Here is a 72,089-nt window from a genome sequence, read left to right as displayed (position 1 = left end):
ATAATAACAACAGCACTCAGAGTGCATCCTTTATTATCATCATAATAACAACAGCACTCAGAGTGCATCCTTTATTATCATCATAACAACAACAACAGCACTCAGAGTGCATCCTTTATTATCATCATAATAACAACAGCACTCAGAGTGCATCCTTTATTATCATCATCATAACAACAACAGCACTCAGAGTGCATCCTTTATTATCATCATCATCATCATCATCATCATCAACAACAACAACAACAACAACAACAGCACTCAGAGTGCATCCTTTATTATCATCATAATAACAACAGCACTCAGAGTGCATCCTTTATTATCATCATCATAACAACAACAGCACTCAGAGTGCATCCTTTCATTATCATCATCATCATCATCATCATCATCAACAACAACAACAACAACAACAACAGCACTCAGAGTGCATCCTTTCATTATCATCATCATAACAACAACAGCACTCAGAGTGCATCCTTTATTATCATCATCATAACAACAACAGCACTCAGAGTGCATCCTTTCATTATCATCATCATAACAACAACAGCACTCAGAGTGCATCCTTTCATTATCATCATCATCATCATCATCATCATCAACAACAACAACAACAACAACAACAACAGCACTCAGAGTGCATCCTTTATTATCATCATAATAACAACAGCACTCAGAGTGCATCCTTTCATTATCATCATCATAACAACAACAGCACTCAGAGTGCATCCTTTCATCATCATCATCATCATCATCATCATCATCAACAACAACAACAACAACAACAGTAACAATTAAAACAGTACCCCTTGTTCCTTTTTTGTTGTTCTGTTTCTTCACTTAACGTTTATAATGAGTGTTTGCTGTTTGCACAAATGCAACACAGCAAACCAGGAGGCAGACATTTTGGTTTGCACCTTGCCTGCTGAACATGCTGTGATCAAAATTCATGATGCGGAATTCTGATGACTGACTTCTGAGGTACCTCAGATGCAGCATTTGCACTGACTCATGCGAATGAGTAAAGCTGGATGACTAAGATAATCCCTGCAGGGAGTGTTTGTAATACTAACCAGTCTAGTCTTACAGCTAATCACTTTTTGTATCAGTGTAAAGTCTGGTGCAGGATTTGATCAGGGGGAGGGTCCACTATTCCTAGGGACTGCTGGTTCTAAACTCAAATATTTGATGGTGTATATTACAACCACAAACTGATTTTAAAGTTCACAAATAAATGTAATACTTTCAAACAGCTAACAAACAAGATTCAGTTTTGTTCAATTTACAAAAATAAAACATATGATTCTGTTGACATACACCATTAATCATCTTTAATCGTACTGTTGTCTATGAATCTGTTGAATTGAAAGTCAATAAATAATGGTAATTCACCATAATTGAATGTCTTTTTTCCATTGTCACACTATTGTAACATCACTTAACCTACTTTTGTGCAACATATAGCCGACCATAAATGTAAAAACAACTTCAACATGCTCTCCTTAATACAAGGTCTAGTGGACCCTAGGTCTAGTGGGAAGTTCCTGTAGTGCAGCTAGCTATGACAGTTGTCTTCCTGAGTTAAGTGATCCACAGTTTGACAGATTTTCCTACAACATTTCATTTAGTGCTGATCAGACCAGATGAGACCATTTTTTTTGTCCATTAGTGATTTATAAGTAGTCAAAATGGAGGAAACAAATTTGTTAGGGAAAAGAATTTTCCTGCATGCTAGAAATGATGAAGTAGGAAAAAAATTCCTCATCTGAGGACAAAACATTCCCAACATGCTTTGCATGACATGTCATCTGATGACAGTTCTTTGTCAAAGGTTCTCTGTAGAACCTGTTGTGTCGTATCAATGTCACGTAACCTTATTTGGCTTTTTTAGGAGGCCTGAACGAGGATGTGATGATTCATAATGAACAAATACCTGAGTTCAATATTTATGTCATCACATCAGCAGACTGAAAACTGACTGCAAACTGCTCCTGAACATTTAAGTCAATCAGGACTTTAATCTGGTTCTGGCTCCATTTTTTAAACATTTACACAATATTTAAATGGAAACTCAAAATATCAACAGAGATTACTGAAGTGGATTAGTTCATTGTGATGAATTACATGCAAACTAAATAAAATTCACTCTGAAAATGATCAAATGCTTGTGACATCACAAACGCTTTGATCTGGAATCAAAGGGACAGATGACCAGTAACTGTGACTATACTGCAGTGGATGCAAACTTAATTCTGGTGTCTTTATATCTTCGCAGTTAAAATAAAAACATAGTGATTTGTTTTTACATTGACACACACACACACACACACACACACACACACACACACACACACACACACACACACACACACACACACACACACACACACACACACACACACACACACACACACACACACACACACTACTGACACAAGACCACAACAATTCCAAATATTTTCCTCCAGTGAGAAGAAGCTCATGTCTATAAATCAAACAAGTCTGTAGAGTTGGTGGCAATACTGCTCGTTTCTCGTAACAGGACACATTTTACAGAGTTTCCCACAAACGTTAGAGAATTAAGTTACAGAAAACAAACACTGGAGGAAGAGCAAAAGATCATTAACGCAGGTGCTCTGCTGATATGAGGAGAACTTCTCTCTTAATTTGTTCCTCAATTGGTTTGTGGAATAAAATAAATAAATAAATAAATAATTTAAACACACACACACACACACACACACACACACACACACACACACACACACACACACACACACACACACACACACACACACACACACACACACACACACACACACAAACTAAACCAAACAAACCTATTGGTTGGATTGTCATTTTGTGTCATAAAGTTTGTTAAATATCAATTTCAGATTCTGCAGAGATTAATGACTTCTGTGCAGGTCAGGAGAGAAAAAAACTCACACTCACTCACTCATCTTCAACCATGTACTCCAACAAGAGCCATCTGAGATTTCTGACGTCCACCAAGGGTTCAAAATATAAGACATTACATTTACCTGGATCCAGATTCCACAACAAAATGCAGTAATACTGATCCAGAATGGTCCAATGATGATCAAGATGTTGCAATCTGATATGTAATTCACAAGCTGAAACAAAATAGCGTCTTCCTGATCTTGGTTTTACATCGTGATGTCGCATCTTTCTGCTGCAGAACCTGCATATTGTTCCGGATCACTCCCAACAAATCCTGAGCCAAAATGTGGATCCAGATCCCCTCCAAAATTCAGTGGAGTCTTCCATGCCCTAATATCAAATAGCAAATTTGGTGAGAATCTCTGAAGTAGTTTTGATATAACCTTTAAAAGCCTATAGAAAGTGAAATCTTGATCCAGTATCCGAATCTGGATTACCTCCAAAATGTAATGGTCTTCCATGGCCTAACACAGGGGTGGGCAATCATGTGCCATAAAGGGCCGAGACACTGCAGGTTTTCCATGCAACCATTCGCCTCAGCAGGTGATTTCATTAAAGATCAGGTGTTTCAGCAGGTGATTTCATTGACAACCAGGTGTTTATGTTCAGAACAGAAGCTCATCAGCAACCCACCTGCTGAGGTGATTGGTTACACGGAAAACCTGCAGTGTCTCGGCCCTCGACGCCCACCCCTGGATCTACCAGTGGTGAAAAGTTTGTAAAAATCCATGCAGTAGTTTTGATGTAATCTTTAAAAGTCTACAAAGTGAAATCCTGATTCAGAATCCACATCCAGATCCGGATTACCTCCAAAATTCAATGGTGTCTAGCCTAACACCAATGTGTGGTGAAAATTTGGTGAAAATACGTTAAATAGTTTTGACGTAATCCGTCAAAGCCTATATAAAGTGAAATCTTGATCCAGAATCCAGAATCTGAAACCAGATCCAGATCCCCTCTAAAATTCAGTGGAGTCTTCCATGCCCAACATAATGGAGGATGCACACACAAAATATTTAAGTTGCAGTAATGTGAAGGAAGTGAAACTTGAGGATGCTGACACCACGACATGATGATGAACTCTGAGGAATCTTCAGAGGCACCACCACAAAACTGCAGCTTTTGCTTCCTGCACATTGAGACCTCATGAGTGATGAAGCCAACTATAAATCTCTACCAGCTGATGTGACAATGCAGGTAAGAGACACAGTTAAATAACGTTTGGGCAGGAAGTTCCCAACATGCACAATGAGAATGCAGCTGAACCAGAAGTGTGGGACTGTCACTCAGCTGCAGGGAAGCAGTTGACAAATTAGCACAAAACACCTTCACTGGAATTTACTTGTTTAGTCTTTAAAATTGTACTTTCTTTGCTGCAAATACTGACTGTGGAATCATCACGTGCAGTTTTTTTTCCTTGTTTCTGCAACTTCACAGTAAATAAATCACAGACTTTACATAAAATGGGATATTTCACAAACTTATTGTTGTCATATTTGTAATGTTTCTTTATTTGCAAATTCAGGGCTGCAACACATTCCAAAAAAACAAACAAACAAAAAAACCCTGTTACGTTAATATATTTACCACTTTGTAATGTGTTGCCATTCCTACTCAGAACACGTTAAAAAAACATTTTGACATGGAGGATATCAAGCACTGACACATTCCAGGTGTTGTTTTATTCAATTCTTCCCGCAAGCATGTCTTAAGGTGTGTAAGGGGTTGATGGTGCATATTCTTCACACATTCTCTACTGGGGACAGGTCAGGACTGCAGGCAGGCCAGTCCAGTACCCTTACCCTCTTCTTCTGTGGTCATGCCTTCTGCACATTCTGTGCATAATGTGGTTTTGCTTTGTCCTGCTGAAAAATGCATGGGCATCCCTTTATGCACTGAAATTCCTTCAGATTTCTTGAATTGTTTGATGACATTATATGTAGACCTTCCAATCTTTCTTTGACAAACATTTTTTTTAACAGTTCAATAATTTCTGAATGAATGAATGAGTTTTATTCAGCATGCACATAAACAAAATACCAACATATTCTCTAACTAGGGAGGGGTGTTTTTTTTTTTAAATTTGGAAATCTATAAATGTTTGCATGGAATATGGAAATATACATGGAATAAACCATAGCAGGATAAATTTTGGGTCATTTGGTTCCAAAAACCCATATGGACGGAGCCAGTGAAGATATCGGGTTCAAAAATCGCCAAAAATATTGACGAAAATGTCATATCTTGAGAACTGCTGCACCTAGAGACTTGAAATTTGGCTCCAAATGTTGCTTGACCCCAAGTTTATATTCAACTTCTACGTATAGTAACAATAAGCCTATCTGGTGTTTTTTAAGAGTAACTGACAAAAAAACCTAATTTCAGTACATATGTTACGATCAATTGTAACAAACAAAATCTATGTAGTTTTTATTTCAGGAACACCAGTTGAGTATAATCATCACATGTAAAGAATGACATGGCCACAATGAACTAATTATAAGCAACAGAGTGGTTTTCTACGTCAGCAGCACATATACGACACACGCGTTACTTGAAATTTCCAAACGCTCCATCCATATGGGTTTTTAGAACCGAATGACCCAAAATTTATCCTGCTATGGTTTATTCCGTGTATATTTCCATATTCCATGCAAACATTTATAGAGTTCCAAATTTTTTTAAATAACACCCCTCCCTACTCTAACTACTACTACTACTTCTAACAAAACAAAAAATAAAGAAAACAGGAGAAAATACAACAATAACTCAAACAATTTCCCAATTGGGTGTGGCTGAAAGGGCTGAAGTAAAAGCTTATAAACGCCCACCCCCTACACCAGTTACTATACACATTTAAATACACTCAGAACAAGGTAACAATCAGAAAAATAATGTAACTGAACAGAACAATCAATAATATAATGTGCAAATAAACAAATAAAGAACCACAAAAACAGTTAGCCTAATATAGTGTACTATAGCAAGAAATTACGTTGTTTTTATGAAGTCTTTTGACACCTACCAATGTACCAGATGATTTAATACTATGAGAACAATTATTCCAGATTCTAACACCTTTTACAGAAATACAATGACTTTGAACAGTCGTTCGAATCTTTCTTCTCTCGAATATCAGTGTTCCTCGCAAATGATAACTGGACTCCCTCATTTTAAACAACTCCTGAACGTGTAGAGGCAAAAGTTTATTTTTAACTTTGTACATGGTCTGTATCGTAAAATAATCCACCAAATCTTGAAATTTCAAAATACACAGACAAGCAAACAATCAGTTCGTTATATGGTTTCTTACTTATAACTCGTATAGCTTTCTTGTAACAAAAAAACTGGATTTGTTTTTGTTGTATACGTGTTTCCCCAAACCTCAATACAATCGGTCATATATGGGACAAGTAATGAATGATACAGCGTGACCAACGAATGTTGGGGCAGAAAATATTGCGCTTTATACAAAATTGAAATAACTTTTGAAATTTTAGATTTAACATAATTTATGTGAGTATTTCAACTTAATTCATCATCAATAAAAATGCCAAGAAATTTAGTTTCAGATACAATTTCAATTTCAACATCGTTCAATGATAAGTTTCTATTTCAATTCCTGGGCTTATTTCCAAATATAATACACTTTGTCTTACCAAAATTAAGTGACAATTTATTAGAATCAAACCAATATTTATAATTTCGTAATTCTCTCTCTATCATTTTGGAAATGATGGAAAGGGAATTAAAGTTTCTGCCCATCTTTGCTCCTCATACACTCAGTGTTTTGTGACTACTGCTTTTGTACCAAACCATGATTGCAATCACCTGTTTGAATTATTATCATCATTATTAAGATATGTTATCTCATTTCTAGCCCTAAATTGTCCTGCCCCAAATTTGTTTGAAATATGCTGCAGGTCTTAAATACAGGAATGGATCTATCGTGCAAAAAATGTGGAAAAAGTGAAGCACTGTGAATACTTTCTGCACGGTATATTAACAAATGAAATGACGCTGATCAGGAGACAAACAAATGAAATATCTTGGGTTTATATTGTCTGCAGTGAAACAAAAGTGAAGCATCATTGCAGGGTTTTTTCATTTCTATTTTCCATACCATTCAATTTCAATTCAATTCAATTTCTATTTATTGCATTTATATAGCACCAAACCACAACAAAGTTGCCTCAAGTCGCTTCACACAAGTAAGGTCTAACCTTACCAACCCCTAGAGCAAACACACAGGTGAAAACCTTTGTTGTAAATAAACAATCTCCACAAGAGGAAGAACCCAGTACATTCTGATGCTAATGTGTGTTCGGTTATAACTTAATTTGGAGGCGGTATTTGACCAGCGTGAAGTTGGACAGTAGAAAGTAGTTCATTATTCAGACAGTAATTCGCGAGTATGACGGAAAGCAAAAAATGACATAAAAAATTGTAACCCAGCAATGTATCTATGCCTCCTAAACATGGGCAAGTGAATTTCATTAAGCTTACTTGCCCAAATTTGTCACATAGGCCTAGGCCTATACATCGTAATGGCCCTATATGGCTATCCAAAATCCGAATAACTGTCCAGAATGCGTTGAATAACTGTCCACACTTAAGCAGTTATAAATTTTACCTGAACAAGTGAATTTTGGCGTCACCTGCCCAGATCTGTCAAGTACCCTTGCCCCATCCTCCCCAACTCTCATTTCACCCACTCCCTCCCATCAATTTCACTGCATTTAATGATATGGCGAACTACTGTCTAGAAATTGAATAACTGTCCAGAATGCACCAAATAACTGTCCACACGTCAGCAGTTATAACTTTTACATGGGCAAGTGAATTTTGGTTCCACCTGCCCAGATTTGTCAAGCGCCCTTGCCCCATGCCAACCAACCTCCATTTCACCCCCTCCCACCCCTCCATATGACCCCTTTCAATGATAAGCTGAATGACTGTCTAGAATTTGAATCACTGTCCAGATACTGAATAACTGTCCACATTTAAGCACTAATAGCTTTGAAGTAGACAGGTAGAATTCAAGAGGGCATGTTTATTTCCATTTTAAAAACATTTTTTGCCCATAATACAACCAGAACTGCTTCATCACGAATTACTGTCTGAATAATGAACTACTGTCTATTGTCTAACTTCACGCTGGTTGGAATTTGTTACATATCAGCTCATCATTCACATCTGCACGAGAGAACTGATTGATTACGGTCAGCAGATTAGTTATCAATGAACTGATCAACATGTTAAAATAAAATTAACCATGTTCCTGTATTTAAAAACATTAAGTGATGCAGAAACCACGTGAAGCTCTTGGAGTAAACAAACAACCAAACCAGCTGAGTGTGAGAGGTGACAGTAAAATAAGTGGCAGACGTTTGTATGAAGGTTTGTCCAGAACAAAGTGTTCTGTCACCTGACAGACTGGTTCTCCTCATGTCCAGGAATGTGCCGGAGCAGCATGAACACATGACACATGATTAAAACCGGATCAGGTTACTTCATATGTGGATTATCTGTGGAAGTTCAAACCTCACATTATCTCAGACTGTTTCACATTTACTTTGACTCTTACAAACATTTTTCATAAATAAATTTTCACAAATTAAACAATCATCACGTGACGTTACCTGTGGAGTCTACCTGTAGCGTTGACACAACTTTCACCATTAGATGTCGCAATTGTGCGGCATTTTGAACTTTTCAGTGTTTTTTGAAGTAATCGGTTCAAATGTTTCAAAGACTGAGACTTGTTTTTATTCTCATTCAGTTAAAAAAAAAAAAAAAAAAATACTGTCAGATACAGATACTGTCACAGAACGAAATATGAATGCACTGCATGAATAGATAATAACACAGAATAAAGCACAGAGTACCAGTCCAAGGTGTGTGATTGTAATATTTTTTTTAAACCTATTAATAACTGTCTCTGTTATCTGTGTATACACAACATGCAATAATAAATAAAGAGCACAGGATATTGCACATATGAAGATGCTACAAGGATAAAGTTACTATCAGATGCTGCAACGTATTATATCTATGGGGTTAAAATTGTCTCAATATTTGTAAATGCACGCAGGGTGATCTACAAATAATCATTGATTTGCAAATGTGTTCAGATATCCACAAATGCAAATTTCATATTTGTAACTTGTAAATTGGTCTTTGCAAATAATGTTGTATTTGCAAATATAAAACTTAACTTGTAAAAAAAAAAAAATTCAGCATTCAGCATTTGTGGATCACCAATTACACGCATTCATAGCTTTCGTAATTTTGAGACATTCTTTTCAAGAAATCCACAGATCCACAAACAAATGCCGACTGATTCACAAATACACACTCACGCACACTGCATATCCACTAGATGGCAGTGTGGTTCCATTCATTGATGTGGCAACCTGAAACTATATGCTCCCGGGTGACTCTTTAATCGTGTGACACTGCGGTGACACTGTGTGGGTTCCTGTGCGAAGCTTAGCTAAATGTAGCAGGGCCGTATATAGGAATGTGAAAGGGGGGGTTCAAATCCTTGAGTTGGGGGTCCAGTAGGCCGCAGGGCCCACGGTGGGGTCGAGGGGCAACGGCCTCGTGGGGGGCTCGGGGGGGGGCAAAGCCCCCCAAAGCAGAAGCTTTTTGAGGATTTCGAGGGGTAAAAAGCTACATAAATTTCATTTTAAACCCAAAATGTATCATTTTAGGAAATACATTTTTATATACAAATAGTCCTTGCTTGGGATTGGATCAGTTGCCATAAGAACCACCCAGGAAGAACCAAGATAACATTAATGCAAACTTTATACCCGCCTGTCGGTTGCGAATGATGCAACCGACAGGCGTGAAAAAACTCACGCATGCGCACGAAGGTTCAAGCTTGGCTGATGCAAGCGCACATGATTCAAATCCATATAGTTTTTGCAAAAAATAAAAAGGTTGGATAGTTTTCTAACAGACCTCGTATTTAGCAGTATTAATATTCACGTTTACATTATGAATATGTACGTATATGTACGTTATGTATTAAAATAGCGGCATTTAATTTGGTGACCTTGTTTAACTGGCGCAATTCGCATAATAAATCCCATGTGAATATTTGCACCTTTACAGTATTTGCAACAGGAAGGAGAAGCTCCCTTTATTTCTCAGCTTATACATACAAACATGTTTTTACAAACCAGACAAGTGTAATTGTGTGTCTACGTGGGTATTTACAAGCCTACTGATCTGTTTGATATCAGAGGAGGATAGGGACCAGGGAGCAAAAATTCTCAACCCCCATGGGAAAAGTTTATCTGGCAGTTTCCCCTTTCATCACTTAAGGGATTACTCTGGCAGAGGAAACTGAAACTTGACGGTGTGTGATAATAGCTGTGTAACAGTTAGTGCTTGTTGCTTATTATCAATGAAAAGAAAATACATAACGTTGATATCCAGATCAGGAAAAAAATCAGCAGAATTCTCTATATGGGCATGTGTAGCATGTGGACATCGCAAACTTTTAGAACTTTCAAGTTTTTAAAAGAAGACTTTTGCAGCATGCCTGTGTCACGGAGCACACACAGGTGCAATGCTGTTTAATATGCTTATTTGAACCACTGCGTTAAAGAGTACAACACTAACACCCCCGTCCCCCTCCCCATGATGAAATCCGTGGACACAGAATTTAAAAAAATAATTGACCTTGCAGACAATATCACCACATACATACCCATCCATCAGACGCCTTCATTACAGTAATGTGAAATGATTTATTCTGAAATGTCGGTCTTCTCTCATCCGGGAGCATATATAATCTTAAGTAACACCAAAAACCGGTTTGGCCCACAGACTACTACTGACCAATTACTGGCACAGTCTGTGGGATTTTTCTACCCGTTTACAGTTTGCCTGAAATTCCAACTATTCGTACACCTAAGCTGGAACATGCAGCAGGCCCGATTATGTCAAAAAATCTGGAACTTCACGTTCTGTTGGAAAAATCACATCAAGTACAATTTATTTACCAAAAATAAATAAAAGGCCAGAAAGTTTAAAAATAACATTCAATAAAAGGACATCACTGTGGAAAATTTGTATTTTGGCTCCAGTACTGATATGATCAACTCAGATTCAAATCCTTTAAAACCTTATGGACGGTGAAGGACAAATATCCAAAACCAACAAATTCAAGTGGTGTTAAAGGCAAAGAAGCGGAATGTTGTCGAAAGGCCAAATCAGTTGACTTGAGCCGAATCCAGTCGAGGAGCAATTCACATATTGAAGGTCCAAACAGTCTTTCATTAATTTTTTGAACCCGTTTATTCCAATAAAGGATCACAGGAGGCGGGAACATATCCCAGCAGTCATTGGGTGAGAGGTGGGGTTCACCCTGAACATGCTGCCAGTCTGTCACAGAACTGACACATATTTGTAAAATAGAATTTTTGAGATTTTTTTTAAAGTTTGTTTTTAAAACTCATTCACACCTGCAGTCAAAGAAGCCGGAGGACCCGGAGGGAACCCAACCCATACAAACAGGGAGAAGATCCAAACTCCTCACAGAAAGGACCCAGGCCGAAGAGAATCTGGGACGTTCTAGCTGTGAGGAAACAGTGCTAACCACTAAGCTACCCTCCAAGTAATTTGAGACTAAATATTAAAATAATTTACAGTTCAGTTTGTTCATAAAGAACTAAATTCTGTTATTATACGTCTGACTGAAATCCTTTGTTCTGATTGGCTGATTCTGCATCATTTCAGGCAACATTATGAGTGATTGCGGACCGATTTTGTCTTTACGGGGCAACGTTTCGCACATGCGCAGGGGTGACGCGTCACACACGACATCATGGCAGAGAACAGAAGGATTGCGTCCATGGATACTGATGGGATAAACGCTCTTCTATCCAAGAAAGACTGAGAGTACCGCAAAAAGTATCAAGAAAAGTTCCGCACTGTCAAGTTTTTAGCGAAGGACGACGGGAAAGATTTGCATGGTATTTCACCCGATGAGTTCGAGAGTCTTCCCACTGCCACACTCGACCATGAACTGGGACAGTTCTACGCATCAGTGCGCAATTTTTATGTATGAATGAAATTTAAATTATTTGTTTCTAGGTGGCCAAGTGGTTAATGTGCTTGGTTTCAGTGCAGAAGGTTCCGGGTTCAAATCCCACCCCTGCCGCATTTCTCCATGTAATGTGGAGTTGCGTCAGGAAGGGCATCTGGCGTAAAACCTGTGCCAATTCAACATGCAGATCCACCTTGAACTTGCTGTGGCGACCCCGAGTGCAAACAAGGGAGCAGCCGAAGGGACTTACTGTTTCTAGTAAAAATAACCAAAAATAAAAAGAATAAAAAATGACAGCAAATTTTTCACACAATTGTAAAGATAAATTTATTAACTACTGGTTTATTGGGCAGCATAATGGAATGTCACCCCGAGGGATTATTGTTGCCCAAGGCTTTGGCTTTGGCCAACAATGATCCCTCGGGGTGACATTCCATTATGCTGCCCGATAATCCAGTCACTATTTGTATATCACTTCAAAGAGCTTATGATAAAAAAGGTTGAGACTGCACCAGTTTTTGACAAATGTCTTGTAGCTCATCCCAGCCTTGTGCAGGTCTACAGTTTTGTCCCTGGTGTCCTTAGACAGCTCTTTGGTCTTGGTCATGGTGGACAGGTTGGAGTGTGATTGATTGTGTGGACAGGTGTCTTTTATACAGGCAACAAGTTCAAACAGGTGCCGTTAATTCAGGTAGAGTGTAGAATAGGGGGCCTTCTTAAAGAAAAACTAACAAGTCTGTGAGAGCCAGAATTCTTGCTGCATGGTAGGTGATCACTTATTTCATGCAATAAAATACAATTTTTTTAAAAAATCATACAATGATTTTCTATATATTTTTTAAAATCTGTCTTTCACAGTTGAAGTGTACCTATGATAAAAATTACAGACCTCTACATTCTTTGTAGGTGGAAAAATGTGCAAAATTGACAGTGCATCAAATACTTGTTTGCCTCACTGTAAATGTATCACATCAGTGCCTTTATACCTTCTGATTGTTAGACTGCAGCCTGGTGCAAAAGTATAACTGAGTAAATTTCTTCAATTATATAAACACACAAACACAATACAATAACAATTTTTTTATTTTTTCAAAATGCAGTATTTTGGAACACATTACATAACCAGCTCAGGACTGGGAGCATGCGCTGGTGCCGCCACCGCCACAACACAGAACGACCAGAATGACAACCGCCCAGGCAGACAATGAGTCCATCCCCATCTCTCCAAAGTAACCATCTGCTGCAGCCAGGTGAAAGGTGGGGCGTGTCCTAGACCTTCTACAGCTACTGGGGTCCTCAACACTGAGGCACCTAGGTGCTGGATCATGTTCAGAGAATAAAATGTCTTGGCTGATGTTTCCTCGCAATGTTAAGCAATCCTCCTCATCAGTCTCACTAGGTAACCTGATTTGACAGTCATTCCAGTGCCAACCAACGATCCTCCAAAGAGACCTGGTACTAAAGACACCCAATGACTCTTAAATCAATGGAGTCCAAGTCTCACAACCATACAATCACACATTAGTGATCACTTAAACACTGCTCTAATGTTATTGGCCGAGATCATGACTGACGAGTTCCCCTGCTGCCGGTTTATTCAGATCACTGCTGAGGATTTCTGTGGGATTGTCTGGTCAACTTGGGCTTTAAGTCCAAAAAAGATCAAACATTACAGATGTATGTGGCCGGAGGAGAGTCAGTGCTGGACTGACAAAACCTCAGCAAACTACATCAGTGTTTTTCCAACCTCGTCCTCGGAACCCAAAGGACTGTAGATTTTCCATTTATCCCTGAGCTACTCAAACCGGATCAGTTTTACCAGGTGTGTTCAGCCAATCAGCAACTGGCTGAAAATATAACACACCTGATTTGGCTCATTATGTGCAGTTGAAACAGAGAGAAATGGAAAATACACAGCACTCTGGGTCCCAAGGACCAGGATTGGGAAACACTTCTCCAGAGAACTTGCAGAGTGCAAGGTTTGGTAGCAAGCAATAACCAGGTCCTTTTAAAAGAGCCGAGTACTCTAGGTAGCTCAGAGGATTATGCAGACCTTAATTCGATTCCTGGTCATGCTATGTCTGTCTGGCAGCGGCCCTTGCTGTGGAAGTAACCTGTGATGGACTGGTGTCCCCTGCAGGGTGAGTCAGAGTGCAGAATCTGGATGGGGCTCAATTGTAAACCCATACAGAAACATAACTAGACAATAATGATCTGAATGTACAGACACCAATTCAGATCTACAAATTCAAATTATGTATATCCAAAATGAAATATTCAAGTTGCACAAATTGTAGTCATAAAACCTCTGAAAAAAATTGAAAAAGGGGGGGGGGGGGGTATCCAGAGAATAGAATTCCTGTCAGCAAAAGTTCTTTGATCAGAATTTTATTATTTGAATCTGCACCTCAATATTGTATCTTAAACATATGCAACTTATTCATTTTTTTTTTTTAAAAGACCTGAATCTGTCTATAAAGTCAGAGTTGATTTCAATTCACACACTTTCTGAATCAATTAGGCCCCATTCCAGAATCCAACTCCTTTCTGTGGTCCGACCCTCTTGGACTTTGGTCAGGTGGAGATGCTGGCTCTCTTTAGGTATGACCCATAAATCATCTTTTTTTTTTTTTTTTACCGAGAAAAATATAGTTAAAAAAAATTCTCATTGAACCAGAAAGACTAGTTGTCAGTGTCACTGGGCATCTCTTCTTCTGTCCTCTGAGAAACTAACTTTACATCTACAAGAAACAATAGCTGGTTAGTTTCAAAACTGATCAAGCGCTTCAACAGTAATCGGGACAGGACATCAAAATTACTGCTGGTTAGCCTTTGAGCTGATCCTAAAGCCTAGAATCTGAGCATTCTCCTCTGCCTCCACTGTCAATGTGAGGAAGAAAAACAAAAAAAAAAAAGGCCCCTTTGTCCATTTTCAGGTCCACTGTTTGTCCTTGGCCAGGGTTAGAGTCCAGCAGGACCCGGGAGGTCAGGGCTGGGAGCTGCCCTGGCTGTCCGGGTCCGTCCCTGAGGAGCTGGTGTCTGAGTCTGAATCGTCCTCGTTGTGGTTGTCTTCTGCAAGGCTTTTCTCCCGTATTCGCCTGTGGGTGGCGCCGAGGCGAGCCAGCAGACCCTGGTAGTCAAAACGACCACGCTTCTCACCAAAGGGGTCCTAGAAACAGAAGGTGAAAAAGACAATACAGACGACACTTGAATCTGCTGCTTACAATCAGAGTACTGTCACGCACTCGGAACGCTGACCTTTGTTAGCCCCGCCCTCGTCAGCCCCTCAGAGTGGGCAACAACATATAATTTGCTTGTTCTTGTCAACAGAAGCACTGGAAGCTTAGTAACCCAAGATAACTGCTCAGGTGTCATCAGCGTGCGGCAACGCATCAACTAGAAGCATTCAATCAAGTAACCTGAAGGCACTCAGAGCGCATACCTCCGCCAAACTCACATACTGATTAAAACCTCTGCTGGATCCAAATTATGCTCCGAAACAAGTTCAAAACTGAATCCCTCATTTTCTGGGACATTATCCATCTGCTGATCATATTGTAACACCAGCCTCTCACAACCTTCTGAGTTACATGGTGCTATCTGTCAAGTTATCCTGCTAACAAACTCACAGAGGTGAACAGCACCTCGTTAGAGGAGGGTAACAATCAGAAGCTAACAGAAAAGATTCTTTCTTTGTGTCTCAATGAAAGAAAGACTGCTTTCTGCTCAGGTAATGTGGGATTACTGCAGGAAGAAAGGAAAGTGGAAGCATCTCCAAGGCAAAAATCAAGTGTAAAAATAAGAGACAGTATATATTTCGGCAGTAATATAAAACAGGCCTAGGAGAGCATAAACATCTTAAAAGGGAACACTGGTAAAAAAAAAAAAAAAAAAAAGCTGCAGCCAAAATTTTGTTGAGGAACTGAACAAATTGTCCTGTAGTTTTGACGTTGTGGATGACAAAGTGGAGTGTGATAACATCTGCAATAAGGCCACTGGCACAGATGGCCTGAATGCCCGCTTACTTAAAAATTCTGCCCCACAAATAAAAGGTTTTTTCTTAGGTTGTTTAAATCACTCCAACTTACAGGTGTGCCCACATCTTGGAAATTCTCATTATGTAAAACAATGGAGAAAGTTTTGGTGGACCTCCTGACTACCAGTGACCAGTATGTTAGATTAGTGCAGCAGACATTATTTTACAGAGGAATCCTTCAAATGGTGATACAAGCACCAAAGTTGGCACAAAAACTCCTTAAACATTACTCTTTTGAAAAAACTGAGTATCCACTTGAATTTTCAATAGGCAGCCAGGCAGGGGTCAGCTGAAGAATTATCTCAGCATGCCTCGGACCAGCCATTAAAACCTGCTATGGAGGCCATTAAAACCTGCTACCATTGAGGTGTTACTTAGATTGACAGAATTTAATAGTATTTCATTGGGCGTGCTGACAAAACTTGTGGCATCTACAAAAAGCACAACCTGTTTATTTGATCCCATACCAACAAAATTGTTTAAGGACCTGTGGCCCACTCTTGGGCCGACTGTGCTGGAAATTATTAATCTGTCATTAACCTCTGGATTTGTTCCGAAATGTTTTAAATCAGCAGTGATTAAACCATTACTTAAGAAATCTAATCTTGACCCTAGTGTATTGAAAAATTACAGGCCGACATCAAGTATTCTGTTCAAAAATTTTAGAAAAGGTGGTTTCATGGCAGCTCGTAGACCACCTTACTGAGAATGATCTTTTTGAGCCGCTGCAGTCTGCTTTTAGGAAATATCACTCCACAGAGACAGCGCTCACTAAAGTAGTGAATGATCTTCTGCGAGCAATGGACTCAGACACCACTACGGTTTTGGTGTTGTTAGATCTCAGTGCTGCGTTTGATACCATGGATCATCATATTTTGCTCAATAGGTTGTAGAATTTTTTTGGGATTACTGGAAGTGCCCTTGCCTGGTTGACGTCATATCTGTCCAGTCGTTCTCAATGTGTCTTGTATAATGGCACTACCTCTGACCTTGCTGACATGAGATTCGGGGTTCCACAGGGATCTGTTTTAGGCCCCTTGCTTTTCTCCCTGTATGTGGCACCCCTTGGGCGTATACTGCGGCGTTTTGGGATTGCCTTTCATTGTTATGCTGATGATACTCAGTTGTACATGCCAATAACTGCGGGAAATCTCACTCCCATAAAATCCCTGGAGGACTGTCTTCTATCAGTGAGAAGTTGGATGTCTAGTAACTTCCTACTTTTAAACTTTGATAAGACTGAAATGATGGTTCTTGGTCCAGCGAGACAGCGGCATCAGTTTGACCAGCTGGCGCTCAGCCTGGGTTCGTGTGTCTTACATCATACGGACAAAATGAGGAACCTTGGGGTAATTTTTGATCCCACGTTGTCTTTTGACCTCCACATCTGGGATGGTACTAGGACTGCTTTTTTCCATCTGAGAAATATAGCGAGGATCCACCCCATCCTGTCCATGGCTGATGCTGATTCATGCTTTTGTTTCTTCTAGACTAGATTATTGTAATGTTCTATTTTCAGGGTTACCACAGTCCAGCATTAGGGGTCTTCAGCTGGTTCAGAACGCTGCCGCCAGACTTCTGACACGTAGCAGAAGGTCTGAACATATCACACCCATTTTGGCATCTTTGCACTGGCTCCCTGTCTCTGTGACAGCAGATTTTAAGGTTTTGCTATTGACTTATAAGGTTGTTCATGGACTGGCGCCATCTTATTTGGCTGATCTGGTGGAACTCTATGTGCTGGCCCGGGCTTTGCGGTCGCAGGATGTGGGACTTCTCTGTGTTGCCAGGGTGAAGAAGAAGTCAGCAGGTCAAAGAGCCTTTTCGTATCGTGCACCCACCCTGTGGAACAGTCTTCCTGCGACCGTAAGGCAGTCTGAGTCCGTGGACATTTTTATGTCAAGACTCAAAACCTATTTTTATTCTTTCTTATGGATAGTTTTTTATTTTTATTTGTTTTACTCTTTTACTTGTTTTTATTTATGTATTTGAATTTTTTTAAATTCATTTTTAATTATTTATTCAATTTTATGTTGACCTGTTTTATGTAAGGCGCCCTGAGATGGCTTTTGCTGTGATTTGGCGCATTATAAGCTAATTAAATTAAATTGAATTACACAGCGGTCAAAATTTAAAAATGTTCCAATCATACTGAAAGCGATACCACATTAGTTGTCTGAACATAAATATTCCAAAAAGGTATAGTTTGGACTATCTATGACTGAATAGTATGGAGTTACGGGGTAAAAACAGCAAGAATGATGACAAAGGTCAGCTTTAGTTTGTACAGGGGTTAGATGTTAAGGTTCCTCCAAATATTGTAAAATATGATGCAAATTATTGGTTGAGTTCATGGGGTTTTAAAAAGTTATAGTTTGCATCATGTGTCATGCTTAGCTATCACGTTACAGGGTAACATATGTCACGTCATAGAATCCATGGACGCCGACATTGTTTGACCTTTACCTTGCAGACCAAGCACTCAACACAGTCAAAGCTATTCCATTTATTAGTCCTATTAGTTCAACCAATAATTTGCATCACGTTTTACCAAAATTGGAGCAACTTTAACTTCTGACCCCTGTACAAACTGAAATTGTCTCTGAAATAGTCTCTGGTCCCCTCCCCTCCTGAGATGATGAGGCATTTAGCAGGCTGACATTGTTAAATAGGTGGCTAGCACAATTTTGTAGACAGCAAGGCTTTAGTTTTATTGATAACTGGCCTTGGTTTTGGGGCTGGCTTGCTGATGACGGACGGCCTTCACCCTACTGGGGAAGGTGCCGCCATCTTGTCTGCGAACACAGATAGCACTCTACAGGGAAAGTAACATTAGGACTTTACAGCAGGCCATGGCACAGGTGATTAGAGACCCTGCAAGGCTTTTGACAAATGTGGGTGTGGAATCCATTAGCTTAGCAGGGAAATTAGTGCAGAAAATCCACTATGGTGATAGTGCAGTTTATGTGGCTGGGAGGGAAATTCGTCCAGTTGAAACTGTAGCCTGTTTCCACAGATGTGTCCATAAAAATCATAGAGGAATATGCTTTGCAAACTTAATAAACATTACTACATTGGATGACACTGAAATTGAAGATGGCCCGTTGGCTGTTCCAGCAATATCAAATATTTCATGTCTGCTACCTACAACCCCAGGCATCTTATATATGCTACTCTGGAACCACCCCTAAATCCAAACAGTCCAACTGTCAACACCACTGAGGTCCTGAGTCTGGGTCTCATTAACATAAGATCACTGTCCTCAGAATCACTGCTGATTAATGATCTAATTATGGATCATCACTTAGATATGATTGGGTTATGTGAAACCTGGCTTAAACCTACTGCCAAAGTCGGAAGAATAAAAATCAGCAGTATTACTTTGTCACTGTATATAGGCCCCCTAGCCATACTCTGAATTCTTAGATGAATTTGGTGAGTTCATCTCTAACTTGTTGACTAGTGCAGATAACATTCTGATTTAACACACTGTGGAAATACCCTGGATTTGGTTCTAACACATGGTACTGCTGTCACAAATATTGACATCATGCCTCTTGCATCAGTGGTCTCTGATCACTCACTTATTAGGTTTACAGTTTCGCTGCCATGTTTAGTGGAACAACAACCTTATTATTAACTCCTCAAATAAGACTGAACTTGAAGCTAAACTGCCTGATAACAGCTTCACGTTTGGAAAATGCCCAATCAGTAGACCATCTTGTGGATAGTTTAAATGCAGCACTCAAAACTACACTTGACATGATTGTGCCACCTATATTAAAACCACGACACCCCCCCCCCCCCCCAAAAAAAAAACAAAACACAGTCACCTTGGATCAATGATTACTTTTGTGACCTCAAGCATAAGACTAGAAAATGGCGTAGTTCAAAATTAGAAGTAGTCCACCTTGCATGGCGTGATATTGTAGACTATAAGCATGCACTACTGGATACAAAGTGGACCTATTACTCTGATTGGGCCAACAAAAACAAGCATAACTCAAAGTTCTTGCTCGACACGGTGGCAACACGTATTTATGGACAATCACCTGTAAGTCGCTCTCCTTTTACACCACAAGATTTCTTGCATTACTTAGAGAAGAAAATAGACAACATTGGGTTAAACATTTCCCAGCATGCCTTAACCCAGCCACTACACCCTGCTACTGAGGTGGGTGCCATTACTGAGGTTTTACCTAGACTTACAGAATTTGATAGTATCTCACTAGGTGTACTGACAAAACTCGTAACATCTACAAAAAGCACAACCTGCTTATGTGATCCCATACCATTGAGGTGTTACTTAGATTGACAGAATTTAATAGTATTTCATTGGGCGTGCTGACAAAACTTGTGGCATCTACAAAAAGCACAACCTGTTTATTTGATCCCATACCAACAAAACTGTTTAAGGATCTGTGACCCACTCTTGGGCCGACTCCGCTGGAAATGATTAATCTCTCATTAACTTTTGGATCTGTTCCTGAATATTTCAAATCTGCAGTGATTAAACCATTACTTAAGAAATCTAATCTTGACCCTAGTATATTGAAAAACTATCACCCGATACCAAATTATTATTTTGCTCTACAATTCTGGAAATGGTGGTTTCACAGTAGTTCATGGACTATCTTACTGAGAGTAATCTTTTTGAGCCACTGCAGTCTGCTTTTAGAAAATATCATTCCACAGAGACGGCTCTGTGTGGCACGGAGGCCAATACACCAAGCGTATTAAACACGCTGGCATACGTCTAATGCATTACGGGTAAGTTTTGTGTAAGTGCATGCACGCTGATGTAATATGGTGAGTACATTGAAAAATTTTGGGCATGCACAATATTTTCCATGTATGCCAGCGTATGGCTGATACGTCCCGCATAGGTGGGCCTGAAGTTATAGGTAATTTATGCTATTTTTGACACGTTACTTGTAATTTAGTCATAAATTGAAATACATTCATTGATACAATTTTTAAACATTGTGAACGTGGTAAATTTCATATCTTGCCTCCAGCATTGATTTTGCCTTAGGATGGCTCAGCACAAACCCTACCTTTAGGCAGCCCAACTGATGGAAATGACGGAGAACTTTAATCCCTGTGTATTTCTTTAGACATTTTCCCCTTTCCAATCAATTTTTTGATCAAAGTACGCTGTTCTTCTGAACATTGTCTGGAATGACCCATTTTATCCAGATTTTCAGAGAGAAATGCACAACAACTAACATGTACAACATCTGCTGCCTTCGTCCTTAATAAGAGCCACCTGTAAGGGTGTAACAAGGGTCACAGGAAGAAAAATGCAGACACTGCTAATTTTTTTTTTTTTTTTTGAAAAGTCTAACATTCCTTTTTCTTCACTTTCTGTAAAGTAATGACGAATTGATACATTTTTCTTCATGTTTTGAGTTGGAATAGAACATGCAGTGTTCCCAGTGCATTTGTGTGTATGGAAATAAAAGCTATTATAAGGATTTTGAGGTTTACTCACTTTTTTAAAACATGCTATTATTTTAAAAACACACGTCTGTACTTGTGACATGAATATTAAACTAATGCTGTTCCATCTTCATTTGCTAAGTGTTTTGTGATACTTTCCTGCCAGCGCCTTTGACAAAGTACAATGATTTTGACCCCCAAATCAATAGGCTTTTTGGGGTTACTGTGCGTAATGAACATACCATGTTTGCAGAGGTGGCAGTAAGTCACTGTCAAGTCATCAATCTGCAAGTCCCAAGTCAGTTGTCAAACACTTGGTGGCCATTATGACTTGCTGATTCATGACTTGAGAGTGACTTGATGGTGACTTACTCTCAAATCTGTATGTTTTGTGCAATCGGGACAGTATAACTCAAGTAATCTCACTTACAATGAAATATCACGTGACTGACTGCACATAATGACATGGAGACCACTGGTTCTGAAATCGCCCCTCAAGTACCACCTGACTTGCATGTTTTCCACCTCTCCCTGCTCTGTCACAAGCCGATGATCTTATTCAGGTGTGCAGCCAATCAAGTGCTAACAGACACCTGAATGAGCTCATCAGCTTGTGGCAAAGCCGGGGAGAGATGAAAAATGTAGGTCAGGTGGTACTTGAGGACCGATAAGAGAACCACTGGCTACACAGTGATGGGAAAAAAAAGCTCAAGATAAATCAGTCACCTGCATGTTTTGTCCCTGCAGGTGCAGCCTCTCTTTACAGACTCCTTCGTAGAAATCATAGTATTCCAGGAAGGACTTTTCCATCACACTCCTGCAAAAAACACACACAGGGCTCAGTGAGCACACAGTACCAGTTAAAACTGAGACTGCAGATCACAGGCAGGAAAACAGATATGCAGCAAAGAAAAAAAAAAAAAGAGAAGGAAATCAGTCGTACCACAGAGCTTCAGGACAGGGAACTTTGCCCTCCAGCATGTCGCACACTGCCACTCTCATGGTTTCATGGCGGATACACTCATTATAGTTCTTACTGTCGCCAGGGTGGCGCTCCTGAAACAAACACAGATGGAGGCCTCCAGCATTATTAGTTTGACTCAAATCTGCACATACAAAACCCTTTCTCGTTTCAAACAGCCGACACACAAACACAGAATTAGATCACATCACCCAAGTGCCTCATGGAGAGTACTCAAAAAACTCACGTTTTCATCTTCAAATGATGAAAAAATGAAAAAGAGAACTGCTCAGTGTGAAATCCTCAAGAAGACCAAAAACAAAGCTCCAAGGCACTCTGTGAAAATTAAATTAAAAAGCCTTTATTGTGGCATGGCTATATAATTAAAATTCACACCAACACTGCTGTGCAGGAAGCATAAGTGGTAGTGGTTATTTTACATTTTTTAATTTTAAATAAGAAACCTAAAAGCAAAAGCACCCAGTTGGTGAAAGTAAGCCAGAATGCAGCGGTACGCGGTACCGGGAAGAGATATATAGTCCTCTACAGTCGGTGCACAGGGGTACGCCTCAGAAGAGCAACTTTCACCCCTGCAGCATTGAGTGCCGTGTTTGACATAAAACAAGTTTAAAAGACAAAAAATAAAAGATGACTGAATTAGCACCCCCACTGAGGAAGAGGAATGAGTGAATGAATGAATTTATTTGGCACACAGACTCAACAATAACAAAAAACTGATACACAAGACAATTCCACAGTGACATGTGACCAAAAGGAGACTGTGAAGGGTGAAAGGGGGGCCATTTGCACTCTGGACTCCAAACGTGCACACGATGATGTACGTATACACACACACACACACACACACGGATCGGCTCTTATTTTATTTGAAATTTTCACAGACAAAGGCTGCATAAAAGCAGTGCCGCGTTTCGTTACTTTGCATTGGTTGGTGGCGGTGATGCTTGCAAAGTTTTTGGTTTTTTTTTGTGGATTTTCCTTAAATATGGCACAACTGTGTAGCTATAAATGACAGTTCTCCACCCTTACCTATTGGTCAGTTAGATATCTGTGCCAAATTACACCAGTAGTTGGTGTTACAGAGTAAAAATTAAGTCCTCTGTCTTTCTCTTTTTTCTTTCTCTCTTGCTGTGTTCATGCTGTGCAAACTTTGATCTTTTGGAAACACGAAGCCTTTCAACTGTAAAATTAGTGTATCATCAGTGACTCTAACACGCAGGATTTTAATGGAGACTTTTTTCTCTTTCAACGGACAGAATCTCTGTTCAGCTCCTCCTTGGCTGCACGCTGAGCTGGCGTTTCATAACGTTTTACAGCCTCGGGACAGTGAAGCGGCTAACTTTTTAGCACACATTTCCAGCAACAATTCAGTTAATTTCTTGGAAAATCAGTGCTCGACGAACAGACAATTTGAATCCAAGAGCCGGGCAGAAATTTTCTGCTAACCACAGCTAAAACACTACGGAAGAGAGCTCTGTCAAACAGCCCGGCTTCAAAAACCTCCCTCCCCCCTCGTCCCGCTCAGCAGTAAACAAGCAGAGAGCAAACAACTTTCACAGTGGCTCTTCTCTGGTATCGGAAAATGTTGCGGGTTGGGATCGGTATTTTCAGATACGTGAATTATGTCGGTATCACAACCCGATACTAATCCGGGATCGGATCGGTCCAATCCCTAGCTAAAGTGCCTGATGGCAGGTCTCTGCTTCTTATAGATTGCAACTGCTATATGCAAGTTTTGAACATGGGAGCAAACACTATGTCCACCCAATATTAATGCATTTTTAACTTTTTAGCACATTATACATAAGATTGAAAGGCATGAAATGTAACACAAAATAATGAAATGTGAAATTTGCACCATATTTAACTTTTACTTAAATTGAATCAGGCTGTGGCTCTTGCAACAGATTAAAAACATGACAAATCTTAAATTATTTATTTTATTGCACTTCGCATAATCCCATTGATGCCTGAGAAGTGCCCATCATATGGAGAAAAAGTTCTCAACGGTAAGACTGCATTTGATCTGAGAATCATGTTTAAACAAATGAAAAAAAATTCTTAAATCTTGGGATCAATCATTATGAAATGAGGCATTATCTTATTTTTCCACTGGCTTTAAGGGTGATTCTTAGACTACGGGCACTTATTATGTCCTTTGATCATATTGTATGAAAAACAGAAAAAAAGGGGAAATTTCATACTTTTATAGTTATCTTTACAATGAAAGTGTGTTAAATTTGTTCTAGTAGTCTATGATGACTTTCACCTTTTTTCAGCATCATTATATGCAAATATTGCCATTTTGTGCTATCTCTGAATAAAATATCAGTAAAATAATCAAAACATAATTGGGGTATTCAATGTCATACAACTGTTGTGATTTTTTTAAACAAAATGTAGTTGTCCCACACTATTGCCGTAATTTCCACCACATCACTGTAATGTCCCTTTAAACAGTTTGTATGAAAGATTGTTTGGGTAGTTTCTATGGAGATAAACAGTGACATCAGAGCACATGTATATAGCGCCAAATCACAACAAACAGTTGCCCCAAGGTGCTTTGTATTGTAAGGCAATGGTGTGGTGGAAATTACATTTACAAGGCCAATAGTGCCCGTAGTTAAAGAATCACCCTTAAGTGTCTTCAACCCAAGAATATAGGGAATTAGACTAGTCTGAATCGGATTTTAACTGCTTTTAAAATTTAAACAGTTTGAAACTTTAGCATCTAATTTAATGATGATATTTTACACTGGCTTCAAATGATTAAAAATGCAACTAAAATGTTAAATGTTTAAATTAGACTGACTTTGGTATGACTGAATATACAACCCTAAAACAAAAAAGTTGAGATGGCAGAGAAAATGCAAATTAAAAATCTCTGTATTGACAGCTGTTTCAATGCAGACAGAATGAAACTACGATATTTGATGTTTTATCCAGTCAACTTCATTTCCTTTGTTAATATATTAGTAGTATAATGGATTAGAGGTGATTCGTGGTCCGTACGGACCACCCCTCACAGTTCGGCACCTATGTGAACGAAGGACTAATTGCAAAGTTTACTGAAATATGATTTCAAGTCACGGTGACTCCTTTTCAAAGTGTTAACTGCGCTAATTTCCATGAAGGTGAAAATCAGTCTGAGTGGAGGTTAAAGTGGCAGTGCAAAGACGCTGTGAAGTCCTGAACGCAGCCCGTTAAAAAACAGCCTCGTGCCGTGTTTGCTGCACGCTCGATACTTGTGGATCCAAAAACAGACAGAATATCTAAAAAATTAAAGGAGTTGAGGACAAAGTTTCAGACATCTGAGCCCAGTGACCACAGCACTGCACTCAAAAGTGCGTGCAAAGATCAGCTGACTGAAAGTCCACAGCTCATGGAAAAAAATGAGTATTTATGACTTTTTCTGAGCGTCTGCTTGGGAGGACCACAGAACTGAATGAATGGGGATCAGTGAGTACAAAGACTGTATTTATCCTGAAAGGGCTATAAATAAAAGTATTACTATTACGCTCTCAGCAAACAATAGAGGTATTCTTATCTTTTTGAAAAAGAATTTGAATTTATACTCTTACTTTATACTCTTAGATCAGCATTGTTCCATTTCTTAATTTTTTCTTTTCATGATATTCAAAAAGGCAATTTTTTTTTAACTGATACGGTTCATATTGCAAATTTAAGTATTTTATTTAAAAATATGTAAAACATTGGACACCTCGTTTTAATTTAAGACCACGGGCAGTTACGTGTTTACCATTGCTCAAGTTCTTTTGATACCTCTTTTTGATGATCACAAAACAGTGGCTTGCAAAAGTATTCAGCCCCTTGGTATTTCACACATTTGTTTATGACATTTCAAATACAAAAAGTAAACCAGGCTTCTCAATATTAAAATTTCTAAAATTATCTTCCTTAAACTCAAACAAAGTAAATCTCTACAACCTGACATAAATTAATTACAAATATAAAAGCCAAGATGATGGGTTGCATAAGTAATGGGCCCCTCTGGTATAATACCTGTAAATAATCAGTTTTATTTCCAGTTTTCTTCAGACAAGTCAGGGATGGATACATAAACATTTCCAAGTCACTGAATGTGGAATCTTGGACTTTATTTACATTCGTTATGAAGAAATACAAACAGTATGTCACTCTATGGTAAACCTGTGTGGAGTAGACAGTTCTGAAAAACTGACTGTGCAAGAAGAAGGGTGAGGAAAGCCACCAAGACAACCCAGAAGAAATTATAGGCTTCTGTGGCTGAATGGAGAAATCGTGCACAGTGCAAGTTTTGGATTTTATATCCCCTGTTATACAGCTTCTGTATGTTGCTCCAAAATCTCAATACACTTTTTTTTTGCATTAATGCTGCCATCACAGATGTGTAAATTGCATTTGCCATGGGTATAAACACAACCCTATACCATGACAGATCCTGACTTTTGGCTATATGAATCTGGATGACCCTTTTCATCTTTGGTCCAGAGCACACAGCATCCATAAAAAAAACAATATCTGGACTGATATGTCTGACCACAGTACAGATTTCCATTGTGTGATGGTCCAAACCAGATGCCTTAAACCCCAGAGAAGTCTATGCCGCTTCTGAAGAAGGCTAATAAAGGGCTTCTCATTTGCACAGTAAAGTTTTAAGAGGCATTTCTGAATGTAATTCTGTATTGTACTGCTTGCTAAAGGTTTCCCAAAGTAATTTCTTGCCCGTGTGGTTATATTAGCTATTGACAAATGACGGTTCCTGATGAAGTGCCATCTGATGTATCAGTGACTACTAGAGCTGAGCTTTGGCTTGTGTCCTTGTCGTTGACACTCTGAAACTCATCTACATTTCTTGAATCATTTTATGATATTTTGCACTCTAGCGAGATAAATATGCAAATACCTTCCAGTCTTTCTTTGAAGAACACCATTTTTAAACTTTTGAGTAATTTTCTCAAAAGAAATGCTGCTCAAAGACTCAGCATTTCTTGGACACTGCTTTCATACCAAATCATGATTACAATATATATACAGTTTTTTTAACCCCATTACTAGCCCTAAATTGCCTGTCATAATTTGTTTTGCAAAGTGTTGCATGCCTTAAAAATGAGGAATACTGTATATTAGGGATGCGCGATATGGCCTTAAATCCAAATTGCGGTACACACTGCAACCTCTTGCGATCATGATCTATAAATATATTATTATTATAATAGAACTCTTTCAGAACAGACCCTAAAGGAAAGTCAAACTGCTAAACTGCTGTTTATCCAACTCTTTACAAGCTGGACAAAATTTATCTTTATATGCCAGCAACTTCTGTGTTTCGTGTGAGAGAGTCTTCTCCAAAACTAGGGAGGTAGTGACAAAGAAGAGGAACAGACTCAAGCCTCACACCACTGAAACGATCTTGTTTAAATAAAAACCTTTGAACCACCAAAATCCCCATCATTTTGTACAGCTACTTTCACAATAGTCCCTTGTTGCACAAGCATTTCTCAATTTATATCTCTAATTAAATACAGTGTTTTATGATGCCACAATCACATTATAACACATAAGGGTATTATTAATGTCTTAACGAAAATAGTAAAAACTTTCAAGATGCACATAGAACCGTTATTATTAAACATACATAACAGTGCCTTACTGTTTCATGACTCCTTGACCTTTATTTTTCCATGCAAGTGCTATGCTGAAGATTAGCCAGCAGATGTCACCATATTTAATTGTATCAAATGCTTCAAAACACTGAACCATTTCAACACAACTGCTTCATATTGATTCAGTGGTTCAAAAAGCATATGTTTATCATTCCTGTAGCTAGAAATGTTGCCCCGCACACTCTACAGAGTTTGCGGCTGCTTGTCAGGCGGCTTAAATCCGAACAAAGTCCAAATAATGGATGTTGTACCGGTCTTTTTCACCAGCTCCTCCGTTTTGCTTTCAGGCCTGTTGCAGCTCCTGGGTCTATCTCCGCGGGTGGCAAGTAGACTGCATCATCAACATTCTTCTTCTTCGACAGCATTTAGCAGCAGCCGACATCCTTATTGTTGCATTGCTGCCACCTTCAGTCTGTTAACATGCATTACCGCAATAGTGCAATAGAATAAAAATCTATCGTAGGCCAATTTTCTATCGTTTCTATCACCAATTACTATCGTATATTAACAAATGAAAGGAAGCTGACCACACAAACCATGAAATATACTGGGTTTGTACAGTCTGCAATAAAACAGAAAACAATGTATAAATGTAAGAATCGCTGCAGGGTCCCCCACACACATCTTCCTACCTTTATCTAATTTCCAGTTCTAATTTGAGCAAAACTGAGATGAAACAAGATTTGAGCGTTTGCCAAAAAACAAAAACACATCAACAGGTTTGAAATTCGCCAGATTTGGTAAAATAAATACACAGTTCCTACAGCTAAAGGAAAGATAGATTAAAGACTTAAAAGACTTTTTAAAGCCAGTTACAATGAAATTCAAGAACAACATTACAATAACCATGCATTACGTCCAACTAGTTGAAAATGTCTCTGCTCTTAGTGTAGCGGCTGCACTCTGTGTTGTGTTATTATGACTCTGCCCATTCGCTCCCCTCGGGACACAAACTCAGGATCCTCGGCATGGAAGTCGAACTCTCTAACCAGAAGGCTAAAGCCCAGGGCTCTGGCCTTGTGACCAGAGAATCCTTTTGAGCTGTTGGGAGCGAGTTTTACTAACTATATCTGCACAGCGACACCTGCTGGCCTCCGTTACACTAGCATTTCAGCAACGAGCAAGAGAGACTTGTAGGTTCTGCTATAGTCACTTTGCTTAGCGTTACGAGAGGGTTTTGCTGAACTATGAACAAATAGATATTGCAATTCATTTTAATATTGTCATTCCAATGTCAGAATAAAACATGGATAAAATCCTGCTTCCTACATCTTTGCATTTTAAAAACAATGAGGCCCTACTTTTTGATAAAAAATTTTTTTATGCCTTTTAAGGATTCACGGGAACCCTGTAAATAACACACCTGTTCAAATCCGGGTTCATTGTGATACGGGTTTTCCGTCATCAGAGACTGTATGGAGATGAGGACAGAGGAGATGCTCTGGGCTGGACTCCATGCTGGTCCCGTCCACGTGCTATGGAGACATGCACAGGTCGCAGACAGAAATCAGGTTTCATGCTTCACTTAATGTTTGTATTTTGTCACAAATACGATGTCAGACATGTTTTTCTGTCAAAATGCTTTCTACCACAATCAAACAACTTTTAACCCTCATCAATACAAATTGTGAAATGTATGAATCTAATCTATGTGCAATATCCCCCCATAACTTTTTCCCTTCAGGACTTTTAGTTTATTTATTACTATTACAGGTGAGGCCCGTTAACTCGCGCGGTTTATGGTCCACAAAATTCGAACTGCAAGTCATCTAAACCTGCGAGTTAATACGTTTGACCCCCCCCCCCCCACAAAAAAAGTCAGCTTACCTCCCTCTCCTGCTCTCTCTTACTGTCAGACTTGCTTTCTCTCTCGTTGTCTCTGTCTCTTTCTCGCTCTCTCTCACACACACACACTCTCTCTCTCTTGCTCACTCGCTTTCTCCCTCCCTCTCTGTCTCTCTCACAGTCTCTGTTTAGTGTGGCGAGCGAGTGTATAAATTCCAGCTCAATCTGAACCTGCAATAAGGATTCAAAAACAGTCGCGTCCAAAGGGGATCTTCCACGCTGGCATGCAGTGGCCGGAGGAGGAGGAGGGGGAAGATTCCAAACCCACTCCATGCACACACGCCACACATGTCACGACAATTTGACCGCGAGTAAAGCCAAGCTGCGACTTGCGCAAGTTAACGGGGCTCACCTGTATTATCATTATTATTTCTTTAGCTATTTTCTACTTTATTCATATTTTAATTCTGTTCTTTGTTTTGTATAGTGAATTAAGAGCCTTCTTCTGTGTCATCTGATAAACCATATTTCATTGTGAAAGACACTTGAAAAATTTCTCTTTTGATTGACTTTTGAATGCAAAAACTCAACACTTACTGCTACTCCCTGCAGCTGCTCTGATGCAAATAACCCAAAGAAAAACTGCTGAAGGTTTAGTATTCTAATCCAATTACATTTTTTCCACGAATCTGATTGGTTAATTGTGTGAGATTTCAGACCGTATAATATCGGTGTAACGGTGGCAAAATATTCAACCATTTCACATTTGGATGTATTACTCTGCACCCTGACCGGTGCTCTGACGAGATGCCGATCCTATCGAATATCATTCCTGTCCTCTGCACAACCGCGCATGCATGCACAGTTGCATGCGCAGTATTGGCGGGATGCGGAACTGTCGATTTATGCGACAGAACACCGGCCGTGTGCGCTGCTAGTTGAGAGCGAGAGAAAGTCGCATGCCGACGCTGCCGAAATGGGTGAATTTAAGCTATCATACGAAAGTATCGATGTGGATTCTGATACAGAATTACCATTTTGCATTTGATGGATTTTCATGTTTGATGGATTACTCCGCGCCCTGACTGCTGTTGGAGCAATGCTGCCTCGGCTCGACGGTAAGCCTCGCCATCTGAATTACCTACAGAAAAATAAACCGTTCAAATGATAGAATTGAATTAGAATGGGAATAACCCCATTGTGTCTGATAATTGGCGGACTTTCATGCTGTTATACGGTCGCAAATAGCCATTTTACAGCTCAATTAACGCGTTGCTGTAAAACTCCTTTTCAAAAAAAAGCTCAATTTGCAACCGTATAACCAGCATGAATGTCCACAAATCATCAACACAACAGGATTATTTCCTGAGTGATGAAAACATGACATTAATCTCAAAATTTTGCTATAGTCCAACTGGTTCGCCTCTATCAAAATGGGGTCAAGTAGACCCCATAAATAAATTATTATGGAGCCCACAATATTTAATCAAACTGAATCAAAATAAGTGAATTTGAAAACAACTGTATAGGTGATAATTACACCAAATTTCAACGGAATAAGTCTAACATTTCAGAAAAATATATCAAGAAATATAAATATCTATAATGTAGCCATGTGGTTTGCTTAGACCACAGGTGTGCTGGTTAGGGTTAAATAAACACTGATACAACAGATTTTTTATTTTATTTTTTTTAACAAATGGATTGTTGACTAATGTAGAACTAGGACAGGGTGGGCAATCATGTGCCATGAAGGGCCAAGACAGTGCGGGTTTCCCTTTCTACCAATCACCTCAGCAGGTGACTTAATTGATGTTCAGGTGTTTATCTTCAAGGGAGAAGCTCATCACCAAACCCACCTGCTGAGGTGACTGGTTGCAAGGAAAACCTTTACTGTCTTGGCCCTTGTTGCCCACCCCTGAGCTAGGAAGAAGCACTAATTCAGACCCTTGTATTAGTGAAGACTTTTTTTTATTTTCTACACAACAGTCATGCAATTCTTAGTTTTTGGAATCTTTTAATTTATCTGTGAAAATGTAAAAAAAATAATAATAATAAAATAAATAAATTCCATTTCATCGGCTGCCATCCGTACACTGATTTTCTGACAAGACAAACAGAATCAAGTTAAATTTGGCTGACCTTTGACGCATCAATGTGCGCTGATGGGTCAGAAGAAAGCAATGTCCCAAAATGCTGCAGAAGTATTAGTTAACTGTCATATTAAACAGCTTCATAAAATTTGGCCTGACTTAAGTGTAAAATGGTGTAAAACAGGTTGAGGGTAGCTGTAATACAACAGTTAACAACACAAATACACTTCATCCCTTGGGTTCTGTGCTTTCCTGACTAGCAAACAAGTTGTTGGCATAACAACAAAAATTATAAAATTTGTATTATTACTCTCCTGTGACGTCACCCACTAAGAATACGATCCCTGACTCACCCAAGGATGCTAAGGCAGACTTTTCCGTTGCGGTAAAAGTTTGGGTTGAAGCGGACAGTGTTGTGTCCGGTGGTGATGAGCTTCACTCTTGGCGGGTGTATGGGGTAATCAGGTGGGCAGCGGAACAGGAAGAGGAAAAAGCCACCCTCGTATGGTGTGTCGAATGGCCCCGTGATCAAAGCGTGGATCTAAAATGTAACAAATGACAAAAATAAGGAGGCAGCAAAAGTATTAAACAACTGTGGTGTAAGTAATGGGCGATAGAAACGATATGCAATATAAACAATACAAAACTGGCCTACGATATGAGATTTTAATCCTATTGCATTATGGCGATAATGTATGTTATATAACTGCTGAGTGGCTCGTTGTCTTGACTGGTGGGTTGGTTGTATGTCACGTGACATGGATTATTTGTACCATTTGCCATTGTGTTTCATTGATCATGCAATAGTTCTTTTTAGCATGCAATTTTGGTGCTATATGAAATGTGCCATTGCACTCCCGGACCACTATGCATGCTCACACTACCGGGGCCGGTGTTTGGCTAAACATGGCTGAGTTTGTTTTGCTGGCAGATGACGATTTGAAGGAGCTAATTGATGGTGCTAATTCTTTTAACACACACACAAAAAACCCCAAATCCACCACGCCGTAAGCCGTCTGGAGGCATGAAGAGCTGTTAGGATGAAGTTAGGATGAAAAGCTAGACAAATTTCTCATGCGATTTTTCGCTGGAGTGAGGAAAACAGACAGCAGGCTGTACATGAAGTCAGTGCACGGCATCATGGACTACATCGTCAGCATTGTTTTTTTACAAGTTGAATGAGCACAATTTTGATTTTCCTATTTAACGTTCGTGTTGGACTGTTGATGTCAAAGCAGCAGTGACGCACACCGAAATGTAAATCCCTTTTCTGTTGTTTATAAAGTAATAAAATATCAAATGACTTTTAGCCATTATATAAAAATAATTAATGTGTTTTCATTCTTTCAATGGAATGAATATTTTGGTTTCACCTCATTGAATGGTATGTTCATCTTTCACCTCATGAAATATTTGTGCCGCTGAACTCATAAACATTTCGTGCTGCAGCTACTGATTATTGTAGTAATCGAGTATTCTATCGATGATTCTGGTGATTAATCGAGAGAAGAATTAAGAATAAAGTCCAACCCTCATCAAGGAGAGTGGTTCCAGAACCAAGGCCCACCAGATCTAACTGGTATCGCTCCACCTCTGGCTCTCTCACCCACAGTGAGGTGACGTTCCACACGCCCAGAGCTAGCCCCTGCTGCCCCGGTCTGGTCCGCTGAGGCCCTCGACTTTCACTGCCACCCATGGGACAGCGCACCTGACACCAGGGATCCCCCTGCAGGTGGTGAGCCCACAGATCCACGTTGCCTTTTTGGGCTGTGCCTGAACGGACTCTGTGGCAAGCTCAGCCACCAGGCATTCGCCGACAGGCCCTCCATCCAGGCCTGGCTCCAGACGGAGGCCCCGGGCTTCCTCCAGGCCGAGTCAAGTTTCCTCTACTTCGTTCTGTCATGATGTCTTTGAATAAATACTACTTACTGATGCCAAATGCGTCATCAAACACATTTTTTGCATTTAAATTATAGTGAGAGAGACAACATAAGTCTGGTGTCTTCAATTACTGCAGTGAAAATAAGGAATCTCAAAACTCAACACAATAAGATACACATCATTGGAACACACTCCCAATTTTACAGAACTTTACGGGTTAAAACATCTTAAACTAAGAAGCTCAAAATAAATAAATAAATAAATAAATAAATAAATAAATAAATAAATCTAATTAACCCCCATAAAGGTGTCATTACAGGAGGAAACTACCTATAGAAGACCAAAACAGGTTTTTTTGTACCAGGCTGTAAATATGTTCATTTCTGCTCTGGACTTGGACATTTTAACATGGGCTGCAACAGGAACATTTTGGATCCAGCCTCAAGCAGTCAGTCAAGGAGCTGCAATTATTTCTTCTTCTGGGAGGGCCATCAAAGCTTACCACTTGAAAGAAACCAGTCTTGAACATTATGGCAGAGGAGATACACGCATTAGGGCACATCTGAGGAAGAATCTCACACAACATTTATAAAAATAAAGTGGTGCAACTTGGTGTGTTATTTTTTTAAAATACGTAAGCAGCAGAAAATGAACAAAAGGTAACAGACCTCCATGTACATTTTAGGTGAGACTATTTGGGACAGCAACCTACTGTTTGACAACCAGGTCACCTGCAAATGGACTTCAATTATATAGTGTTTTCACAACCAAAACAGATGCTCAAACCACTTTACAATGATGCCTCATACTCATCCTCTCTCACACAGACACAAACACCAGGGTGTTGCCAAGTAAGATGTTCAACTGCATACCAGCAAAAACATGGCAATTTAGGACTTTGTCAAAGTGATTTTCTAGTTGGATGGAAATCTGAACAGAGGCTCCATTTACTCACAAGCCCAATTGTTTTTTGTTCTTCAAGTCAAGCTCCCAATATGCAGCAGAAAATGATACTCTTTCAATTACCTAAATAAAAAGATCAAACCCTCACAGTTTAGAAGCAGCAACATATAAAACTTTGACATTTTTTCTTGATAACCAGCATGTATATTACTGTTGTTAACTGTGTCACTCTACTTCCACAATATTCTGTCAGACGACACCTGGTACCTTTACCTTGGTCATATCATGAGGGTCTGGAACCACAAACATTCCGGGAGGAGGTTCCTTGTAGATGGACATGATGTCCCTGCAGACAGACACAGAAAATTCTGTCATAACAGCACCATTAATCCAACTCCATCATGTCTGAAGAAACAACATTCATGTAAAACCAAAGCAGACAAATGGATGAAATTCACACTAGGGCTGCGACAAATGAATATTTCCATAATCGGTTAATCAAGAAAAAAATCAGTCAATTAATAAACGAATTGTTTGGTCCTTAAACATGTCAAAAAATTGTGAAAAACGTTTATTTTGTTTTCCGAAGTCTAAGATGATGCCTTCAAATGTCTTGTTTCGTCCACAACCAGAGATATTCAGTGAACTGCTACGCAGGAATAAAGAAACAAGTAAAAATGTAAATACTTAAGAAGTTCAAATCAGAGAATTTGGATTTAAATAAAAAAATACAAATGTTTAATTTATTATCTAAATAGTTAGAAATATGAACTAAAACGATAAAGAATTTTTTTCTCTTTTCTGTGAAGTCACACTGATGGTGGAAAATTCATGAAAACATTCACTTTCACTTCAAGCCTGCATTCAAGGGAAAGGAAAATGGGTATGGGAGGAGGAAAAAAGCATAATTTTTTACATAAGACATAGTTGAAGTGGTTTAAAACCAGTTAATGATCAGTTCATGTCAAATAACACAAAAGAAAATCGACACCTTTAAGAAGCTTAAAGTGAAAACGACACATTTTCTATAAATATGATCAACAATAGTTGCCAATTATTTTTGTTAGCTAAGTGGATTGTTTCAACATGAGATCTCATTAAATATCTTGTTTTGTCAAACAATATTAGGCTCATATAAGCTAGAAACTGCAAATGTATATGGCATTTCTGCTTAAAATGAAATAATAAAACCCTGATTAATCATGTTACAGCCTTGTACAGCCTTACGGGTGAGAGTCCAAACAGTCCACAGGAGAAGACTCAGATGAGGAACTGGACCAAAACAAGGCCAGAGACCGTAGTGGGGAAGGCAGGCACTTGGAAGATCAGGAAGGTCAGCAATTTGGTTGTATAATCGTTGTTATTTTCCTAAATGCATAAACAATGGACGGTGGGCCGTTGAAGTTTCATGCTGAAATAGCCGGATGATTAAATGAAGCCTCTGACAGCCTGCATACACAAATTTTACTCCATCGTGTACACTGGAAAAAAGAAAAAGCCTGTTGGATTTACATAATTTAATCCCTTAAGCCCTAGAGCCTATTTCACCAAAATCACATACCCATACATCATGATTTATTTCTCAGCTTGTACAAGGTCAAAAATGAAAAAAGTTTGGATCAGCTAAAGGACAGGTCCTCAGGGATGTTGTGGATGCAAAAAAAAAAAAAAAAAAAAAAGAAAGTAAATAATACTTGCTAGGAGTAAATGAGGTGTTTTTTTTCCCCAAAAAAATGAATTATGATTTATGTCTTTATTTGCTTGGCGTTTCAGCTGTGGTTAGTTGATATGTGACTGAAGTGGACACTTTTGTAGAGGAGACTTTGCTTGACATTTTGATGTATAATAAGTGTACGTTGGTGTCAACATTGGTTAGTTATGAGTGTTCAAATGTTCCAAAACAGGGCAAATACCCAAATTTGGGGACTCTAGGGTTTAAGAGGTTAAATATGTACACGTGATCAGAATATGGCCTGTACCTTCAGGGTAAATGCTGTCAGTGGTGTCTGGCTTCAGCTTCAGTTATTAGACAAGCCCCATGTCAGACTGCAGCTTGTTTATGTCGCCGTCATCAGTGAAATGGCAACTACTGTACATATAGTAGAGGGTTTTTTTGGGACCATCTCAGTCCCTGGGCACCCTCTTGACAAATCGTGCCCGTGTGTCATGTTGCTTCTTCTCTGCAGGAAATTCATGAAGAACTACCGCAGTTTTTGGCATACTGCTGCATCAAAACACAATACACTAATTCACCAAATAAAATGGACTCCACATACCTTGATGATTCAAAATATTTAAATCTTCTTTCCATTGCTATATAAGCCACATAAAGGGCAGAGAAAAAAATGTAAACACAAGCTAGTCTCCTGTATTTACGAAATGGCAAACTGAAAACCAGAGAAAGAGCCCCGTGAATTTAAATGCTTGATGTGACCGCTCACAGCCATTCACTACTTTTATTGAACAAAGATGGTCCAAATTACAAAACCCATCAATTCACAAAAGTTTGAGTCAATTTTCCAAATTTACTGCACGTGGGCTTTAAAGCTTGTTACTATGCATATTATTATGGATTTTTAAAAAGGGAAAAGCTATTCGCCCAATCGTTGGGCAGATAAGTCATACATTGTACATTACACGCCCAACTGTTGGCCAGATAAGTCATACATTGTACATTACACGCCCAACTGTTGGCCAGATAAGTCATACATTGTACATTACACGCCCAACTGTTGGCCAGATAAATATAATGTCTTACCTTATTCGCCCAACTGTGATCGTGTATTTGACACGTTTTGTGCATCTAAACTACGTTTTTACACCACTTTTGAAGGCTCTATTGCGGCGTGAAAAACGGCGTATGTTTGACACATTTAACGGCGCCGTCTTTAATTACTGCGAAAAAAAAAACACCGCAATGGATGAAAGCAGACAAACTTCATAAGTATTTTGAACGGAAGCTTGTTAACGACGACGAAACAGTTTTTATGAACAAAATGCTGCTTGTTGCCTGTAAGATGGTGTTAGTTTGACACAGTTCCCTGGGTGTGATGAGCCAAACAGAACCGCTTTAGATCACAGCCCCTCCGCGGGCTGCGAACCCTCCTGCAGCCCGCGAGAAAATATTTGCCTTTCTTCCCCCGCGTTGAAACTAGAGCCTGGCCAATATTATCGGCCGATATAAGCCCTTTTCAGAGTACTCACTATCGGCCGAAATTTTGCCGATAGAACGCCCATAATTTCTCATAAATACAACAGTTACTGAAATAATGTTTGTGTCGGCAACGTAAAATGTCCTTGCACCATTTGTCCAGTAGATGGAGCTCTGACTCCATTTAACTGAGAGCTGCTTACACCCCTGCTTAAATGTGTTAATCACCGCCCTCATAGTTCGCCATCTCACTGCACTGATCGCCTGACAAAAGCATACAAGTAAGTTTATAAGGATGTTGTTTGTAATAACTTTGCGATTACATTCACCCCACATTTCTCCCGTTTCATTTCAACTCAGTTTGATTAACTCAGTTTATGCAGTAATGTGTCAAATATGCTTCATTGCGTTGGTCACGCTTTTTATTAAGCCCGCGTTGTGTAGACCTTATTTCTAGCATGAAAACCTTTTGTTTACTGCTAAGAGGTTGAAACATTCAGATTCACTTGTTGTCCGGAAGGGTTCTGGGAATTACTGCCGTTCGCCATTAACCCTCTGGGGCCGACGCCATCATATACGACGGCTGGGACCAAGCTTTACTAAATTGTAAATAACTTTTTAATGATATGAGATAGAAACGTACTTTTTTGCTGAAAAGTTAACTCCGCAGACATTCGATCCACTGTCGGCCATCTTGGTACTCCTCATAGAAGATGTGTGATGACGTGAGCAATGTGAGTGTCCAATCGGAATTGGTTCTCCATCACATGGTTTTCCAAAATCCAATCGTAGGGCAGATTTACCCCACGTGATATGGCAAAGATCGTTTTCAGGAGTGATATCTTACTAGATGGCCAGTTTGAATAGCTCCCTAACTGCTCCAATTACATTTTTGCATTTTTTGAACTTGAAAATTCTTCTGTTATAAAGTTAATCAATATGAAGACAAAGCTTTAGCTTTTAGCTCATACTCAAAAAAAGAACATTTTATTCATTAAATATATATATATATATATATATATATATATATATATATATATATATATTGGCTGATTTATCGGTTATTGGCAAATCAGCCGATTTATCGATTATCTGCATTTTTTCCTCCAAATATCGTTATCGGCATCAGCCTCAAAAAAATCCATATTGGTTGGGCTCTAGTTGAAACCGGAAGTGAACTTACAAGCGTGCTCATTGGTCGGTTGTGGTTGGGCGTATATATGCTTGCGTATTTACTTTACTGAACCAACGGTTGGGCATATAGCCATTCTGTTTTAAAAAACTACTGCATTACCATATTACTATGATGTACCTCAAGTAAATGGTTGTCATACAGAATAGCTGACTGCCACTGAACTTACAAAGTGGCTACTGGTACACACCTGTATGAATAACTTCAAATTCTATTCATAAGTAGCTAGGGATTGTGGTTAAAGGTAGGTGTTTCCATTTCAAATCAAGTTTAAAGTTTCTTCAATGGTATGTATGATGATTTTATTATGCTGTGACCTTTTGCAACGCATAACATGCCAAACAGGTATGGTGGATTTTTTTGAGGCAGTGGCACACGTTCACATCCCGAACATGTCAGAGATTTTCTTTTATTTTTTTCTCCCTTACTTGATAATGTTAGACTGACGTTTTGGAACCATAGAAAGTTAAGATCGACACTTCGAAATTAGGTAATTTCGGCCCTTCAGTCACGTGACCTACAGTGACCGATCAGAAACGCTACGTATGAATAGTGGCTACGTACAGCCACTGCTAACTCGAATAATTCTAACAAAAACAGACACCAGTCATAATAATATCGTAACAGCTGTCTGATTTTTAATCAATAAATGGCTGCAGCATTATTTTAAAGTAATTCTTGAGTTAAATTTGATCACGTCGACTATGTAACAATGACGTTTTTAAGTACAAATTGTACACTTTTATTCCACACTCTTGACAGTTTCAGTTGTAATTGTGTGATGGCCTAAAGGTTGTTTACTTTTTTTTACCTCTTGATCCTCAGTATGCACTGCTGCGAAGCCTTCTCGTTGTCCCAGTCCGTGCTGAGGGTCGGGTCCCAGGACGTGGCGTGGATCTGAGACAGGAGGCTCGCTCCGGCCACCCCCAGCCCGACAGCCGGGAGAGGCGAGGAGGCGTGCACAGTCGGAGGCACCGCCACCACTGGAGGAGACAAACCCGGGCTGAACGTGTCCCCGAACACAGCTGTGTTCGCGGTAACAGCGGACATCGGAGCCACCAGCGCCGTTAGGCCACTGTGCGCAGCCGCGGCAGGAGGCGGGGAGGCCGGGCTGGAGCTGGCGTGAGCACCGCTGGTTGTCGACAGTCCTCCAGGCAGGGAGTTAGCCAAAGTGGGCTCCTCTCCGAAGCTGTCTGCCATAGCTCGCAGGAACTCAAAGTGTTTTATTACGCTCACAGCTCGCTGAAGGCGACGTTACCGCGATTGTTCCGGGATCACAGCGCGACCAGAGGCGAGGCCACGAAACACGGCGGCGCTTCCCGCGACATGGTGGCTACTGTCGTTAGCTTCACTGCGTCCTTCCGCCAGGCCCCCGAAAAAGTACCCAATCTTCGGAGAAACCACCTGGTTCACCTTTGTCCGGCTCATGGGGTACAAAAGCAGCGGCCGTTATCGGTTAAAAATCATCAGCTATCACAATATTCGGTGTTTGTCGATCACATCCTGACAACATCAGGACAACATCGAGTCACAAGTTCCGGCAAGTTGGTGTCAATGACATCACTGGACATCCGGTTTAGAATTTCAAAGTAAAAACTTGTCTTTAAAAACGCTGTCCCTTTAAAGGAGTAAATAAAATTTAAATTTGGGTAAATAATCCTGTGTATTTTAGTAAAGAATGTTTGCCTTTTCTGCTTTGGACAACTGTATTTATTTACAAACTTTGCTGATATAGTTTTGGCAAATTACAGTTTCTAGCTCATGTACCAAATTCTTTCAGTGTCAACAGGTTCCACAGCTTCCTTTTTGCTTGTTGTCAAGCGCCATCCCTTTAAAACTAGAACAGCACCCAGAACGCAAACACCAGCCACCACATTATCAACCATAATTCAAGATATTAAAACAATTTTTCAAAGTTCTGTTTCAAGCATTTCAACCTCTAGTGTGATTTAATCTGACAATCTGTAACACTTAAAGGGACTAAACACTTAAAATTGAGCTGCAGCCTGGTAAGAGTCAAGTTCAGTTTTCACAGGGGCCAAAAGCTAAAAATTGCCCCAATTTTGGTAAAAAAAAAAAAAAAAAAGCAATGCAAATTATCGGTTGGGCTAACTGGATTAATAAATGTAATAGTTTTGACCATGCTGAAAGCTTGGTCTTCAAATTAAAAGCCAGACCAGGTCAGTTTACATTGGATCCTATGACATACTACACCCCTTATAATCAAGCACAATAGATGGTTCCAACCATTAAAGTCCACATTAGCACAACCAATAATTTACATCACTTTTACCCCAAGTTTTGACCCCTGTACAAACTGAACCTGACCTTTTTACCATTTTTCTTAATTTTAACCCCACAATTCTTTAACACTCAGCCACAGATAATCCAAACTATACACTTTAATATTTATGATTGGGACATTTTTACAAGTTGATCCCTACCTGGTACTGGGATGGCCACCATACATTTGTGTAGGTCATGCATGACACCACCAGGGATTTTGGGCCCCATGAGAAGAAATCTTACTGGGCCACCCCCATATTATAATTGTATTGGGGGCCTCTCTGGGCCACTGTCAATCACAGGCCCCTAGAATCCTCCTTATTCTCCCATTTTTGGCACCCTGAGGTCATGGTATCCTGAGGCTGGATTCTAGGTGTTGCTTATTCCATTTTAGTGGTACTGAAAACCTGCTTGGGCTTTGACCTAAATAGTCATGACTTTCACTGCTTAATTAGCAGGATGTGGATTTTTAACATTTTAAGTGTCCATGCCTGCCAGAGAATTTAAATATGCTTAATTCAAAATGATCAAATTTTGTATACATCTTCCACTCATGTGATTATATATATATATATAAATATGCAAGCACAAACAAGCTCAATTCCTACCCACTACTCCAGTGGCTGACAATTTGTTATGTGAATTTATTCAGAAGAGAGTCAGATACCTGAAGTGCAGAGAACAAGGGGATGATGTCAAAGTACTACTGTCAAAGTCCAGAGTCAGTGAATTCAAAATATTTTAAGCGTTTCTGGATGATAGACTTAAAAACATTCTATAAAGCAACTAATCTTAAGTAAATTTCAGGGTTAATAAAAAACACAAACATTTGATATTTGGAAACTTCACATCATCTGAACCCGGAAACCTGGCCCATAAGGATGTGTAACGCCGTGCAGACTGGTATAACTGTTGAAATTTAACAGCTCATCCCCTGACATATTTAACCCTATAATGCCAGATGTGTCATTTGATACATACATTTCTTGGGTCAGGATTCCAGAGGTAAGAGGTCATTTCACAAACTATGACAGACAGTCTTTTTAATTATCCAACCTTTTATTTATTATTTAAACTCCAGTGAGGTTTTACATAAAACAAAACAAAAATGTGTTTAACATAAAAAGCTAGTATGAGGTTTTGTCAGCCTTGCGTAATCCGTGTTTTTTCAATATTCTCTTTCTGTGATTGGAATGGCTGTCAGCTTGCTCCCAGTTCTTGTTCTGGAAACACCCTCTGGATGGAAAGGAGTAAGGAAGGGAAGGAGGGGAAACAGAGATGCGTTTCTAGGATTACATGGCAAACAGGATGAGGAACGCCACCATCAAACAGAACAGACCCATAGCCTCAGACAGAGCAAATCCCAGGATAGCATAGGAGAACAGCTGCTGTTTCAGGGAGGGGTTCCTGCAGAGGGCGACAGACACAAAGAGCTAATTAGATTTCACTTTCAAATCATACAACATATCTACAGATTTATTTAGTATTTGCACAGAAACAGTTCTTTAATTACTACATTTTCCAGAGTACAAGTCCCACCTTTTTGCTGTCAGCCATTTAATTTGAGACTGTTGTGTACTTTTTATTGGCATTTATTCTTTTATTAGTTTTTCTTCAGTGCTTTGATTCCTGGGAAATTCCTATATAAATAGCAATTATAATTCATTTTTCATTATACAAGTTGCACCACCATATGTACCAGGACCTCCCAAAGTAAGGGATATATATACACATACATATACACACACACGATAGAGATAGATAGACAGAGGTACATAGAGGCAGAAATAGAGACATAGGTAGAGATATATACAGATAGACAGGCCAAATAGAAGTTTCAATTCTACATGTACCACTCGTTCATTCACTCCTCCCCCAAACTCCAGGGGCCTCACGTACAAAGGTTGCATATGCACAAAAACGCGGCGTATGCCTGTCTCCACGCTAATGTTCAGATGTATCAAAAGTGAAATGACTGGAAAAGTGCGTTGCATCACGCAAAAATCCTGGCTGATGTACACGTTTCTACAGCTAGTGTTCCACTGCTGACATGATGCTGGGAAACTTAAGTGTGAAAACAAGTCAGTGATGTTAACACCAGAGACACACCCACGTGTTTGCAATTTATATGCGTGGATATAACAGCATGTGTAAAGCGATGAGGAAAATGGCATGAACAATGGCTGCGTTAGTGTTAGAGGACCTTGCAAGTAGTGCAATCTGAGGTTGAGCGTGTATTCAGGGAATGCAAGATTTACTTCCAAGTGATAATTGGCTCATGAACCGATTTCAATTACCAAGGCCACCATTACTGGAGTTGCGCCCAGCCCAGAGCACAATACGGGGAGGAGCCAGGGGTTGTCTGTGCCCACACAGGTAGTGACCACACTGGTCTTCCTGGTAACAGGGGCATTCCAGAAGGAGCTGGCCGATTGTTCAAGAGTGTGCCAGTCAACCATGAGCCGAGCCGAGCCATGCCAGTTGTGTGGAACGCAATCATCTGAATGTCATCTAGGTACAACACATTCCAACATTAAAGTCCAATGTGCAGCAAGTGTAATGTAATCGGAGCTATTGACTGCACCCATATTGCTATAAAAAAAGCACCATCAAATGAATTTGGTTTTGTTAGGAAACAATTTCATTACATCAGTTTTCAAATCATGTGATGTGCAACTGCATTGGGAACAGGCTAGAGGCTGGCACGGTGCGTGATGGGTGGCTGCTTGGTGAGTAAATAGCTAATTCATGTAAATGCTCCTAACAAAACCCAGCACAGGCAAATTTAGGCATGTGCACATTCAAATATGTTATATGTTTTCTTTTTCTTGATTGTGAAACTATAGCTGCAGAGCTTCTTAACAAGCCCCCGATTGTCTCCCTGTGTTCAGTATTTGTCATTAAACACGTGTAAATTTGCGGATGTCACACGCCGTCGGCTCGTTTCTTTTAACCTCAGTGTGCAAATTTCCCTGCCAATTGGCCTCATCATGTGACTGCTTGCTCTCTGCCTCACTTTGACATGCGCAGTCCATACACGTTAGTGCAAGATGGAAGAAGTGAGAGAAGACTGCATGCTGTGGCTCCTTTACAATCCTTGCCAATGTTGTGTGTAAACGCCTATGTAAGTATTATTTTGTACCATGCCTCCGTGTTTAGTAGTTCACTGTATGTGATAGAAGTTCTGTAGACTTTGTAGGAACTGATTTAAGTATTTTCCATCATTTACTGCTTATTCATGCTGATATGGCCGCCCTTATGCAGTCTTGAGTGCACTCTGGTGGTCGCTGCCTATAATTACATTTAAAATATTTTCAGTACTTAAGAGTTTGAGTTATATTGGTATTTATGTTGCAATTTTATTGGTTTGATTGTATACATAATTTAGTGTTATTAAATGATGTTTACTGTTTGCAATCAATATATTCAATTAATATTCTTTACTGATTTTATTATATATAATTTTTTTTAAATAGAAAACCACAACATGACATGGCACGACATGACACTTCAGCCAATGTAAACACCACCACTGAGTGAACTGTATACTGTGCCTGGTGTGGATTTATTAAAGATACAAGAAATTCTCCTGGATTCGCTGCAGTCTAACAAAAGACTTAAGCCAGACAAGTGTACCCCAGCAATATACATTAGACATACATCCTACACTCAGTGTGTGCTCTGCTCCGAGCTGATTGCATTAGGGTTAGGGTTACCCTAACACACGCAAACTAACATTTTTCCAGGTTCATGTTTATTCCGTTTAACAGGGTACCAAATAAACTACCCCTGCGTGTCTCCACATCATTTCCAGTCATCTGTAGCTCTGTATAACCTCTTTTCTGTGTTCATGTTGGCTGATCTGATAGCAGGGGATTCTCAACTCCCTGGGCCTATTTACATGTATTTCCATATTTAAAAAGGGATGGGGAAAGGGAGTAGTTTGGTACTTCTGCATGTGTGCTCAATTTCATATTTAGTGGGATGTGCTTGGATCCATGTGTACGCACATTTTGAAAAATCTGGATAAATTTGTGCTTACGGCAGTTTCTGCGTTTTAGCGTACGTCGTGTTTCAGTAGGAAATCCATGCAAGTCTTTGTACATGAGGCCCCAGTTCTCTTTAGACAGATGTGGAAGCACCATGCATTTGTTTTTGCTTTGCACAATGATCTGAATAAGGATGTGACTGATCTGATCCAGTATCAGCTTCCGATACAGACGTAATTGAAGTATCGGCAAATACTGATCCAACATGCGATGTTTTCCAATATCGGAGAGGAAACACTGAAACCTCTCAACTGCTGCTGCTGGATCTCTGCTTTGTTTGCTGCTGAGTGTGAGGAGGGAGGTTTCTAAAGCCAAGCTGTTTGAGTCAAAGGTAACTACAAATTTCTGCCTGGTTCTCCGGTTCAAATTGTCTGTCCATTGAGCACGGATTTTCCAAAAAATGAACTGAATTGTTGCTGAAAAGTCAGCCACTTCAGCATCCCGAGGCTGTGAAATGCCAGCTCAGTGTGCAGCTGAGGATGAAAGTGAACAGAGATTCTGTCAGCTGAAGGGGGGGGGGGGGGGACTCCATTAAAATCCTTCAGTATTAATCCAGAGTTTGTTGCGCGAGTGTCGATGATACATTTAGAAAAAAAAATTTTTTAACAGTTGAAAGGCTTCAAAGTTCCAAGTTTGCTCAACAGGAAAATTAAAAGCGAGTGAGAGGAATGTTTACTCTTGCTTTGATAATGTAAACATGTTTCCCATGTCAATAAAGCTCCACTAAAATTGAGAGCGAGCACTGTCTTTTCTCTTTAAGTCTATAAAAGTTCATTAAAAAAAATTTTTTCTCATCAAAACATCAAATCTAGGCTTGCATCTTAGATACACCTTCTGGCAAATTGTAGCTGAACTTTCAGGTCTTCTTTAAGAAAATACTCAAATCAGCAATGAATCAACTAATGTGTTTCCCTGAGCTCTCTCTCACATACAAAGTAGTGTTGTCTGTTGACAGGCTGTTGGGATCATCTAAAGCTTTTCCCCAGTCGGAGTCCTTGGGAACAGCAGTTTGCAATCGTAATTTCTCTCCTCTCCAAATGCACATACCAAGAAGAAATGGGTGTGTTCCATTGTTCAGCCAGCTGCTGGTTGGCTGGACACACTGAGCTGATCTGCTTTGAGTACATCAGGAACAAATGGAAAATGTCCAGTACTCTGGCTCCAGAGAAGCAGGATTGGGAATCAGTGGTCTATGACAACCTGAAATAAGCAGTCTATAAATCAATTGTACAGAATAAATACCTGAAATTATAATAACACCCCCCTAACCCCCACAGAAGTGTTAATTTTGTCATCTGTCTTTCTTCAAATTTAATCTCATGGGCCCAGTCACACAGCACATGATTCCAGAACGAAAGCAAAAAAGTAAAAAAAAAAAAAGTTACAATTCGTTGAGAAAAGGTAGGAACGAAAGAGGAACTAAATGAAACCCAAGCTAACGATCGACGCTTTAAACGAAATGCGCCTGGAGCCACAGCTGGAGCAGTGTGTGTCTGCATCTCTGCAACTCAGGTGCTATGAGGTCCATCCCAGCGCAGAGTCCTGGAGAAACTGCAGTCAGAAGCTGTGGAGATCTGTGCGCACGTCGGTAGGTCCACCTGCTCTGGTTCCTCGTCCAGAACAAAAGAGGGATCATCTCCATCAGAATCCAGAGTGTCTGATGACATGTCGCGTGCACCGTCTTGCTCCAATTATATATTATACAACCCCTGGCAAAAATTATGGAATCACCGGCCTCGGAGGATGTTCATTCAGTTGTTTAATTTTGTAGAAAAAAAAAACAGATCACAGACATGACACAAAACTAAAGTCATTTCAAATGGCAACTTTCTGGCTTTAAGAAACACTAAGAAATCAAGAAAAAAAGATTGTGGCAGTCAGTAACGGTTACTTTTTTTAGACCAAACAGAGGAAAAAAAAATATGGAATCACTCAATTCTGAGGAAAAAATTATGGAATCACCCTGTAAATTTTCATCCCCAAAACTAACACCTGCATCATATCAGATCTGCTCATTAGTCTGCATCTAAAAAGGAGTGAACACACTTTGGAGAGCTGTTGCACCAAGTGGACTGACATGAATCATGGCTCCAACAGGAGAGATGTTAATTGAAACAAAGGAGAGGATTATCAAACTCTTAAAAGAGTAAATCATCACGCAATGTTGCAAAAGATGTTGGTTGTTCACAGTCAGCTGTGTCTAAATTCTGGACCAAATACAAACAACATGGTTTGTTAAAGGCAAACATACTGGTAGACCAAGGAAGACATCAAAGCGTCAAGACAGAAAACTTAAAGCAATATGTCTCAAAAATCGAAAAATGTACAACAAAACAAATGAGGAACGAATGGGAGGAAACTGGAGTCAACGTCTGTGACCGAACTGTAAGAAACCGCCTAAAGGAAATGGGATTTACATACAGAAAAGCTAAACGAAAGGCATCATTAACACCTAAACAGAAAAAAAGTTTACAATGGGCTAAGGAAAAGCAATTGTGGACTGTGGATGACTGGATGAAAGTCATATTCAGTGATGAATCTCGAATCTGCATTGGGCAAGGTGATGATGCTGGAACTTTTGTTTGGTGCCTTTCCAATGAGATTTATAAAGATGACTGCCTGAAGAGAACATGTAAATTTCCACAGTCATTGATGATATGGGGCTGCATGTCAGGTAAAGGCACTGGGGAGATGGCTGTCATTACATCATCAATAAAAGTTTATGTTGATATTTTGGACAATTGAAAGGATGTTTGGGGATGATGAAATCATTTTTCAAGATGATAATGCATCTTGCCATAGAGCAAAAACTGTGAAAACATTCCTTGAAAAAAGACATAGGGTCAATGTCAATGAGCAGATCTGATTTGATGCAGGTGTTAATTTGGGGGATGAAAATTTACAGGGTGATTCCATAATTTTTTCCTCAGAACTGAGTGATTCCATATTTTTTTCCTCTGCTTGGTCTAAAAAAGTAACCGTTACTGACTGCCACAATCTTTTTTTCTTGATTTCTTAAAGCCAGAAAGTTGCCATTTGAAATGACTTTAGTTTTGTGTCATGTCTGTGATCTGCTTTTTTCTACAAAATTAAACAACTGAATGAACAACCTCTGAGGCCGGTGATTCCATAATTTTTGCCAGGGGTTGTGTGTGTATTTTATACACACACACACACACACACACACACACACACACACACACACACACACACACACACACACACACACACACACACACACACACACACACACACACACACACACACACACACACATATATATAACACATTGGTTTGCCGTGGTCACTGCTAAGTCATATATATTGATTTGTAACAAAACAGTCAAAAGGGAGAATATATATAAGTGTAAAGATGATTGAATATATCAGAGCAGTAAATTGATCAGTCCATGTGAACGTGCATCGACTCCCCATGTGCGGTTATTCCACGAGCTGCAGCTGATCCACAATGTGAATTCTGCCTTCCAGAACAGCTCTTTATATAAGCATTTGAATTATCTACCTGTTGCCACATGTACATAAGGGCTTGATTGTCGTTCCTACACTCATTGTCATATTTAATAAAAAAAAATTAAAAAAATAGCTGCTGCGTTGAAGTACCGTTGGAAATTACACAAATTGTTGTTTCAAATTCAGCAGTTGCTTATGGCAAAATAATTTACTGTAGCCACACAAAAGATTAATTCTGGCCTATATAAGGTGCCTGAGCCCATTGGAGCTGATCCCCCACCCAGACTGCAATTTCAGACAGTACATGAACACAGCGGCAGCGGTAGCGCTCACAAACGGCTTCCGCACTGTGAAAACATTCAGCTGGTCAAACTAAACGCTAACATTACAAAAACTAAGCAAACGATTAAAAAAACGTCAAGAACAGCAAAATGAAATACAGACGAACTGAGGTTCTCATTGTCCTTTGTTCAAAGTTTTCATTTTAAAAATCCTGACGAAGCGCAACCTGCAGGAACAAATCTGAGTGAAGGTTAAACGTGATGTCAACGAAAGTCCAGATTTCTTTTGTTAGGGCTTCGTTGCCCTTCGTTAAGGGCCGTGTGACTGGGCCATTAGGCTTTTGTCAAATGCCCTTTAGTTTTAGTCATATTTAGTCATTTACATTTTTATTTCATGTTTTAGTTGGCTAAAAGTCTTAATTTTAGTCAGAAGACAACTGAATGCCTTTTAGTCTCATTTCAGTCAATACAGTCTTTGATAGAAAAAAAAAGATTTTGTCACATATCTGAAATAAATATTGCCTGACAAAATACACTTGTTGGATTATTGAAGGTTTGCCCCCCCCAACCCCCAATTATTTTACATCTGCAGGGGTTCCTGTCAGATATAATTCAACAGTTTTCTTGTAACTTCTCAGCGCTGTAGGGGTGCAGGTTTTTTGAAATGAAACATTTGTTGGATGTAGGAAATTTGTTAAAGCAAATCAGAATAAAAATAAAGTTGATTTGTAATGTTTTTATCTACTGTAAGAGCTACAACTCAAGCCAATTTAATTTAAATATGATGCACACTTCATTTTTAATTTTATGTCATTCATTATATAGACATGTTAAAACTGGAGTGTTCAAAAATCTACACAGGACCTTTAATCTGAGCCTCAGAGAGCTGATCAGACAACAGAGTATAAATGTAAACTCTTCATTAAAATGTTTGACATCGACGTTGGATGAATTCACTCTGCAGGACATTTGAGTAGCAGCATGACGTGTAATGTAATTAGTGTTATCTTCTGAAATGTGCAGTTATTAGACAAAGTTTGGCTTTTAGGTTTCTAGTTTGGAAGACAAATATAAGTTATCTATGTTCAAATACACGGCAGGATGACCCCTAACCCTGTTCTGCAGATGGAAAAACAAAACACGGACGTTACTTTGAAAAAAACAAATGATATTTTAACATTTTGAATGCGCAGGAGGTGCCGCCATTAACAAATACATTTTGTCTTGTCTGACTGAATTAACACGACACACAACCCCACATATGGTTTGTGTTTAAAAACCATACCTGGCATAGCCAATGATGAGGCTTCCAAACACTGTACCGATTCCAGCTCCTGAACCAGCCACGCCGACTGTAGCAGCACCAGCACCAATGAACTTAGCAGCAGTGTCGATGTCCCGCGACACAGCACTAGTCTGGAAGGATCTGGTCAGAACTGCAGATTGACTAACTGGTAACAGAGCCTGTAAAAAAAAAGGGGGGGGGGTGAGCATAAACTCCTGTGCTGCATGAGCCAAAAACATACCATATAAGCATACACCATGATTTCATGTAGCTTATGGCCCAGTCACATGGCACTTAAAGGGCAACGAATTCCTGATGAAACAAGAAATCTGGACTTTCGTTGACTTTCGCAGGCATCGTTTAACCTTCGCGCAGCTTTGTTCCTGCAGCTGGTGCTTCGTCAGGATTTTTAAACTGTTGAAAAATTTGACTGAAGGGGAACAAAATCCTCAATTTGTTTCATTTTACTGTCGTTGCAGTTTTTAATTGTTTTAGTTTTTGTAACGTTTGTTTAATTTGACTTTGTTGGAGCAGCTGAATGTTTTCCCACAGTGCAGAAGCCGGTTTGTGAGCGATGAGGCTGCTGCTGTTTCATGCACCGTTGGAAATTACAGGGCAAACAGCCTGTTTGCTTGGATTTTTATTTTTGTTTATCTGTGTGTGTGTGTGGGGGGGGGGGGAGGGGTGGGGGGGGTCAGCTTCAATGGCCTCAGGCACCATTTATAGGCCAGAATTAATCTTGTGTGGATATAATTAATTATTTTGCCACAAACATGTTGAATTTGAAACAAAAAAGTTGTGTAATTTCCGACGGTACTTGAATACAGCATTAGCAGCAGCTCCTGCGTGCGCCAATTTTTTTATTAAATATAAAAGTGTAGGAATGACAATCCAGCCCTTCTGTACATGTGGCAACAGGTAGATGAATCAAAATGATATTTTTGGAAGGCAGCATTCACATTGTGGATCAGTGATCAGCTCGTGGAACAACTGCACGAGTCAATGCATGCGTTCACATGCACTGATTAATTTACTGCTCTGATATATTCAAGCACCTTAACACTTATATTTATTCTCCCTTTTGACAGTTTTCTGTTATAATATATGGCTTAGACCATAATACAGTGAAACAGCAGTGACCACAGCACACTTTTTTTTTTTTTTTTTTTTATAAATTGGAGCAAGACGGAGCGCATAGCGTGTTGACAGACAGTGAGGGTTCTGATGATAATGGAGATGATCCCTCTTTTGTTCTGGACGAGGAACCACAGCAGGTGGTCCACAGACATGCACACAGATCTCCACAGCTTCTCCTTGACTCAGGTGCTATGAGCTCCGTCAAAGCGCCGAGTCCTGGAACACAGATGCAGACACACACTAATCCAGCTGTGGCTCCAGGCGCATTTCGTTATAGCAGTGAGATCGTGAGCTTCGGTTTGCTAAGTTCCTCTTTCATCCCTTTTGCGCTCTTGCTTCGCAGACTGTTTGGTGATAAAGTTCTTTCGTCCACCTTTTCTCAACAAACTGACTTTTTTTCCCACTTTTCCCTTCGTTCAGGAATCATCGTGTGCCGTGTGACTGGGCCATTAATGTGCATGTGGTTTGGAGGTTTGTACCAGACCATCTACCCTATTTTCAGGAGCATACGTTACATTTACCACTTCATGCAACAAGAAGCTAAATTAATTTAATCTGTGCATTATTTTTTAAAAGGCACACGGCATTAAGGAGCGCAGCTAATGAGCCAATTAATACTACAACAGACACAAAACGCAAGTAAACTGCTTCTTTATGCCACTGAACAGATGATCACACATTAAGTAAACATGCAAAGCAATTAAACGTTTTAAGACTTTTGTGGTAAATTTTTATAAAAAAAACTCAACTACCTTCTTGTTCAGTTTTTGTGCATGACTAAAGAGCTCTCCTTGTTGCTTCACAGTCCAAATAAGTGCTCTTCCAAACAGAAGAAAAAGTTATATTCCCTCTTCAAGAATGTTTTGTTTTCCTTGTCCACGTCACTTATTTAGAAAATGCCTGTTAATATACGAGGTCTGTTAGAAAACTATTCGACCTTTTTATTTTTTGCAAAAACCATATAGATTTGAATCACGTGTGATTGCATCAGCCAAGCTTGAACCTTTGTGCGCATGCGTGAGTTTTTTCACGCCTGTCGGTTGCGTCATTCGCCTGTGAGCAGACTGTGTGAGCAGTGGTCCACCCCTCTCGTCAGAGTTTTATTGCGAATAAAATGTCTGAATGATTTGGAGCTTTGCTGCATCAAATTTTCCAGAAACTGTGAGAGACCTCCAGGTGGACACCATTCGGAAAATTCAGATGGCTTTCAGGGGTGATTTTATGGGGATTACACAGATTAAGGAGTGCTCCAGCCGGTTTAAAGACCACCCACAGCTGCTGAGAGTGCACCGCGCTCCGATCGACAGGCTGAAACAACCAGATCATTTCCAACATGAAGGCTTTGTTGAACGTTGTCTGACTTACACAAAAATGGCAGAAGACGTGGACATCAGCACTTTTTCGGCACATTCCACTGTTACAGGAGTTTTTTTTCCATGGAAAGAAGCGGAGGGATGCGCCACGGAGTCGCTCATGGCGCGGGACAAAACCACCTCCGTGTTGGTCTCACAGGACGGCTTAGAGATGGCTTTCAGACGGCTTCCGGTGGGTTTTCAGTCGTGTGACTAACCGAGAAATTGTGGATGAGCCTGGACATGCCAGAACATGTCCTGTGAAGCATCATGGCGTTGCTTTGCGCCATGCGGCTCCGTCCCGACGTGCGGATTTCTCCGCTCCTCTTTCCATGACAAAAACTCCTGTAACAGTGGAGTGTGCCATTCATTTCCAAACTGAACGCTGTGTTGATCCGGGACGTCGTCCGACTACCACAGAAATTGCGGAAGACATGGACATCAGCACTTTTTCGGCACATTGAGAGAGGAATTCCGCGCGTCGGGATGGAGCCGCATGGCGCAAAGCAACACCGTGAAGAAGCCTCCCAGGACATGTTCTGGCATGTCCAGCTCATGCACAATTTCTCAGATAGTCACACGATTGAAAAGCCACCGGAAGCCGTCTGAAAGCTGTCCTGTGAGACCAACACAGAGGTGCTTTTGTCCCGCGCCATGAGCGGCTCCATGGCGCATCCCTCCGCTTCTCTTTCCATAAAAAAAAAAAAAAAAAAAAAAAAAAAAAACCTCCTGTAACAATGGAATGTGCCGAAAAAGTGCTGATGTCCACGTCTGCCATTTTTGTGGAAGTCAGACGACGTCCTGGATCAACAAAGCCTTCACTCTGGAAATGATCTGGTTGTTTCAGCCTGTCAATCGGCGCTCGGAGCGCGCCGCACTCTCAGTAGCTGTGGGTGGTCTTTAAACCGGCTGGAGCACTCCTTAATCTGTGTAATCCCCATAAAATCGTCCCTGAAAGCCATCTGAATTTTCCGAATGGTGTCCACCTGGAGGTCTCTCAGTTTCTGGAAAAATTTGATGCAGCAAAGCTCCAAATTGTTCAGACATTTTATTTGCAATAAAAATTCGACAAGAGGGGTCGACCACTGCTCACACAAAGCCTGCTCACAGGCGAATGACGCAACCGACAGGTGTGAAAAAACTCACGCATGCGCACGAAGGTTCAAGCTTGGCTGATGCAATCACACGCAATTCAAATCCATATGTTTTTTGCAAAAAATAAAAAGGTCGGATAGTTTTCTAACAGACCTCGTATTAGTCTAACTGTTCGGTACTGCTGAAGTTCTCGAATGGAAGAATGACTGTTGGTAAAAACATTTCTATTTGCTTGAAATGAACATGTCTGGTAATTATATTTTATCTGTGGAGCCTGATGATCACCAAAAATATGAGGAAAACCTTAAGATAGTGAGAACATCATGATCATTCTTAACATTTTAATTGTGACCCGTTTTAAAATGGATGCTGAAAGTAACTTAACCCCTCTACCTCTTATTTAAACCAAGAAAGGTGTTTAATTTTGTTTTCATTGTAATGAAAATGTATGGAGTAGTTACACTCACCTGCCACTTTATTAGGTACACCTTGCTAGTACCGGGTTGGACCCCTTTTGCCTTCAGAACTGCCTTAATTCTTTGTGGCATAGATTCACCAAGGTTTAGAGTTGTTGGTCCATACTGATATGATGGCATCATGCAGATGCCCATTCAACTAGTCTGCCCTTCCTCCTCTGACAACAACAAAGCATTTTTGTCCACAGAACTGCCGCTCACTGATGTCTAATTTCTGGACCAGTCTTTGTGAACCCCAGAGATTGTTGTGCATGAAAATCCCAGTAGATCAGCAGTTTCTGAAATACTCCGACCAGCCCATCGGGCACAAACAACCATGCCATGTTCAAAGTCACTCAAATCCCCTTTCTTCCCCATGTTGATGCTCAGTTTGAACTTCAGCAAGTCATCTTCATCACATCTAGATGCCTACATGCTTTGAGTTGCTGCCATGTGATTGCCCAATTAGCCATTTCTGTTTAACAATTTAACAGACTTACCGAATAAAGTGGCCGGTAAGTATCTTATACAAGCTGCACTGGATTATAAGTCACAGGACTTCTCAAACTAGTAAATGGGTGATTCTTTAACTACGGACACTACTGGCCTTGTAAATGTAATTTCCACCACACCATTGCCTTACAATATAAAGCGCCATGGGGCAACTGTTTGTAATTTGGCGCTATATACATGTGCTCTGATGTCACTGTTTATCTCCATAGAAACTACCCAAACAATCTTTCATACAAACTGTTTAAAGGGACATTGGTGTTGTGGTGGAAATTACGGCAATAGTGTGGGACAACTACATTTTGTTTTAAAAAAAAAAAATCACAACAGTTGTATGACATTGAATACCCCAATTATGTTTATTATTTTACTGATATTTTAAGACATTAGAAAAAAACGTTTACCATTCATTTTCATCATTGAAGATCAAAAGTCTGGGTGTGGGACAAGCACAAAATGGCAATATTTGCATATAATGATGCTGAAAAAAGGTGAAAGTCATCATAGACTACTAGAACAAATTTAACACACTTTCATTGTAAAGATAACTATGAAGTGTGAAATTTCCCCTTTTTTCTGTTTTTCATACAATATGATCAAAGGACATAAGTGCCCGTAGTCTAAGAATCACCCAAATACATTTTTTTAAAAAGTGACAGACTGAAATACAGTCATTAACTTTCTTCAATCACTGAGCCAAACCTCATGTTCTTGCCACTAAAGTGCTGTCACACATGCACACGTTGGGAACCCAGATGAAGACAACTCGGTCACAGTACAGTTTGTGAAATCTGATCATTAGACATTAAAAACAAAAATTCACCTGCTGCTCCACTGTAGCTTCAGGTCTGTTGAACAGAGAGACGGAGATTGGCCGGGTGAGGACTCTGGACCCCCCACGCATCTAAAACCAAGCACAAACATCCAGTAATTTATTAAATAAATACACATCTCAATGATAATGGGAAGTGAGGGTGGATAGTTTTACCGTAACCAGCTTTAACCACACAATACAAAGAAATAGATGAATTTCTATGACCGCGTTTTAGGGCCAGATTAAGGTTTGTTTTTTTTTAAGACTTCGAGAATAAACTTGTAATATTACGAGAATTATGATGCAATTTTGAGAGAAAAATTCTGCATCTAAAAATGATACCTGTGGAGCGCTATGTTAAGTTGTACTTCAGTATTTGTTTTACAAATAAGGAAATAGTTCCATCTTTTGGCCAATCTGCACCACATTATTATTAGTATCAGAACTTGTGTGAAATGTGTGCAGTCTGGAGGAGGAACCACACAAACTTCGCATGCAGTTCCGGCGATTAGCAGCTCCTGAAATCACCTCTTTCATGGAGGAGATGGCCGGAACTGGCAGTTAGTTATCGCTTCTCGTATAAATACAACTTTTTTCTCGTAACATTACAACTCTATCCTCAAGGTCTTTTAAAAAAAAAAAACAACAAAAAAAAACAAACAAACAAAAAGCCCTAAAGCGCCATCGTAAATTTCAGCAAACAAGAAAGAAAAAAGCCATTACAGTAATAAATCACATTTCTGTGGCACCTTTCTCCCATTCAAAGCACACACTTAACATGCTTTCACAACAAAATTTAATTCAATTAGCTTATAATGCGCCAAATCACAGCAAAAGCCGTCTCAAGGCGCCTTACATAAAACAAGTCAACATAAAATTGAATAAATTATTAAAAATTAATAAAAATTAAAATACATAAATAAAAACAAGTATAAGAAAAAAATAAAAACTATCCATACGAAAGAATAAAAATAGGTTTTGAGTCTTGACTTAAAATTGTCCACAGACAGACTGCCTCACGGTCGTAGGAGCGACAAAGCCACACATACAAAAGTTGGGAATTAAGGACCTTGCTCAAGGGCACATTAGTGAGTCGCTCGTCTGACAGAATCAAACTGGAGGATCGCAAGCCCACCTCTCACATTAATGCCTCTTATGTGATGTCCATGAGCGATAACATGATATTCAAAACTGAAAGGGTGACATTTGTATTCTGAACCTCTTCCATGTTTTATGGTACTAGATGCAGAAGTGGTGAAAGACCTGTACATGTGAACAGTAGCGCATCATGTGAATGTGTGCTTCAATGATGTGGTTTACTTACAGCAGCACTGATGTAAAAACTAAAAATGCAGGCTTTGCTCCAAAAAGTTATAACAGCACAGTCAGACTGTGTGTGTGTCTATTCATCTACATTTTAACGCTCAAATACGACCACACAATATCCTATATGGGGTGGTTTGATTCATCCCTACAGTGTGAGAAGTTTGAAAGTCTAGAAGAAGCTCAGCAGAGCCTCTTTCCATTTTGAAGAATTCAATGAGGTAGTTCAGACATACTGAAGGGTTGTGCACAGATGCCTCCCTCTGGATATTTTCAGGTGGTGACCAACTGTGATTCTGGAGTAAGACTAGAAAACAGAGCGATTATGCATCCTGTCTGATCTGAGAAAGCCTTGCGATAGGGATGCAATTCTAACGTTGAAGTTTGACTAGTTTTGAAAGACATGTCCTGCTCACTGTGGATTTAAAATATCTCAAGATTGTTTATAAGCAGGACAGCAAGAGTGAAATCAGTGACAGTGCTGTCACAATATATTATTATTCAGTGTTTTTGGAACTTGTGAGTATTCAGAAAAACATCAAATGCCTCAATGAGGCAGTGACACATACAATGAGGAAAGTAAGTATTTGATCCACTCATGTTTGCAAGTTTTCCCACCTACAAAGAATGGAGATGTCTCATTTTTAACTGTGAGAGACTGAATATCAAAAGAGTCAGAAAGTCACATAAGATTTTTAAATAATTTGCATTTTATTGCATGAAATAAGTATTTGATCCCCTACCAACCAAGAATTCTGGCTCTCACAGACCCGTTAGTTTTTCTTTAAGAAGCCCTCCAATTCTGTACTCTACCTGTATTAAATGAACCCATTTGAACTCGTTACCTGTATAAAAGACACCTGTTCACACACTCAAACACACGCCAACCTATCCACCATGGCCAGGACCAAAAAGCTGTCTAAGGGCACCAGGGACAAAATTGTAGACCTGCACAAGGCTGGGAAGGACCACAGGACAACAGGCAAGCAGCTTGGTGAGAAGACAACAACTGTTGATGCAGTTGTTATTAGAGAATGGAACAGACAAGATGACAATCATCTTCCTCGGTCTGGGGTTCATAACTGGTAAATGGACTGCATTTATATAGCGCTTTTCCATCTGCATCAGACACTCAAAGCGCTTTACAATTATGCCTCACATTCACACTGATGTCATGGTGCTGCCATGCAAGGCGTTCACTAGTGATGTCAGTCTGACACCAAAGCTCCGATCCTTGCTTCAAATTTGAAGTTGCGTTCTCTGAACCACTGCTTTAAAGCTTGCTTTGCGGCAGAGCAAATGATAATAACTGGAGTGACCTTCAGGCAGCTAATAGTCAGCACCTCATGCTACGTCATGATTATGGATCAATATAGCTGTCAATCATTTGTGCATTTTTCAGATGCACTCTGGCTTTTACTTTCATCGGCTTTATCAGTGCCGCACAAGATGGAGTGGAAGTAATGATTTTTAATCTGGTACATACTTTTTTTGACGATAGTGTTGACTGGAGTGCGATATGCCCTTTAACCTACCACAGCAGGCGAAGTTACAAACTTGGCGCAGGCATACATGGTTGGAACCTAATGGGGGGACAAGAGAGAGAAGTTAAAAAAAAAAATAAAGTCATGAGTACAGAGGAAACAGCCTATACAAACTAAACTCCTTGGCTTGCCATTTATTTATAGGACTTATTACTGCACCAACACTGGTCAGACCTACAGGTAGTGACTTAAAGCTCAGAAGTGTGTCGAGCAACTACAAGTAACTGCAACTGAGTAACCAACTCTTTCTATGATGTTCTATATCACGACTTGCTTCACGATCAGAAATTTAGGTGACTGAAGGCAAACAAGACCTCACTACCTGTGGAATTGTGTGACTGCTTTGTTGTTCATTGCTGTTTGACAAATACTGAGAGGACCAAATTACATTACACACAACTGCATATCAAACGTGTTTACACAACTGTGCCATACTGTGAAGATTACAGCCAATCTAAAGATACAAAAATGCAGTTTACCCTCAAAACTAGGGGTTGGAATTTTTGGGCTTAGATCAGGAGCCACAGCTCAGCAGCTAAGTGTCAGAAATGTTTAGCTGATGCAAGCAGCAAATATGTATCAATATTCCTGAGAAGTCATTCTCTTCAAAAAACAAAAGAAGCCTGTTCACATGAAATTTTATTTTAATCTTGGGGATATAATGTTGAAGTGGCTGTTTCAGTTGTTCAACAGTCCATTCTGTAATTTTATAGCCTTCATGTACTGACATGGGAGCAAAGCAAACTCCTTCACAGAGAATCTTATGAATTTGATTCCCGCACTACCATGCAATTTGTCACATCAATGCATCCCACTTTGTCCCGCTTGACGCCACACTATATAAAATAACCATTTCATAGCTGATGACACATTTGCTCTCAAAACTCGGCTGATGAAACCATTCTCTCATCGCTCCCAGAATCAGAGAATTTATCTACAGCTACAGGTCGCCTCGCACTCATCGTGTGGTGGAAAATGCATTTGGAATCTTGTCTCAAAGGTAATTATTTTAGTAATGATTGGTAAACAAGTTGCATTTTCATTCCTTCTAATAAGTTAGATAATGAAACTGTAAATTATGTTTATTATAGAGGTAACATCTTATGATAATCTAATTTCAGGGTCAAATGCCATGTGCGCATTTACACGCAATGTTTTTGAATAGGTTGCACAATATTCACCACTAGTTCACAGAAGTGGCAGCTGTGCACAGTTCATGATGTGTTTACTCACTGGCCTGCAAGATTGCGTGCCAGTGCAGGGATCAAATTTGTGCGAGTGTCAATGTGGCATAAGGGGCTTGAAATTCTTCCTGCACAAGTGTTTACACAAGTGTACACAAGTGTTTGTCACTCGGTTCTTCTCACACGTATATGGGTGATTCTTTAACTACGGGCACTATTGGCCTTGTAAATGTAATTTCCACCACACCATTGCCTTACAATATAAAGCGCCTTGGGGCAACTTTGTTGTGATTTGGCGCTATATACATGTGCTCTGATGTCACTGTTTATCTCCATAGAAACTACCCAAACAATCTTTCATACAAACTGTTTAGGGACATTGCAGTGTTGTGGTGGAAATTACGGCAATAGTGTGGGACAACTACATTTTGTTTAAAAAAATCACAACAGTTATATGACATTGAATACCCCAATTATGTTTTGATTATTTTACTGATATTTTATTCAGAGATATTTTAAAACATTACAAAAAACATTTCTTTACCATTCATTTTTATCATTGAAGATCAAAAGTCTGGGTGTGGGACAAGCACAAAACGGCAATATTTGCATATAATGATGCTGAAAAAAGGTGAAAAAGTCATCATAGACTACTAGAACAAATTTCTTAACACACTTTCATTGTAAAGATAACTATAAAAATGTGAAATTTCCCCTTTTTTCTGTTTTTCATACAATATGATCAAAGGACATAAGTGCCCGTAGTCTAAGAATCACCCATATGCAGAATTCATGTTTTGGGATAAGACTCTTGTACCTTTGGGCACCTCAAACTGAATCTGTGAAAGACATGCCCTAAAGGTTTCACCAGGTAGCTTTTGAGTCATGAAATTATCTTTTAACATGACTACACCAGACTAATATGTACCCCACCTCTATAGGCCCAGTGACCACTGCTACAGGGTCCTACCACCCACACACCTCGGACCCTGAAATGAAATAAGGTGGTACAGGAAATTAAGTTAATAAAAAGGATCAACTTCAGAAAGTACCCAGTCCTAGCCAACCCCATCGCCCTGTGTGCCTGTGTGACTCCCCAATTGCCACTGGAGTCCTTCCGCTACATGGGGATCGTCATCAAGCAAGACCTCAAGCAGGAGCTGAACGTCAGCTCTCTCTTCAAGCTAGCGCAATAAAGGATGTACTTTCTGCAGCAGCTGAGGAAGTTCAACCTGCCAAAAACAACGATTGAACTTCTGCAATGCCATCATTGAGTTCATCTCCTCCAACACCATCTGGTACACTGCTGTCACTATTAAGGACAGGAGCAGACTGCAGCGTATCACCCACACAGCAGAGAAGATGATCAACTGCAGTCTGACATCCCTACTGGAACTGTACACCTCCAGGGCCCTGAGGCAGGCAAGGAAGGCTGTGGCCGATCCCTCTAAAAACAAGACAAAAGCAGTTTCTTTCCATCTGCACCTAGACTAAAGCCTGGGTTCCACCAAATAATGAAGGATGAAGAAGGAGCCACGCAGCATGTTTTCTTTGCTACGAGAGGGTTTCTTCAACTATCGTGAGAGTTTCATGGCTCTGAGTGGCTCTTAGAGGCATTATCTTCAGTTAACGAGGCTCCTCTCTGAGCGTGGCACTAATTTCAAGAAGTTCAAAATTTAGCAAAAACAGTGTGGCGCAGTTTGTGTACGAGTTACTGTGAGGGCTTAGAGGCATTTGCGTTGTGCTTACGAGTCTGCTAAAAGCCCATTATCCGTGCACCTGGCACCTTTGCAGGACCTGAGAGGCTATTTTTGAATTGGCTCTCCTCTTGCGCACACAATTCCACCTGCTCTGTGTGCTGGACTCTAAAATAATTATTTTGTAGTGGATTAATCATTTTCTGTCAAACCTTGGATGCTGAAAACACCTTTAATCACTTCTGGAATCACAGAACTGTTTCATCTGGATGCTTTTTTTCCTCTTTCCTGCTCCATGTGGAATGTATTTTGAACAGCTTATGGTAACTATTTTGAATGTTTTTATAGCTTGATAAAACAGTTCCTAGCTGTAAAAGTACATCTGTATGCTGATATCTGTTGTATGTAAAAGTATGTTGATTTAATATCTTGTTAATGGATCACATGACCTCCGCTGTGTGTGCGCACTGAGGCAGGACCTCAGAGACTATTTCTGGAGCGGCTCTCCTCTTGCGCACACAATTCCACCTGCTCTGTGTGCTGGACTCTAGATAAAATAATTATTTTGTAGCGGATTAATCTTTCTGTCAAACCTTGGATGCTGAAAACACCTCTAATCACTTCTGGAATTAATGGATCACATGAGCTCCGCTGTGTGCGCGCACTGAGGCACTGACTCATCATCACTCTTCAAACGAGCATTTAGGCAGAACGCCAGCTCATAAGAGTGATTTTTCAGTCAATATTGGACGAACACAAAGTTAAAATTTGGGTGACTGCGTGAAAGTGGATGTGTGTTTAAAGCCATGGAAGATAACTCCAGCGGAGCAGCTAAGAGCAGAAGCTGTGCGGCAAAACACAGATTTTGAAGACGTAACACAAAGTTAAAAGTTGTATCATGGTGACTTGTAAGCTGTGGAAGAAATTATATATAGATATATATAGATATATATATAGATAGATAGAGAGAGAGAGAGAAAATGAACCACAGGTGTATATAATTAAAGCGGCCACCTCATTCTGTATGCAGAACGGCACCGTGCGCAAAAGAGCGCTTTTGCAGAAAAACGGACGAACACAAAGTTAAAAGTGGAATCACGTCGTAAAATGATTTTAAAGCCAGGGAAAAAATAAAGCCAGCAAGCCACGGATGGAAAGGAAGCCAATTCGAAAGAGCACAGAGGCGGCTGTCCATGAAAGGACAACAGCAGCGCGCGCACAAAACAGCGATTTTTTAAGAAATAAACGGACAAAGTTTTGTGTGTTTAAAGCCTCAGAAGAAAAGCCAGAGAGCTGCGGAGCCAATGAGGAGCACAGAGGCAGCTTTCCAGGAACCCGTGGTTTGGGTCTAGCTGGTCTGGTGCATTACAGGTGGACAGCAGCCTGGCGCACAGCGCACAACTGCTGAACTGTGCTGGAGTGTCTATTTTTGGACTGCGTTTACAAAAAAGAAAAAAAAAGAAGGGATATCTTTAAATGCTGCTGTGAATCTGAATTGAAAACCCACACTTTGAAGGAACCAGGTGTGGGAGGGCTGGAGGTTTGGACCAAACTCATGCCTACACGTGCACCAACATGGCGTTATCATGGCACTACGTGGCTTAGTGTGGCTGATGTGAGCCATTCGAGGCTGTAATGACAGGTCAGTCGTGACTCACTAGAGGCTGCTACATGGCACATGCGGGGTACAGAGGCACATAGTGGCACCTTCATAGTGGATATGTGAGATCCAAACGTGGGTCATTCTTCAAATAATCGTGACACACCCATGCAAGGCTCCTTCATCCATTATTCAGTGGGACCAAGGCTTAATAATGCCAGAGACTGCCATTAACCCTGCCTTCCCCACCCCCACTGTACATCTGCACACCAATCACATGCCTTTGCATTGCCCCATTCTACTGTGTTATATTCAACAATGAACATAATTTTGCCTGTTTTCTTTTCATTGTTGTTTATGCACCAATGACACCAAATCAAATTCCTTGTATGCGAGAGCTTACTTGCCAATAAATTCAATTGTGATTATTCTGCAGATTTTAACAGTGAAATTAACAGATTGTGTTGCAAATCAATGACGAGACTCAAAACTCTACAATAAAGAATTATTTATCCACCTGTGGGGTTGTTTAGTCAGAGTAAAATTCTATATTTCTGTAACCTTACTTAGACTACACGTTAACTATTCAAGCAACATCACTATTTTAGTTGATATTTTTAATTACTTTAAAAAACTATTCTTATCAGTCCTTACTCAAGTGTATGGACTTGAACCATTTGTGCATCTGATATCATCTTTAACTGGTTGGTCTGAACTGGTTTAGGGTCAGTTAAGCAGTACTGGGACTAAACCATGCTAAGCTAGCCAGTATCTAGATCTGAAGGTCAAAAACTCAACCGGGTCCTGAAGACGAGCTGTCCTCTTAGGAGGACCAGCTGATTCAACCCGAACTGTGCTGTGGTGAGGAACTGTTGGGAGTCGCAGGGAGTCTGGGAGTGTCTGACAGAGTTCTTCTCCTCACAGCGGAGCACAGACCTGCAGGCCCGGGGCGGACCCCGACCCTGGACACCAGCTTCTCCCGGCCAAACGGACCCGGTGTGCGGCAACAACCGCTCCAAACTCTACTTCTTACGCCTCCACTATGTGCCGCAACAATATAATTAAAAGACAAGCGTCGGTTGCCTCGAGAACCAACTAATGGAAACAAGGCACCGGCCTACAGCTAGCAAGCTAAGTGTTAGCACAGGAAGCTAGTAGCGTTTGAACAAATGCAACGGATTTAGCTTTGACGCGCAAAATAAACACAGCAGCGCAGCGAGCCGAGTTTAGAAAATAACGAGTACGGCTTATCTAAACTTAAATTGAATTAAGTTACCGGATTTTTTTGGGTATTTGAAGATCCGGAATTAGCTGTTCTTGTTTCCAACAGCAATCAATGAAGGAAGCAGCGACGTGTTGTCACCTTGGCCTTTATAACGCCGCTGCTACGTCCTCAACGCTCATTGGTCAAAAAGATCCCACCTTCATTCATAGTTATATAACGTCACTCACGTTATCCTATCAGATGAACAGCGAGGCAGGTACGCGCTCTCTTATTTGCCGTAAAGTGTAAAAGGCGGGAACAAGCACTTTTTTCAATAATTTTATTGGACAATATTCCCGGGAATCCCGAATTTACAAGGAGCGACCTTTCAAAGTCCATCCAGTGTCCTGTGCAGCTTATTGGTCAGTTTGTCAGAAGTCCCGCCTGAAACAGAAAATAATAATAATAATAATAACAAATTGATATCTACAGTCTGTTTGATCACCTTTCTAAAAGTAACGTTAATTTTGTTGCTTTAATTCGCCATTATTGTAGTTATGAATACATGTTGAAACTGCTACTTGGTTTGTCCAGAGTATTTAAAAAAAAAAAGATTAGTATAATTAACATGTATATTTAAATACATATGTCAAGTTCTCACACTACTGTAATCAAACAAATAATCATAAATTGTAGTAAAATCAGTGGAATGAATACTAACCTGTACACAAAGCAAATAATCTGATTTATTCTATGAGAAATAATGCATGTATCTAAAAAGTTTAATAAAATAACTGAATCACATTATTGCTGGCAAATAAATCTACAGTTAGAAGAATGTAAATACTCTATATTCTATGTGTAATTCTCACTACAACAACAAAAATGTTCAAAATAAGTGTTTCAAGTATTCGTAAATCCTTCATCGTAAAATGTGCAGCAGTATATTAAAGTATATAAGACAGACAGGGGTGGACAGACAGTAAGACAGGGACTGATGGATAAAGGGATTGATGAAGAGACAGAGGGACTGACACAGACACATGGGCAGATAAACGGACAGACGGACTTATAAATAGAGGGATGGACAGAGACTGAAACTGAGTAGGTAGAGGGACTTTATTCACTTTATACATGCTTCCCTTAGGCAGTATTATTAGACGGTATTGCTTAAATTTTCATTGTTACGCAGATGATACCCAGCTTTATCTATCCATGAAGCCAGAGGACACACACCAATTAGCTAAACTGCAGGATTGTCTTACAGACATAAAGACATGGATGACCTCTAATTTCCTGCTTTTAAACTCAGATAAAACTGAAGTTATTGTACTTGGCCCCACAAATCTTAGAAACATGGTGTCTAACCAGATCCTTACTCTGGATGGCATTACCCTGACCTCTAGTAATACTGTGAGAAATCTTGGAGTCATTTTTGATCAGGATATGTCATTCAAAGTGCATATTAAACAAATATGTAGGACTGCTTTTTTGCATTTACGCAATATCTCTAAAATCAGAAAGGTCTTGTCTCAGAGTGATGCTGAAAAACTAATTCATGCATTTATTTCCTCTAGGCTGGACTATTGTAATTCATTATTATCAGGTTGTCCTAAAAGTTCCCTAAAAAGCCTTCAGTTAATTCAAAATGCTGCAGCTAGAGTACTGACGGGGACTAGAAGGAGAGAGCATATCTCACCCATATTGGCCTCTCTTCATTGGCTTCCTGTTAATTCTAGAATAGAATTTAAAATTCTTCTTCTTACTTATAAGGTTTTGAATAATCAGGTCCCATCTTATCTTAGGGACCTCGTAGTACCATATTACCCCAATAGAGCGCTTCGCTCTCAGACTGCAGGCTTACTTGTAGTTCCTAGGGTTTGTAAGAGTAGAATGGGAGGCAGAGCCTTCAGCTTTCAGGCTCCTCTCCTGTGGAACCAGCTCCCAATTCAGATCAGGGAGACAGACACCCTCTCTACTTTTAAGATTAGGCTTAAAACTTTCCTTTTTGCTAAAGCTTATAGTTAGGGCTGGATCAGGTGACCCTGAACCATCCCTTAGTTATGCTGCTATAGACGTAGACTGCTGGGGGGTTCCCATGATGCACTGTTTCTTTTTCTTTTTGCTCTGTATGCACCACTCTGCATTTAATCATTAGTGATCGATCTCTGCTCCCCTCCACAGCATGTCTTTTTCCTGGTTCTCTCCCTCAGCCCCAACCAGTCCCAGCAGAAGACTGCCCCTCCCTGAGCCTGGTTCTGCTGGAGGTTTCTTCCTGTTAAAAGGGAGTTTTTCCTTCCCACTGTAGCCAAGTGCTTGCTCACAGGGGGTCGTTTTGACCGTTGGGGTTTTACATAATTATTGTATGGCCTTGCCTTACAATATAAAGCGCCTTGGGGCAACTGTTTGTTGTGATTTGGCGCTATATAAAAAAAATTGATTGATTGATTGAAATTGATTGATTGATTGACTGAGACAGACAGACAAGAAAAAGTTTATACTAATTTTTTTATGAAGACCAGCAGGATGGCTGGACTGACAGAGGGACAGACAGAAGGATGGACATAAAGGGACTAATAGACAGACAGAGAGAAGGACAGACAGTAAGACATGGGCTGATGGACAAAGCGATTGATAAACATACAGAGGGAAAGAGACACACATGGACAGATAAACAGAGGGCTGGACAGAGACAGGGACTGAAACTGATAGAGGGACTGAGACAGACACACAAAGGGACAATATACAGACAGACTGAGATAGAGGGACAGACAGAAGGATGGACACACAGTGGGACTAATAGACAGACAGATAGACATATGGATGGACAGACAGAAGGTCTGATAAACAGAGGAACTGAAACAGACATGCAGACAGAGGGAGCAGGATGGAGATAAAAGGACAGAGAGAGAGACTGATAGATGGACAGACAGAGGGACTGATAAACAGACAGAGGGACAGAAACAGAGACTAATAAACAGAGACAGAGGGGCAGATGTCTTTCAGGCAGTAGATGTGTTTTGTTTTACAGGCGACAGCTGTAATAAATTATCACATTCTTTACGAGCGACACACACACACACACACACACACACACACACACACACACACACACACACACACAAAGCTGCAGTTTGCGGGAGCACGTGTTTGGGTGTTTGCACTCAACCCGTCTCTGTAATAAAGTTGTAAATATTCAGTCTGAGCAAAAAATTAAGTTTTGCAGAATGCATTTGAACAAATCACCTTCTGATTTTACTGCACGCTGTGTGTTTGTACATTTATGTGACTTTGTGACATTTCTGCAATGTGAGGACATTTGAGCTCCTGAACATGCTCTTTGTGATGTAAGACATGGTTTTAAGGTTAGAATTGCACTCATATGCAACATTATGAAACATTCTATTTTTTTCTTGCTTGTAAATAGTGTATTGTTATTCTGCACAGAACTTGACTTCCGTGTGTTTTTTGGCTGTTATTTTTCTTTTACCTTATTGTGCACACTTTGCTCAGTTGTTCTGTGACTGTCCCTCTGCTGCTGTATCGCAAAAAAATCCCAGTTGTAGGACTAATAAAGGATTATCTTATCTTATCTTATCTTATGGAATGGGGGATGCATGGGTAACTGGTGGCCCGGCGTCACACATGGCCCAAACTTTAACCAAAGCTGGCTTTCAGATAAACTGAACTAACGTTAAAAGTTGTTATAATTTGTTGTTGCCTCTAGTAAAAATGATGCTGCATTTTGACAGTTATCCGCTGTGATGTCATCATCAGACACAATGATCATCAGTCAGGTAAAGAACTTGTGCTGTTCAATGTAAAAAAAAAAATGTCTTACCTTATGCCTACACTTTTTTAAACAAACTAATTAACAGATGAATAAGTGAATTCACAAGAAGTTTGACTTGTTACATCTGCTAAGGATGTAATAAAATCTCCGGCGTTTATTGTTTTTTAGCAGGGTTACATCAAAACCACAACACGAATTTTGATGAGATTTTTTACTGCAGTTAGATATTAGGCCATGGAAGACTCTATTAAAATTTGGAGGTGATCCGGATCTGGATCTGGATTATAGATCAAGATTTCACTTTATATAGGCTTTGAAGGATTACATTAAAAAAAGAAAAAAAAAACTGCTTCACAGATTCTCACCAAATTTGTGCCACAGATAGATATTAGGCCATGGAAGATTCCATTGAATTTTGGAGGTGATCAGGGTTGGGATTCTGGATCAGGATTTCAATACATATGCTTCACTTTTGTTGGATTTTGAGGATTACGTCAAAACTACTTAACAGATTTTCACCACATTTTCACCACACATTGGTATTAGGCCTTGGAAAACTTCATTAAGTTTAGGAGGTGATCTGGATCCAGATCTGGATTCTGGATCAAGATATCACTTTATATAGGCTTTGAAGGATTACATTAAAAAAAAAGAAGAAAAAAACTGCTTCACAGATTCTCACCAAATTTGTGCCACAGATAGATATTAAGGCATGGAAGACACCATTAAATTTTGGAGGTGTTCCGGACCTGGATCCAGATTCTGGGTCAAAATTTTACTTTATATAGGCTTTGAAGGATTACGTAAGGAAAAAAAAACCTTACTTCACGGATTCTCGCCAAATTTGCACCACAGATAGATATTAGGCCATGGAAGGTTCCGTTGAATTTTGGAGGTGATCAGGGTTGGGATTCTGGATCAGGATTTCAAAATATATGCTTCACTTTGTTGGGTTTTGGGGATTACGTCAAAACTACTTAACAGATTTTCACCAAATTTTCACCACACATTGGTGTTAGGCCTTGGAAAACTTCATTAAGTTTAGGAGGTGATCTAGATCTGGATTCTAGATCAAGATTTCACTTTATACAGGTTTTGAAAGATTACATTAAAAAAAGAAAAAAGACCTGCTTCACAGTTTCTCACCAAATTTGCACCACAGATAGGTATTAGGGCATGGAAGACACCATTACATTTTGGACGTGTTCCGGATCTGGATCCAGATTCTGGGTCAAAATTTTACTTTATATAGGCTTTGAAGGATTACGTAAAAAAAACCCTTACTTCATGGATTCTCGCCAAATTTGCACCACAGATAGATATTAGGCCATGGAAGATTCCGTTGAATTTTGGAGGTGATCAGTGTTGGGATTCTGGATCAGGATTTCAATACATATGCTTCACTTTTGTTGGATTTTGAGGATTACGTCAAAACTACTTAACAGATTTTCACCAAATTTTCACCACACATTGGTATTAGGCCTTGGAAAACTTCATTAAGATTAGGAGGTGATCTGGATCCAGATCGGGATTCTGGATCAAGATATCACTTTATATAGGCTTTGAAGGATTACATAAAAAAAAAAGAAAAAAAACTGCTTCACAGATTCTCACCAAATTTGTGCCACAGATAGATATTAAGGCATGGAAGACACCATTAAATTTTGGAGGTGTTCCGGATCTGGATCCAGATTCTGGGTCAAAATTGTACTTTACATAGGCTTTGAAGGATTACGTAAGAAAAAAAAACCCCTACTTCACAGATTCTCGCCAGATTTGCACCACAGATAGATATTAGGCCATGGAAGATTCCTTTGAATTTTGGAGGTGATCAGGGTTGGGATTCTGGATCAGGATTTCAATATATATGCTTCACTTTGTTGGATTTTGAGGATTAGGTCAAAACTACTTAACAGATTTTCACCAAATTTTCACCACACATTGGTGTTAGGCCTTGGAAAACTTCATTAAGTTTAGGAGGTGATCTGGATCTGGATTCTGGATCAAGATTTCACTTTATATAGGCTTTGAAGGATTACATTTAAACAAAAAGAAAAAAAAAACTGCTTCACAGATTCTCACCAAATTTGCGCCACAGATAGATATTAGGGCATGGAAGACACCATTAAATTTTGGAGGTATTCCGGATCTGGTTCCAGATTCTGGGTCAAAATTGTACTTTACATAGGCTTTGAAGGATTACGTAAGAAAAAAAAAACCCTACTTCACAGATTCTCGCCAGATTTGCACCACAGATAGATATTAGGCCATGGAAGATTCCTTTGAATTTTGGAGGTGATCAGGGTTGGGATTCTGGATCAGGATTTCAATATATATGCTTCACTTTGTTGGATTTTGAGGATTAGGTCAAAACTACTTAACAGATTTTCACCAAATTTTCACCACACATTGGTGTTAGGCCTTGGAAAACTTCATTAAGTTTAGGAGGTGATCTGGATCTGGATTCTGGATCAAGATTTCACTTTATATAGGCTTTGAAGGATTACATTTAAACAAAAAGAAAAAAAAAAACTGCTTCACAGATTCTCACCAAATTTGCGCCACAGATAGATATTAGGGCATGGAAGACACCATTAAATTTTGGAGGTATTCCGGATCTGGTTCCAGATTCTGGGTCAAAATTTTACTTTATATAGGCTTTGAAGGATTACATAAAAAAAACGTTACTTCACTGATTCTCGCCAAATTTGCACCACAGATAGGCCATGGAAGATTCCGTTGAATTTTGGAGGTGATCAGGGTTGGGATTCTGGATCAGGATTTCAATATATATGCTTCACTTTTGTTGGATTTTGAGGATTACGTCAAAACTACTTAACAGATTTTCACCAAATTTTCACCACACATTGGTGTTAGGCCTTGGAAAAGTTCATTAAGTTTAGGAGGTGATCTGGATCCAGATCGGCATTCTAGATCAAGATTTCACTTTATATAGGCTTTGAAGGATTACATAAAAAAAGAAAAAAAGAAAAAAACTGCTTCACAGATTCTCACCAAATTTGTGCCACAGATGGATATTAAGGCATGGAAGACACCATTAAATTTTGGAGGTGTTCCGGATCTGGATCCAGATTCTGGGTCAAAATTGTACTTTATATAGGCTTTGAAGGATTACGTAAGAAAAAAAAAAACCCTACTTCACAGATTCTCGCCAGATTTGCACCACAGATAGATATTAGGCCATGGAAGATTCCGTTGAATTTTGGAGGTGATCAGGGTTGGGATTCTGGATCAGGATTTCAATATATATGCTTCACTTTGTTGGATTTTGAGGATTAGGTCAAAACTACTCAACAGATTTTCACCAAATTTTCACCATACATTGGTGTTAGGTCTTGGAAAACTTCATTAAGTTTAGGAGGTGATCTGGATCCGGATATGGATTCTGGATCAAGATTTTACTTTATATAGGCTTTGAAGGCTTCCATAAAAAAAAAGAGAAAAAAACACTGCTTCACAGATTCTCACCAAATTTATGCCACAGATAGATATTAAGGCATGGAAGACACCATTAAATTTTGGAGGTGTTCCGGATCTGGATTCTGGATCAAGATTTCACTTTGTAGACTTTTAAGGATTACATAAAAACTACTTCACAGATTCAGCATCATAACGTAAAACCAAGCTGAGGAAGAAACTATTTTGTTTCAGCTTGTGAATTAAATATCAGATTGCAACGTCTTGATCAGTTGGACCATTCTGGATCAGTACTGCATTGTGTTGTGGAATCTGGATGTAGGTAAAGTCCGGGTCACGATGTGAATCGCATATCTTTTTTTTTTTTTTTTGAGCCTTTGTCAACCCTTGGTGGATGTCAGAAATCTTTGATT

The 72,089-nt window shown here is 39.7% G+C and overlaps 2 protein-coding genes across 2 annotated transcripts; both read right to left on the bottom strand.

Moving 5' to 3' along the window:
- Positions 1–14,407: 14,407 nt before the first annotated feature.
- Positions 14,408–40,706, bottom strand: ube2z (ubiquitin-conjugating enzyme E2Z). The gene is made up of 7 exons (XM_034189435.1): positions 39,971–40,706; positions 35,090–35,162; positions 32,386–32,573; positions 29,518–29,629; positions 22,450–22,562; positions 22,233–22,323; positions 14,408–15,197 (listed from the first exon to the last, which is right to left on the bottom strand). The coding sequence occupies exons 1-7, from the start codon at positions 40,357–40,359 to the stop codon at positions 15,015–15,017; spliced, it is 1,149 nt and encodes a 382-aa protein (XP_034045326.1). The 5' UTR covers positions 40,360–40,706; the 3' UTR covers positions 14,408–15,014.
- Positions 40,707–42,487: 1,781 nt separating this feature from the next.
- On the bottom strand, positions 42,488–64,653 carry atp5mc1 (ATP synthase membrane subunit c locus 1). Its single transcript, XM_034189436.1, has 5 exons — positions 64,518–64,653; positions 58,752–58,799; positions 55,903–55,983; positions 50,531–50,709; positions 42,488–42,852 (listed from the first exon to the last, which is right to left on the bottom strand). The coding sequence occupies exons 2-5, from the start codon at positions 58,788–58,790 to the stop codon at positions 42,738–42,740; spliced, it is 414 nt and encodes a 137-aa protein (XP_034045327.1). The 5' UTR covers positions 58,791–58,799; positions 64,518–64,653; the 3' UTR covers positions 42,488–42,737.
- Positions 64,654–72,089: the final 7,436 nt, after the last annotated feature.

This window comes from Thalassophryne amazonica, chromosome 16, assembly GCF_902500255.1.
Source record: "Thalassophryne amazonica chromosome 16, fThaAma1.1, whole genome shotgun sequence".
Taxonomy (NCBI): Eukaryota; Metazoa; Chordata; class Actinopteri; order Batrachoidiformes; family Batrachoididae; genus Thalassophryne; species Thalassophryne amazonica.
This window is presented reverse-complemented; position numbering and strand designations above follow the sequence as displayed.

Coding starts and splice junctions, on each gene's coding strand:
- atp5mc1 (XM_034189436.1), bottom strand. CDS start 58,790: ATGTATGCCTGCGCCAAGTTTGTAACTTCGCCTGCTGTG. Junction 50,710..55,902: donor AAGCTACAGTGGAGCAGCAG/GTGAATTTTTGT, acceptor TTTTTTTTACAG/GCTCTGTTACCAGTTAGTCA. Junction 42,853..50,530: donor CTCATCATTGGCTATGCCAG/GTATGGTTTTTA, acceptor CGCCCTCTGCAG/GAACCCCTCCCTGAAACAGC.
- ube2z (XM_034189435.1), bottom strand. CDS start 40,359: ATGGCAGACAGCTTCGGAGAGGAGCCCACTTTGGCTAACTCCCTGCCT. Junction 35,163..39,970: donor TGCATACTGAGGATCAAGAG/GTAAAAAAAAGT, acceptor GTCTGTCTGCAG/GGACATCATGTCCATCTACA. Junction 22,563..29,517: donor ATGAACCCGGATTTGAACAG/GTGTGTTATTTA, acceptor TGTTTGTTTCAG/GAGCGCCACCCTGGCGACAG.